Below are 57,607 nucleotides of genomic sequence, written 5' to 3' on the forward strand. Positions count from 1 at the left end.
CTCACCTGGAGCCCGCCCACCCAGCCCAACGGACCAATAGGAGAGTACTTCCTGCTGTGGCTGGATGAGGGGATGGGGAGGAGTAACAAGGAGGAAACCCCTAGCGCCAAGGTCTGTATCTCGATTAGCTTCCTTGCTCTTTAGTATTATATCATGATTATTGATTATTAAAAAAGCAAATTACGGACTCCTCTTTAAATCTGCGTATTCCTTCAAAGCTCAGTTGTCCTGAGTCTGCACAACTCTGCCAGGACCTAGGATCAAGAGAGACGCTCAAGTGTTTTAGTACTATATCCCTTGACACAATGATGAAAATAATCATGGCCTCTAAACCTTCTAGCTGCATACTGGACCCTATTCCAACTAAACTACTGAAAGAGCTGCTTCCTGTGCTTGGCCCTCCTATGTTGAACATAATAAACGGCTCTCTATCCACCGGATGTGTACCAAACTCACTAAAAGTGGCAGTAATAAAGCCTCTCTTGAAAAAGCCAAACCTTGACCCAGAAAATATAAAAAACTATCAGCCTATATCGAATCTTCCATTCCTCTCAAACATTTTAGAAAAGGCTGTTGCGCAGCAACTCACTGCCTTCCTGAAGACAAACAATGTATACGAAATGCTTCGGTCTGGTTTTAGACCCCATCATAGCACTGAGACTGCACTTGTGAAGGTGGTAAATGACCTTTTAATGGCATCGGACCGAGGCTCTGCATCTGTCCTCGTGCTCCTAGACCTTAGTGCTGCTTTTGATACCATCGATCACCACATTCTTTTGGAGAGATTGGAAACCCAAATTGGTCTACCTGGACAAGTTCTGGCCTGGTTTAGATCTGATCTGTCGGAAAGATATCAGTTTGTCTCTGTGAATGGTTTGTCCTCTGACAAATCAACTGTAAATTTCGGTGTTCCTCAAGGTTCCGTTTTAGGACCACTATTGTTTTCACTATATATTTTACCTCTTGGGGATGTCATTCGAAAACATAATGTTAACTTTCACTGCTATGCGGATGACACACAGCTGTACATTTCAATGAAACATGGCGAAGCCCCAAAATTGCCCTCGCTAGAAGCATGTGTTTCAGGAAGTGGATGGCTGCAAACTTTCTACTTTTAAACTCCGACAAAACAGAGGTGTTTGTTCTAGGTCCCAAGAAACAAAGAGAAATTCTGTTGAATCTGACAATTAATCTTAATGGTTGTACAGTCGTCTCAAATAAAACTGTAAAGGACCTCGGCGTTACTCTGGACCCCGATCTCTCTTTTGAAGAACATATCAAGACCATTTCAAGGACAGCTTTTTTCCATCTACGTAACATTGCAAAAATCAGAAACTTTCTGTCCAAAATTAATCCATGCTTTTGTCACTTCTAGGTTAGACTACTGCAATGCTCTACTTTCCGGCTACCCGGATAAAGCACTAAATAAACTTCAGTTAGTGCTAAATACGGCTGCTAGAATCCTGACTAGAACCAAACAATTTGATCATATTACTCCAGTGCTAGCCTCCCTACACTGGCTTCCTGTCAAGGCAAGGGCTGATTTCAAGGTTTTACTGCTAACCTACAAAGCATTACATGGGCTTGCTACTACCTATCTCTCTGATTTGGTCCTGCCGTACATACCTACACGTACGCTACAGTCACAAGACGCAGGCCTCCTAATTGCCCCTAGAATTTCTAAGCAAACAGCTGGAGGCAGGGCTTTCTCCTATAGAGCTCAATTTTTATGGAATGCTCTGCCTACCCATGTAAGAGACGCAAACTCGGTCTCAACCTTTAAGTCTTTACTGAAGACTCATCACTTCAGTGGGTCATATGATTGAGTGTAGTCTGGCCCAGGAGTGGGAAGGTGAACGGAAAGGCTCTGGAGCAACGAACCGCCCTTGCTTTCTCTGCCTGGCCGGTTCCCCTCTTTCCACTGGGATTCTCTGCCTCTAACCCTATTACAGGGGCTGAGTCACTGGCTTACTGGGGCTCTTTCATGCCGTCCCTAGGAGGGGTGCGTCACTTGAGTGGGTTGAGTCACTGATGTGATCTTCCTGTCGTCGTCGTCCCCCCCCCCCCCCCCCGTGGGTTGTGCCGTGGCGGAGATCTTTGTGGGCTATACTCGGCCTTGTCTCAGGATGGTAAGTTGGTGGTTGAAGATATCCCTCTAGTGGTGTGGGGGCTGTGCTTTGGCAAAGTGGGTGGGGTTATATCCTTCCTGTTTGGCCCTGTCCGGGGGTGTCCTCGGATGGGGCCACAGTGTCTCCTGACCCCTCCTGTCTCAGCCGCCAGTATTTATGCTGCAGTAGTTTATGTGTCGGGGGGCTAGGGTCAGTTTGTTATATCTGGAGTACTTCTCCTGTCCTATTCGGTGTCCTGTGTGAATTTAAGTGTGCTCTCTCTAATTCTCTCTTTCTCTCTTTCTTTCTCTCTCTCGGAGGACCTGAGCCCTAGGACCATGCCTCAGGACTACCTGACATGATGACTCCTTGCTGTCCCCAGTCCACCTGGCTGTGCTGCTGCTCCAGTTTCAACTGTTCTGCCTTATTATTATTTGACCGTGCTGGTCATTTATGAACATTTGAACATCTTGGCCATGTTCTGTTATAATCTCCACCCGGCACAGCCAGAAGAGGACTGGCCACCCCACATAGCCTGGTTCCTCTCTAGGTTTCTTCCTAGGTTTTGGCCTTTCTAGGGAGTTTTTCCTAGCCACCGTGCTTCTACACCTGCATTGCTTGTTGTCTGGGGTTTTAGGCTGGGTTTCTGTACAGCACTTTGAGATATCAGCTGATGTACGAAGGGCTATATAAATACATTTGATTTGATTTGATATTATAGAAACCCTTTGTTGGCACATTTAGCTACTGTATACTAAATATTGCAGAACTTTAACTTTTATTTGTTAGTTATGTCTATCCTAAATAGCACTTGATATAACCTGAATATACAAAACATTATGGCATAGATTGACCAGGTAAATCCAGGTGAATCCAGGTGAAAGCTATGATCCCTTGTTGATGTCACTTGTTAAATCCACTTCAATCAGTGTAGATGAAGGGGAGGAGACAGGTTAAACAAGGATTTTTAAGCCATCAGATAATTGAGACATGGATTGTGTGTGCGTGCCATTCAGAGGGTGAACGGGCAAGACAAAAGATTTCAGTGTCCTTGAAAGGGGTGTGGTAGTAGGTGCCAGGCGCAGCGGTTTGTGTCAACAACTGCAACACTGCTGGGTTTTACACGCTCAACAGTTTCCTGTGTGTATCAAGAATGGTCCACCACCCAAAGGACATCCAGCCAACTTGACAACTGTGGGAAGTATTGGAGTCAACATGGGCCAGCATCCCTGTGGAACACTTTCGACACCTTGTCCCACCATTCCCCAAAGAATTTAGGCTGTTCTGAGGGCAAAAGAGGTGCAACTCAATACTAGGAAAGTGATCCTAATATTTGGTTTACTCCGTGTATAATTGTATTGAATGAATTGTCTTTCTCCCCCGGCCTAACATTCCCCTTGGTCGTTCATGTGAAGAGGAACCCCTATGCGTCCCTTGTGTCACGGACCTCCCCAACTGGAGAGTAACGGGGTGCTTCTGACAATGTCAGTTTACTGTACCTATGGGTGGTGTACCCCTAACCCGGCCCAAACTCTTCAGCCATCAGCTCCCTCCGGTGTTGGTCCACCCACACTGCAGCCTCTGGGCCACAACAGGTCAATGGGAGGAGTGGGACTATTTAAAACATGTCAGATATGTAGCTACAGTATCTGGTTACGTAGTTAGAAAACACATGTAAATACTCAATTCATTTTTTCTATAGTGGTTTGATTCTGGGGTTTTCTCCAGCACATTACAGACAGTAGTTCCTGACAGTAGATTCTCCGCGATCCTGCTGCAGTTTTAATTCTGCCACTTCTTCTCACATTGTTATTACTATTGTCAATGGTGCATCAGCTCTGTAATGCTGAGCTTGATGTGAAGGCGAGGGTGGACTGGGAGCCCTCAGCAAGGCCTAACGGGGGGATTGTCAGCGACACGGTGTACCAGAGAGACACGGCCCTGCCCGCAACACACCGCTTCCTGTATGACCCAGAACACAGCGCCTTCTCTGGCCGCTCCACCACACTGCAGGAGCTCACATCCTACCACAGGTCAGTCACACTAACTAACTGACCTCTAACCTCTAACCTCTAGCCACAGGTACACAGAGAGAGAGAGATTTGACATGTTTAGAAACCCTGTATTGGAACATTTAGCTACAGTACATACACAGCTAAATCAAGAGAGAGAGAGGGGGGGCAGAGAGAGAGGGGCACAGAGAGAGAGGGGGGGCAGAGAGAGAGGGGCACAGAGAGAGGGGAACAGAGAGAGAGGGGGGCAGAGAGAGAGGGGCACAGAGAGAGAGGGGCACAGAGAGAGAGGGGCACAGAGAGAGAGGGGCACAGAGAGAGAGAGGGGGCAGAGAGAGAGGGGCACAGAGAGAGGGGAACAGAGAGAGAGGGGGGGCAGAGAGAGGGGGCACAGAGAAAGAGAGAGAGGGGGGCAGAGAGAGAGGGCACAGAGAGAGAGAGAGGGGGGGGGCAGAGAGAGAGGGGGGGCAGAGAGAGAGGGGCACAGAGAGAGAGGGGGGCAGAGAGAGAGGGGCACAGAGAGAGGGGAACAGAGAGAGAGGGGGGCAGAGAGAGAGGGGCACAGAGAGAGAGAGAGGGGGGGCAGAGAGAGAGGGGCACAGAGAGAGGGCACAGAGAGAGGGGGGCAGAGAGAGAGGGGCACAGGGAGAGGGGCACAGAGAGAGAGAGAGAGAGAGGGGGGCAGAGAGAGAGGGCACAGAGAGAGAGAGAGAGGGGGGGGGCAGAGAGAGAGGGCACAGAGAGGGGCACAGAGAGAGAGGGGGGCAGAGAGAGAGGGGCACAGGGAGAGGGGCACAGAGAGAGAGAGAGAGAGAGAGAGAGGGGGCAGAGAGAGAGGGGCACAGAGAGGGGGCACAGAGAGGGGGGGCAGAGAGAGAGGGGCACAGAGAGAGGGGCACAGAGAGAGAGAGAGAGAGAGGGGGGCAGAGAGAGAGGGGCACAGAGAGAGGCACAGAGAGAGGGGGGGCAGAGAGAGAGGGGCAGAGAGAGAGAGAGAGAGGGGGCACAGAGAGAGGGGCACAGAGAGAGAGGGGGGGCACAGAGAGAGGGGCACAGAGAGAGAGAGAGAGAGAGAGAGAGAGAGAGAGAGAGAGAGAGAGGGGGTGATGGAGGGGAACAAAGAGAAAGAAAGGAGTTATGGAGAGGAGGGAAGGAGAGAGAGAAAATTAGGGATAGAGTCAGACAACAGGGGGACCTGAATAAGTAAAAAGGACAGAGGGAGGGAGGGAGGGAGGGAGGGAGGGAGGGAGGGAAGGAAGGAAGGAGGGATTCAACCTTGAGGGAGGGGTCTTGTCTCCATCTCTCTTTCCCTGTCCCAGACAAAGGCAGTCGGTCAGACAGAGGGCTCTGTGTGTGTTGTGAGTGTGAGCATGGGAGCGTGTGTGTGCGCACTCATGTGTGTGTGCGTGTGTGTGTGTAAGGTGAAATACTGATAAGAGCCAGATAATAAAAGCTCATCAGCTTTATCATCTACAGATCATCAGCACGCCTCTCCGCTGACCTTCTCCCTATTCTACTCCTCTCTCTCTCTCTCTCTCTCTCTCTCTCTCTCTCTCTCTCTCTCTCTCTCTCTCTCTCCCCCCCTCTCTCTCTCTTTCTCTCTCTCTCTCTCTCTACCTCTCTCCCTCCTTTCTTTTCCAATTTCCCTCTCTCTAAAAGCACTGCATGACAAATACAGAATGACAACATTTATGAGGAAATATTGAATAATGTTGAATATTGAATAATGTTTCATAATTAAGGGTGTGTGTGAGTGTGTATATCTCTGTGTATCTGTTTGTCTATATCAGGTATGAGGTGAGAGTGGAGGCGTGTACGGAGTTGGGCTGTGTCTCTAGTGACTGGGTCTCAGTGCTTCTGGCCAGACCATGTCTTCCTGCTCTCCTGGTCCCCCCCCGGCTCAGCCCAATGGTAGAGTCCTGCACAATGAGGTCTATAGAAGAACGGGTCAGAACACTGAGGTCCGCGGGGTGTGTAGGAATGTAGGAGTGCTGGTGTGTAGGAATGCTTCCACAACGTGTCGTGATGCCAGTCTGCTGCCCTACACTGATTACCAATTAGTACCAGGTACAGATAATACACAGCCTGTCCAGCACAACGGTGGGGAACCACAGTCTGTCCAGCACAACGGTGGGGAACCACAGTCTGTCCAGCACAACGGTGGGGAACCACAGTCTGTCCAGCACAACGGTGGGGAACCACAGTCTGTCCAGCACAACGGTGGGGAACCACAGTCTGTCCAGCACAACGGTGGGGAACCACAGTCTCTCCAGCACAACGGTGGGGAACCACAGTCTGTCCAGCACAACGGTGGGGAACCACAGTCTCTCCAGCACAACGGTGGGGAACCACAGTCTGTCCAGCACAACGGTGGGGAACCACAGTCTCTCCAGCACAACGGTGGGGAACCACAGTCTGTCCAGCACAACGGTGGGGAACCACAGTCTGTCCAGCACAACGGTGGGGAACCACAGTCTGTCCAGCACAACGGTGGGGAACCACAGTCTGTCCAGCACAACGGTGGGGAACCACAGTCTGTCCAGCACAACGGTGGGGAACCACAGTCTGTCCAGCACAACGGTGGGGAACCACAGTCTGTCCAGCACAACGGTGGGGAACCACAGTCTCTCCAGCAAAGGGGTGGGGAACCACAGTCTGTCCAGCACAACGGTGGGGAACCACAGTCTCTCCAGCAAAGGGGTGGGGAACCACAGTCTGTCCAGCACAGGGGTGGGGAACCACAGTCTGTCCAGCACAACGGTGGTGAACCACAGTCTGTCCAGCACAGGGGTGGGGATCCACAGTCTGTCCAGCACAGGGGTGGGGAACCACAGTCTGTCCAGCACAACGGTGGGGAACCACAGTCTGTCCAGCACAGGGGTGAGGAACCACAGTCTGTCCAGCACAGGAGTGGGGAACCACAGTCTGTCCAGCACAGGGGTGGGGAACCACCATCTGCATTGTGTGTACATTTTTAATCCAGCCCACCACTAACAGAATCAGACTGGTAAAAGCTCTGTACATTCTATCGGTACTAAAGTTGTTATTGCTCATCCTCTCACACTCAAACGTACACACACACACACACACACACACACACACACACACACACACACACACACACACACACACACACACACACACACACACACACACACACACACACACACACACACACACACACACACACACACACACACACACACACACACACACACACTGTACTTTACACACACCAACATATACAGTACTTTAGACACACACACACCTCCCTCACACTCAGACCCACTCAGACAGGTGTTGTAGTGCTAGTCAATATTAATGTGGTGGTTTGTGTGTTGTCGGTAATTGACAGGCTACCCTTTAGAGCACAATAACATTAGCATCCTGCCTGTCAGCCACGCTAGGCGAGGGCAAAGCCACGCTCTAATTGATTGAGTTTGCCTGATTGTTCCGTCTTATTTACCAGCCGTTATTTATGACGGGGGGAGGTGGGGCTGAGAGATGACGGGCGGGCGACAAAGCCATTAATCATTGGCAGACAGAGTGCTCCGTCATTACCATCCGGCCAATCGAATTAACCACTTACACCCCGTATACAGACTTGTATCAGAAAGACCTTTTAATGTGTGGGTCCACAAGGGAGTTGGGGGGGAAGTGGTGAGAGAGATTGGGGGTGCTTCTACACTAAAGTTGATGTTGTGTGTTTCACTACTAGCCTTTATGAAGTGTTTATGTTCATGTACAAATACTGTTTGTGCGTAATCCCCATTCATCAAATGAGAGAGGAGACAGAGAGTGTGAGAGGTAATTTCTCCCCAGCAACACAAGGAAGGGCAGAGTCCCACCACAGTACAGAGGGAGATCAAATTAGCTTAATTAGCCAGGGTCTTCACGTTATATTGACAGGTTTATGCCAGCCTTTAATTACCGCCCACTTTCACACAACTTACCCTCCGACCCCCGTCTCAACAACGATGACACATCTCCGACAGCCAATCGGAAGAGCTCGAACCGAGTCCGTCTGGCGCCACGCTTCAGCTGACCAATCAGAGGACTCGGAGCGAGTCCACGCGGCTCGGGTAGATTTTTTGTTGCCATGGCCCCAAAGATGCCATATCTTCTCTGTAATAACCTGGACTAGATATCTCAGTATGCACGCGGTGTGGAGGCCGTAAAATGTCTGTAGCTCACACAAGGACACGCAGATATATCTCTCAAGGCAAGACATGGCTTGTCTGTATCTGGGTGGAAATGGCCTATTGAAGACAGACAGTGGCAGAGAAGGTGCTTTGATCTCTGGTCGCATGTACATCTCAACAGTATTAGTCTTCTTGTCATGTGTTATTAAATGCAAACACACGGCACCGGTGAAAGCTGTTGGGTGTGTGTTACGCTACCTGGAACTACAGAAAGTGGCCACAACACGGCGCGTTAACAAAAGGCACAGCTGATTTCATCCCTCGTGTTAAAGAGGCTGGTCGGCAAATGCCACATCCATTTTTTTTTACGTTTAAATTGCCGATTTACACCGACTGTACGAAACAGGATCACCTTCCTAGTATTGAGTTGGGCCCCTTTTGCCCTGAGAACAGCCTTGATTAGTTGGGGTATGGACTCCACAAGGTGTCGAAAGCGTTCCACAGGGATGCCGGCCCATGTTGACTCCAATGCTTCCCACAGTTGTGTCAAGTTGGCTTGTTGTCTTTCAGGTAGTGGGCCATTCTTGATACACACAGGAAACGGTTGAGCCTGTAAAACCCAGCAGCGTTGCAGTTGTTGACACACCCAAACCGCTGTGCCTGGCACCTAATAAATACCCTGTTCAAGGGCACTTCAATCTGTTGTCTTGCCCATTCATCCTCTGAATAGCACACATACACAATCCATGTCTCAATCTGTCTCGAGGCTTAAACATCCTTCTTTAACCCGTCTCCTCCCCTTCATCTACACTGATTGAAGTGGATCAACAAGGGATCATAGCTTTCACCTGGTCAGTCTACGTCATGGAAAGAGCAGGTGTTCTTAATGTTCCTGATGTTTTGTACACATAACCCATTGATTCTTGAAGACCATAACTTAGAAATGTCTCATGTGGACACACCTTTAAGTTTTGCATGTGAGTTATGACAGAAACCTCATATCCATGTTACACACAGCAATCCCCCCCACCACCCCCTTGACCTTTTCTCCATCTAGGTGACAGGGTGACCTTTGACAGAGCCCCCCCCCCACCCTCCTCTCCTCTCTCCTTCCAGGATGCTGACACTCAGGGAATGGTGTGCGTTGGAATTTGAAACGCGTGTGATCCTCTCTTCTGCTATCCTTTCTCAGTCCGCCTGCATCTCCTCTCAGATCTATCATCCTGATTGATCACGGGGTAATTGGCTATTATTGAGGCTAATTTAACCCTCTCCGCCGCAGCATCCATCTGCCACCTCCACTGCTCCTGACAATCTACAAATGACTTACCCATGCAAATCTCCACCTGCCTGACCCTGAGCTGTGTTCCCCTGTAATTACACTAACACTGCCAGGGAAACAAGATTAGCCTGGTGTGTGAGAGAGAGTGTGTGTTGTGTTGTGTTGTTTTGTTTTGTTTTGTGTGTGTGTTGCTCCTTGATGAAGGTGAAATGTAATTGTCATGTAGATGCGTAGAGAGAGAGGCTGCGTTGGTGAGTACTGAGGTTTGTCTCATTACTGACGACTTTGACTGATGGATGGATCTTGGTTAGAGAGAGGGACGGACAGAGAGGGGGGATAGAGGGTAGTGGAGGGAGAGAGTTCTTTTGAAACTTTTGTGAGTGTAATGTTCACTGTTCATTTCTGATTGTTTGTTTCACTTTTGTTTCTGATCTATTTCACTTGCTTTGGCAATGTTAACATACACTATATATACAAAAGTATGTGAACACCCCTTCAAATCAGTGGGTTTGGCGATTTCAGCCACACCCGTTGCTGATAGGTGTATAAAATTGAACACACCACCATGCAATCTCCATAGACAAACATTGACAGTAGAATGGCCTTACTGAAGAGCTCAGTGACTTTCAATGTGGCACCGTCATAGGATGCCACCTTTCCAACAAGTCAGTTCACCGTCATTGAACTCTGGAGCAGTGGAAACGGCAGGTAGCCTAGTGGTCAGAGCGTTGGACCAATAACTGAAAGGTTGCTAGATCGAATCCCCGAGCTGACAAGGTAAAAATCTGTCGTTCTGCCCCTGAACAAGGCAGTTAACCCACTGTTCCTAGGCCGTCATTGTAAATAAGAATTTGTTCTTAACTGACGTGCCTAGGTAAATAAAACATGTTCTCTGTAGTGATGAATCACGCTTCACCATCTGGCAGTCGGAAGGATGAATCTGGGTTTGGCGGATGCCTGAATGCTACATGCCCTAATGCATAGTGCCAGCTGTAAAGTTTGGTGGAGGAGGAGTCTAGACATTTCTGTGCTTCCAACTGTGTGGCAACATGAACATGCCCCTGTACACAAAGCGAGGTCCATACAGAAATGGTTTGTTGAGATCGGTGTGGAAGAACTTGACTGGCCTGCACAGATCTCGGACTTCAACCCCACCGCGATGAATTGGAATGCTGCCTGTAAAAGCCAGGCCTAATCGCCCGACCTCACTAATGCTCTTGTGGCTGAATGGAAGCAAGTCCCTGCAGCAATGTTCCAACATCTAGTGGAAATCGTTCCCAGAATAGTGGAGGCTGTTCTAGCAGCAAAGGGGGGACCAACTTCATATCAATGCCCAAGATTTTGGAAAGCGATGTTGGACGAGCAGGAGGTGTAGTGTATGTTTCCCAAGCCAATTTCTCTTTTCTCTACACCAGCATTCACAGCTACCTTTATATACCATGCACCTCAGTGAAGAGTAAACCCCCCCCATTTGTTTGGTGAGAGCGCATGGCTAAAATGGAGTTGGAATGGTGAAATAGAAGGCATGAAGAAATGCTTGCCTGCCTGCTGGACTGTGTTGCTTCCTGCGACCCTTTTTGTTTGGCCAGTTGTATTTTAAATGGGTTGTAAAACTTAAGTGTTAAATGATACGATGACTTGCAGAACTGAAATACGAATGTGAACCAAGAATGTGCTTGAACTTTGATTTCAACTTGTAGAGAGAGCCATGTCTTCAGGGAAATAAATGTGAACTGTCCTCTTGTCCTCTTCACTCCTGCCTGTTCAAACCAGACCTAGGACCTGTCACTTTACACCCTGTGACACACTTAACACCTGTAACTCCACGTCAGGTGTAAGTCGCCACACACACCTCTAGTCCTTCTACCCCTAAGTGGGGTTTGGGTTTCAGATATCTACTCCAAGCTACACACCTCCACACACTCCTTTCTTGTACTGTAATTTTGTTCTGTTGCACTTTAGCCTCGTGCCCAGTGGAGGATGGCGAAGGCCCATTTATGTACTGGCGCCCTCTGACTTTGAAAAGCTTTTATGGGAAACTGCTACCCGAGTCACTGTTTCTGTACATGTGATATCTGGTTGACTCAATGTTTCCTGGTCAGTTCAACCGAAAAGATCTTGAGATAAATCAACGTAAGGACATTTGGCATTTTTTTTCCACCCAACTATTTACCTACACTACTGGTCAAACGTTTGAGGAGACCGACTCATTCAAGGGTTATTTTTTTTACCATCTGTTGTAGAATAATGACATCAACTATGAAATAACACATGGCATTGTATAAACTCAGCAAAAAAAGAAACGGCGCTTTTTCAGGACCCTGTCTTTCAAAGATAATTTGTAAAAATTAAATCTTCACAGATCTTCATTGTAAAAGGTTTAAACACTGTCCCATGCTTGTTCAATAAACCATAAACAATTAATGAACATGCACCTGTGGAATGGTCAATAAGAAAATAACAGCTTACAGACGGTAGGCAATTAAGGTCACAGTTATGAAAACTTAGGACACTAAAGAGGCCCTTCTACTGACTCCTCTCAAAAACACCAAAAGAAAGATGCCCAGAGTCCCTGCTCATCTGTGTGAACGTGCCTTAGGCATGCTGCAAGGACGCATGAGGACTGCAGATGTGGCCAGGGCAATAAATTGCAATGTCCGTACTGTGAGACACCTAAGACAGCGCTACAGGGAGACAGGACAGACAGCCGTCTCCCTGTAGCGCTCTCATAGGCAGTGGCAGACCATGTGTAACAACACCTGCACAGGATCGGTACATCTGAACATCACACCTGCAGGACAGGTACAGGATGGCAACAACAACTGCCCGAGTTACACCAGGAACGCACAATCCCTCCATCAGTACTCAGACTGTCCGCAATTGGCTGAGAGAGGTTGGATTGAGGGCTTGTAGGCCTGTTGTAAGGCAGATCCTCAATAGACATCACCGGCAACATTGCCTATGGGCACAAACCCACCGTCACTGGACCAGACAGGATTGGCAAAAAGTGCTCTTCACTGACGAGTCACGGTTTTGTCACACTAGGGGTGATGGTCGGATTCGCATTTATCGTCGAAGGAATGAGCGTTACACTGAGGCCTCTGGAGCGGGATTGATTTGGAGGTGGAGAGTCCATCATGGTCTGGGGTAGTGTGTCACAGCATCATCGGACTGAGCTTGTTGTCATTGCAGGCAATCTTAACGCTGTGCGTTACAGGGAAGACATTCTCCTCCCTCATGTGATACCCTTCCTGCGTGCTCATCCTGACATGACCCTCCAGCATGGCAATGCCACCAGACATACTACTCGTTCTGTGCGTGATTTCCTGCAAGACAGGAATGTCAGTGTTCTGCCATGGCCAGCGAAGTGCCCGGATCTCAATCCACTTTGAGCACGTCTGCGACCTGTTGGATCAGAGGGTGGAGGCTAGGGCCATTCCCCCCAGAAATGGGGTAACATCTCACAGCAAGAACTGGCAAATCAGGTGCAGTCCATGAGGAGGAGATACACTGCAGTATTTAATGCAGCTGGTGGCCACACCAGATACTGACTGTTACTTTTGATTTTGACCCCCCCTTTGTTCACGGATACATTATTCCATTTATCTTAGTCACGTGTCTGTGGAACTTGTTCAGTTTATGTCTCAGTTGTGGAATCAACTGTGGAATCTACAAATATTTACACATGTTAAGTTTGCTGAAAAGAAATGCAGTTGACAGTGAGAGGACGTTTCTTTTTTTGACGAGTTTAGTAACCAAAAGTGTTAAACAAATCAAAATATCTTTGAGATTCTTCAAAATAGCCACCCTTTGCCTTGACAGCTTTGCACACTCTTGGCATTCTCTCAACCAGCTTCATGAGGAATGCTTTTTCAACAGTCTTGAAGGAGTTCACTGCTTTTCCTTCACTCTGCGGTGCGACTCATCCCAAACCATCTCAATTTGGTTGAGGTCGGGGGATTGTGGAGGCCTGGTCATCTGATGCAGCACTCCATCACTCTCCTTCTAGGTAAAATAGCCCTTACACAGCGTCTCACAAAGACACGGCGGTTAGATCCAAATATCTCCCATTTGGACTCATCAGACCAAAGGACGGATATCCATAATGTCCATTGTTTGTGTTTCTTGGCCCAAGCAAGTCTCTTCTTATTATTCATGTCCTTTAGTAGTGGTTTCTTTGCAGCAATTTGACAATGAAGGCCTGATTCACACAATCTCATCTGAACAGTTGATGTTGAGATGTGTCTGTTACTTGAACTCTGAAGCATTTATTTGGGCTGCAATTTCTGAGGCTGGTAACTAATGAACTTATCCTCTGCAGCAGAGGTAACTCTGGGTCTTCCATTTCTGTGGCAGTTCTCAGGAGAGCCAGTTTCATCATAGCGCTTGATGGTCTTCACATTTTCCGGTTTGTGTGACATTCATACTTATTCATACTTATATTCCACTGGTGTGTGGTTGATGATTGTCTTTATGAAGGTCAGTGTATATATTTCACCCACCTCTACTTCCTGTTACCCATCACCCCCTGATGGACAGTAAGATTGTGGGCAGCGGCTTGCGGTTCAGCCCGATGTCGGTCATCCGTGTGCCCAGAACTTCCTGTGTCAGTCAGCTGATCGAACAGGACAGGATGTCTCTGATGGGGAGGGAGGACAAGACTCTGGAGTGGTGAGGAGGGAGGAGGAGGGAGAGGACCCTGGTCTGGTGAGAGGGACATAGATGGGGAGGAGGGAGAGGACCCTGGACTGGTGAGAGGGAGGTAGATGGGGAGGAGGATGGACACGACCCTGGAATGGTGAGAGGGAGGTAGGTGGGGAGGAGGGAGAGAAGGATGGACACGACCCTGGACTGGTGAGAGGGAGGTAGGTGGGGAGGAGGATGGACACGACCCTGGACTGGTGAGAGGGAGGTAGGTGGGGAGGAGGATGGACACGACCCTGGAATGGTGAGAGGGAGGTAGGTGGGGAGGAGGGAGAGAAGGACGGACACGACCCTGGACTGGTGAGAGGGAGAGAAGGATGGACACGACCCTGGACTGGTGAGAGGGAGGAGGGAGAGAAGGATGGACACGACCCTGGACTGGTGAGAGGGAGGTAGGTGGAGAGGAGGGAGAGAAGGACAGACACGACCCTGGACTGGTGAGAGGGAGAGAAGGATGGACACGACCCTGGACTGGTGAGAGGGAGAGAAGGATGGACACGACCCTGGACTGGTGAGAGGGAGGAGGGAGAGAAGGACGGACACGACCCTGGACTGGTGAGAGGGAGGTAGGTGGAGAGGAGGGAGAGAAGGACGGACACGACCCTGGACTGGTGAGAGGGAGAGAAGGATGGACACGACCCTGGATCTCTGACCATGAGGAGGTTACTGTTGCAGTATGTGGAGGATGATGAGTTTGTTGAGCCCTTCAGCTCCGCGAGGAAGAAAGATACCATGTTCACCGACACACACCTCTACCTGGGGACCCCACCTTGGCACACACCTCTACCTGGGGACCCCACCTTGGCACACACCTCTACCTGGGGACCCCACCTTGGCACACACCTCTACCTGGGGACCCCACCTTGGCACACACCTCTACCTGGGGACCCCACCTTGGCACACATCCCAGGGATCTCAAACTAAAACCAGGAACTCTGAATTCAAATTGGGAATCCTGGACTCAGTACATCCCAGGCACTCCCAATCCATGAATCTCCAAACCCAGTCGGAATAAGAAAATACTTCTTATTATTACTTATACTTACACCAACAATAGGAAACCATTTCAGCAAGTGTAGAACTCAAAGCAACGCCTCTCACCTCTTCCATTTGAACCTAAGAGTCCAACTACTGTACTTGTGTGGTAGCTGTGCCTAGCAGACGGAGCAGCAATAACCGTTTTAGATGGTATTTGTGACAAGACCATTTTAATAAAGATGATGCAAAGCTGATTCATGATTTCAACTGGCTGAGAATCGCTGCCTGCTTGCCTCATGTCCCAACTGGTGCAGCTGGAGATTGTTTCAATATTCAAATTCAATGTGACAAATGTCAGAGAGACAGACAGCCAAGGTTTATATAAATCTCCACTGTTGAAAACCTCATGTCAATCTAAAAGAAATGTGAATTCATGTCTAGATGCTTGTTATAGTGGAGATCAAGTTTATAAATGACTTGGCTGGGCTGATGACACAGTGGATTGCGCAGTCATAGGATTTAGCTGGTGGGAACTTGTGGAATAGACGCCGGCTGGAATGCCGTTTTAACCAGCGTTCATCATTAGGCCCACCCGTTGTATAATCATGAATGTAAAGAGTATTCTATATAGCTTAGAATTTTGTTTGTTTGTGATCTGGCCTATGTTAATACGTCTAATGTTTCATTACTGTGTTATGTATCTCCATCTCCTTCATCTTCAACTCAGCTGTTTAGCCAAGGCAACAATCCTTAGTCCAGAGTACAATAGTTGATTTTAGAAGACATTCCCTAGAGATATAAAGAGACTATAAATAGCAAATAGTTGGATGATCAGTGTAAACGTAGCTGAAGAGAGACAGTCCACTCGAAGTGTATCCTCGTTTGGACTCCTCTCACTCTCCCCTTATTCTGCCCCTCGGCTGCTCCTGGCCCGGTTAGAGCAGAAGACAGGGTCCGTTTGAATAAAACTAGTTGACTCTTCTTGTGCAGCTTTGTGTAGAGAGCTGGACATCGATGGTTTATCAAAATTCTAGGTACTGGAATGCTTTTTTCCCTTTTTCATGATAAGACACGTCACATTGTATTGAAATTGTCTAGTTAAGCAATAAGGCATGAGGGAGTGTGGTATATGGCCAGGATACCACGGCTAAGGGATGTTCTTATGCACGACGCAACGCAGAGTGCCTGGATACAGCTCTTAGCCATGGTACATTGGCTATATACCACAAACCCCCGAGGTGCCTTATTGCTATTATAAACTGGTTACCAACCTAATTAGAGCAGTAAAAATTGTGTTTTTTTCATACCCGTGGTATACTGTCTGAAATACCACGACCTTCAGCCAAGTCAGCATTTCAGGGCTCGAACCACCCAGTTTACAAATTGTGTTTTTGTATGTCTCCAAATATGAATGTACTTGGGAAATAAAGGGATATTTGACTTATTGTGATATGCTGCGGTTGTTGGCTGGAACAAAGACCAGAGGGCGGCACATCCACACACTTCATAATATACACATACAACCAAAAAGACTGGAGTGAGGCATGAAACAAGTGTGATGGCGTGTCCCAGTTGTGCTTGGTGTTTGAGGACAAAGACAAAGAGACGAGCTGACACACTGGGTTATTGTGTTTTACTCCCATCAGTACAGACATGAGGAGACGTCAGAGAGAGGACAGACAGCAGCTAGAGTGACAGAACACACACACACACACACACACACATAAGTACCTGTTTCATCTCAACGCTGTTTAACACAATTCCTATGAAGGGTCGATGTGATCTATTACACTGAAAAAGTCATCATTAGCAACAGATAAACAGCATGCTTGTCATAAACAGGGTTCTGTGGCACTCCTAACCAATGTTAAAGCCACACTAAACTGTATGAAGACCCCATATGTGTAGTCAGTATATATTCATTGATTTATTCAGCGTCAACCAGCGTTAACCTGTAACTTGATTTTACACACATCCACAGTGCCCTCTAGTGGATTCACATTGTAGTACCTTACCAAGGACACCCAGACCCACCTACCAAGTGGTAGGGATGGAGCTGCGTAACTATGGCCTGCCATTCAACTAGTATTAGGTCCTCCGTGTCCACCAAATCACATCACGGGCACAACCAAAAGTATGTGGACACCTGCTCGTCAAACACATGGGCATTAATATGGAGTAGGTCCCCCCTTTGCTGCTATAACTGGAAATGCTTTCACACACACACACACACACACACACACCTATGGGAACGGTATTGTAGCCGTCAGTTTTGTTTTTGTCTTTTAAAAAGGGACACACCAAACTGGCAGTTACGACTGTGTCCCAACTCAAGGACACCATTTTGACAAGGGCATAGTAGCTGCACGTTCACAGCTATTGTCAAAGTAAAAAAATAAAAAAAGTTTTCTAAAGTAAAAACAGAGTGATTGTAGCAGACAGTGTGGCCCTTGGCAGCTCACACATTCAGAAGCAGCAACACCACTTTATTACGCTCATAAATCACACAGCTATCAAACACCATTTTCAGCTCACAAAGTTGCTAACTTTTCTAAAGGGAAGGTTACACTGCTGAGAGCCCAGCGCTGCTTCGGACGGACACACACACACACACACACACACTTTGACAAGAGTATCCACACTAATCTGGTGCTCCCTCCTTGCACTGTCACCCACTGAGAGAGAGAGACATAAGACACGTTGATCCCATGATAAGAGACTACAGCCGAAGACTTTTGAGTAGTGCTTGGATGGAGCAAAAGCCTGCATGCCCTGCAATCCTATTACACCCAACGTTACAATGCACGGCTACCAGGTTTGTGTGACTACTGCTTGTCAGATAAACCCAAGCTGAACTAAAGAGTTAGAAAAACAGGTCCTGTGTCAGTCTACAGTGCTCTATTCAATCCGTATCGCGGGAGTTCAGTTTTACAGCGCCATTGAAAATCTAAAAGGCAATGTTCCCGCGACAGCGGAGACTGCGCTCACGGTAAACGCTGCACATGTCGGCTCAATCGGAAAGGACCTTTTACATTTCTATCGCGCAATCTGCAGCACTTCAGCGATACAGATTGAATAGAGCCCCAAGACGTCATCCTACATCCTATACGTCTAGCCAGCTCAACGACAATGGCAATTCAGTGCCAACACGTGCGTAATAGGCTAGTATCATACCAAGTAGACGAGCAAGCACTAATACATAGCAACATAACATAATGCGTTGGGAGATACATGTTATCCAAAATGTTATAACGAGCGGCATCAATAGATCTATTCCTTTTTAGTATCCGTCTGAGGTGAAAGTGTAAGACACAGCCAGAGAAGAGATATAGCTTGGGCCTAGATTTAATCCGATCGGCCATTTTCGGCCCGGCTATGCACCTTTTTAAAGGCAATGTTGCCGCGTTCGCATTCACGGTAAATGCTGCTTACCGTGTCGGCTCAATCAGGCGGATCTGACACGGATCAGGATGAATCCAGGCCTTAGACAGGCAGAGATATAGAGGGATAGGCATTATTCCTCAACGGGCTGAATGTTATCTCAACCAAAATAAAGTGTTACTTCATCACTTAGTCGTCGTAGTGCGAGTGCAAATGCAATTTAGGTACGATACAATACTATTAATATGAATAGCTTATATGAGAAGACAGATGTCACAAACAACAGCAAATATGTAGACACACATTCTACACACATTTAAATGCATCAGCAGGGTTACATATTATATTGATTTGATTATGTAGATATATTCTCCATATATAATCAGATTGCATATTATTGAGATTTACATCTTTGTACATGTTGAACCCTCAGCTTGGTCTCATTCCATCTTTTACTAAACAGCTGGGTATAAGACAGACCTGGGTCAAATACTGTACTTTCAGAGACAATGGGTGCGCTTGATTTAGTTTGGTGGGACTATTCCACTGGCTCCATTGTACTGGACAAGCTAAATTAAGTGCACCTCAAGTTGTACGTATTTGACCCAGGTCTCGTCTAGTGATGGGGCGGAGGGAGGATGGGCCCCACTGACAACTCTCTCTCTCTCCTCGCCCTCCATCTGAAAGCTACTGTTGGGTGACAGGAGTGACGATAATAGCAGCTGTCCAACTTGTGACGTCACTGGGCAGTGAGAACAACACACTGCATAGACTATAGACAGATATCCTCCATTCAACCTTTGGTCTACTTCCTCTCTGCATCACTGAAAGGACAGGTGGATGTTTAAACTATAGCTAGTGTTAAAAAAAAAGGCACTAAGCATGATTCCTTACATTTAAAATAACATAGAATGCCACGCAAAGTCACTTGGACCTTCAGCATGAGAAAAAAAAAGAAGAGAAATAAGAAGATTTACTGTGTAGCGTAGAATTCAGGCAGGTCTAAAACACGACACGCACGCCTACTGGCTGGTTGAACAGCACGACCGTGTGTTGTGTGGAGGTTCACAACCTGTGCACCCAAAACTACAAGTGTGTGTGAAAGTGACGACAACCTCCAGGGGGAAATAAACACATCTAGCACTTTGTGTTAATAGTCGATAAACTACAGTATATGCCTCTAACACAAAGTCCTACTGATATCATGAGTGGACTATTGGAACAAACATTGATGGAGAACCACTTGTGCAGCTACCAGATTTACTGCCATGATGGAGAGATCCGAAGGGTTAAAGTCATACTCGGAACTAGAAGATCACCCTTAGGCTAGTTAGCGACTTCCAGCAGGCGTCAAGTTTCTTCTCTTGACTGAGAATGACGGGCTTTCTTTTGAGATGTCATACTGTGGTAGTCTAGAATATTGCCTGTGAGATGAAGTTGCTCCCAAACATTGATCTAAGGTCAGTTTAGTGTGTTTTACTCCTAATGGTTAAGGTTAGAATTTGGGGAGGGTAGGCTGGTCCTAGATCAGTGGATAGGGGAGTAACTTCTCCCTAGAGCTGTTGACTGACTGACACCAGGGGCGTGTCGGCGTCAGAGCTGTCCGTAACTCACAGGCTGCTGTCCTGATTGGCCGGCTCACTGCACTTCCTGTGCCGGGGGGAAATGGAAGCCAGCTGGGTGGGGGAGGGGGAGGCAGTGGAGGAGGAGTCACTGCCTCCCCCCTCAGACCCCACCGAGGGGAGCGAGGTAAGCTGGGGGACTGGAGGTGCTCTCTTTCTGCCCAGAAATACTACCCCCTCAAACCCTCCCTTCCTTCTCACCTCAGACCTAGCCTCCGCCACTGATCCTAACCCCGCCCCCTCCTCTTCCAATTGGACCCTTCGCCAAGCGTCTCCTCCAGGACTGTCGGGGGTTGCCGTGGCGATATGAAAACGCCCTCTTCGGCAGTGGCGCCACCTGTGACCACGGAAGCATTAGCAACGACATCAGCATTAGCGGCGTTAGCGCTTCGGCTAGCCCAGAGCTCCATGGCCGAGCCCCTCCGCTCGCCCTCCTCTCCCCCAGCCTCGCACAGTGACCGGGTTCGGGCCTCTGTACCTAGGCCTGCCCCCTGTCCTGGAGCCTGTCCGGGGCTCTCCAGCAGACCTGTCCCCAGGGAGAAGTTCTGGAAGTCTCTGTAGCTGTGGAAGGACTCTGTGCGGCGGGCGTGGGCCAGCAGGGGGCTCTCTCTGTAGGGTCGCAGGGCTCCATAGGTGGCCGTCTCTGGGATGGGCTCCTGGGCCTGCAGCTGGAGGCTGGGACACACAGAAAGAGAATGGGGATCAGATAAATAGATATATATGCCATGAAAAAGACAAGTATATAGACAAACATTGACAACATGAAGAGTCAGAAACAGACTACGGTGTGTAACTGACCTGGAGCAGGACTCTCGGAGGCGGCTGTGCTGCAGCACCGAAGGGGCGGGGCTGATGTTGGGCGTGGCACAGCGGGAGGTGCTGAGGTCACACTGGTCCAATAGCTGCAGCAGCTCCTCCTCTGTTGGTCCGCCCACCTCTGTCAATCAAATACATTATAATTTATCAGTGTCAAACTAAATGTGAAGACAAAGTGGCAAAATGACACTATACTACAAGCCATGGATATGTGCAATGCCCTCGGAAGCATCTGTTCCTATACAAACAATGTATTATCACTCCTCACCGTCAGTCTTCTTCTCCTCTCCCTTGTTGGCGGTGTCCATAGCGGTGGTGAGGTCCCACATCTGAATGCTGCCGTTGCCATGCCCAGTAAAGAGGTACCTCCTTGGTCTAGAACCCATCCTGCTAGAACCCTCGCACTCCCTCACCGTGAAACACGAGATGGTGGTCCCATCCACTGCCGCCACCTCACAGATCCTAGCAGGGACAACCAGGACAGACCACATCAGACCGGAACGGACTGCATTCAGACTAGAACAGAGCAACCACAGTTCTGGTAGTTCAGTGTGTTTGAGCATAGTGCTAGCAGCACTTCGGTTAAAAGGTTGTATGCCCATATTTGATGAATTTAAGTGTGGTTACTGTGAGCTGGATGAAAGTGCTATAAGGACCATGTTTATCAGACAAGGCTATAACATAATGATGTGATCACACTCTCCGTAGCCCATGTAAGTAAGACCTTTCAACAGGTCAACATTCACAGGTCACAGGGCCAGACGGATTACCAGGACACGTACTCAGAGCATGAGCTGACCAGCTGGCAAGTGTCTTCACTGACATTTTCAACCTATTCCTGACCCCGTCTGTATACCTACATGTTTTAAGCAGACCAACATAGTTCCTGTGCCCAAGAACGCCAAGGTAACCTGTCTAAATGACTACCGACCCGTAGCACTCACACTTGTTGCCATGAAGTGCTTTGAAAGGCTGGCTCACATCAACACCATCATCCCAGAAACCCATGATCCCCTCCAATTTGCATACCACCCCAACAGATCCACAGATGACGCAATCTGTATTGCACTCCACACTGCCCTTTCCCACCTGGACAAAAGGAACACCTATGTGAGAATTCTGTTCATTCACTACAACTCAGTGTTTAACACCATAGTGCCCTCCAAGCTCATCACTAAGTTAAGGACCCTGGTACTGAACACCTCCCTCTGCAACTGGATCCTGGACTTCCTGACAGGCCGCCCCCAGATGGTGCACGGGGGTCTCTCATGAGTCTTAGTCCCCTCCTGTACTCCCTGTTCACCCATGACTCCAACACCATCATAACGTTTGCCGATGACACAACGCTGGTAGCCCTGATCACAGACGACGATGAGACCGTCTACAGGGAGGAGGTCAGAGACCTGGCAGTGTGTTACCAGGACAACAACCTCTCCCTCAACATGAGCAAGACAAAGGAGCTGATTGTAGACTACAGGAAAAGAAGGACCGAGCACACACCCATTCACATCGAAGGGGCTGTAGTGGAGCAGGGCGAGAGCTTCAGGTTCCTCGCTGTCCACATCACTAAGAACCTATCATGGTCCAAACACACCAAGACAGTCGTGAAGAGGGCACGAGAACGCCTATTCCCCCTCAGGAGGCTGAAAATAGTGCAGCTGTAGAGTGCGCCCCCGAGTGGCGCAGCGGTCTAAGGGACTGGATCTCAATGCTAGAGGCGTCACTACAGACCCTGGTTAGATTCCAGGCTGTTATCACAACCGGCCGTGATTGGGAGTCCCATAGGGCGGCGCACAATTGGCCCAGCATCATCTAGGTTAGGGGTGCGTTTGGCCGGGGTAGGCCGTCATTGTAAATAAGAATTTGTTCTTAACTGACTTGCCTAGTTAAATGAAAAAGAGCATCACCACTTGTAAACTGCTCGGGATCCGACCGCAAGGCGCTACAGAGGGTAGTGCGTACAGCCCAGTACATCACTGGGGCAGAGCTTCCTGCCATCCTGGACCTCTATACCAGGCAGTATCAGAGGAAGGCCCTAAAAATTGTCAACGACTACAGCCACCCAAGTCAGGTCATAGACTGTTCTCTCGGCTACCGCACGGCAAGCGGTACCGGAGCGCCAAGACGGAGACCAAAAGACTCCGTAACAGCTTCCACCCCCACGCCATAAGACTGCTAAACAGTTAGGAAACGGTCTCCCTGGACTATTTACATTGACCCCCTTGTTTTATTATTATTTATGTTTGCACAGGTTCGATGTACACTCACCGGACTCTAACCACACACACACACTACACTCCAACACACAAACACACTCATATTCCTTCACATGATCTGCTGCTACTCTCTGTTTATTATCGATGCATAGTCACTTCACCCCTAAACACATTTACATATTGCCTCGACTAACCAGTACCCCTTCACATTGATTCGGTACCGGTACCCATTGTATATAGCCTAATTATTATTACTTGTGTTACTATTTTTATTTTTGTTTATTTTGCAAATGTTTCTTACATTTTTTAAACTCTGCATTGTTGGTTAAGGGCTCGTAAGTAAGCGTTGTATTTGGCGCATGTGACAAATACAATTTGATTTGTGGTAGATGTTGTGTGAGAATAACTGATGCGTAGCACCTTTTCCCAGTGGAGGAGAGGCGAACAAACAGCTTGTTGGTGACGGGGATGACCTTCTGAATGAACACCTGCTGGTCATCTCTCTCCCCAAACGGACCTGAGGGGAAGCCAGACCACACTGGTTAGAGTGGGCTCTAGAACAACTGCTAGGACCATTTCACACCATCATGCCCACCCAAGCCAAACTGTGTTGGCTCAGATATTTTCTTTTCACATTGTCCTTTTCAGCACGGTTTCAGCAACTATGGGGGATGCATAAGCAGGCCGGCTCAGTACAGCTTGGTTTGGCTCACATCGGTTCAGCTCAGAAATGTGAAAAAGCCCTTCATTGAAGGAGATGACGCCAGTCTTACTGGGATTTTAGACCCACACGAACACTAGGCTTCAGACTAGGGGTGTCAAACTAATTTTGTCCCAGGGGGCCGCACTGAAAATTGGTTGTATTTCCTTGCCGTCAAAATTTGAAGGAAATTGTCCTCAATCTACCGTTTTGGGAATTTTCATTGCTCCCTGACTGTCCAGCTTTCATTTGGGTGACTATTAGCGAGCTGGAAACAGTCAAGAAACTGTATGAAGGTAGATCCATTACCATTTCTACATAGTTTGGATTTAGTTTTAGTGATTTTAAAGTATATCGTGTTTGTTTTTTCCCCCCAACAACATTTTTGGGGTATTCTTTATTTTTACTTAATTCACCCGTGGGTTTTATGTTTGACACCCCTGCTCTACACCCTTTCTAGATAAAAACAAATGTTATCCATCCCTTCCATTTACTCTATACAGTGGGGCAAAAAAGTATTTAGTCAGCCACCAATTGTGCAGGTTCTCCCACTTAAAAAGATGAGAGAGACCTGTAATTTTCATCATAGGTACACTTCAACTATGACAGACAAAATAAGAAGACAAAAATCCAGGAATCACATTGTAGGATTTTTAATGAATTTATTTGCAAATTATGGTGGAAAATATGTATTTGGTCACCTACAAACAAGCTTTAACTTCCTGACTGTTGCTTCAATATATCCACATCCTTTTCCTACCTCATGATGCCATCTATTTTGTGAAGTGCACCAGTCCCTCCTGCAGCAAAGCACCCCCACAACATGGTGCTGCCACCCCCGTGCTTCACGGTTGGGATGGTGTTCTTCGGCTTGCAAGCATCCCCCCTTTTCCTCCAAACAAAACGATGGTCATTACAGCCAAACAGTTCTGTTTTTGTTTCATCAGACCAGAGGACATTTCTCCAAAAAAGTACAATCTTTGTCCCCATGTGCAGTTGCAAACTGTAGTCTGGCTTTTTTTATGGCGGTTTTGGAGCAGTGGCTTCTTCCTTGCTGAGCGGCCTTTCAGGTTATGTCGATATAGGACTCATTTTACTGTGGATATAGATACTTTTGTACCTGTTTCCTCCAACATCTTCACAAGGTCCTTTGCTGTTGTTCTGGGATTGATTTGCACTTTTCGCACCAAAGTACGTTCATCTCTAAGAGACAGAACACGTCTCCTTCCTGAGCGATATGACGGTTGCGTGGTCCCATGGTGTTTATTCTTACGTACTATTGTTTGTACAGATGAACGTGGTACCTTCAGGCGTTTGGAAATTGCTCCCAAGGATCAATCAGACTTGTGGGGGTCTACCATTTTTTTCTGAGGTCTTGGCTGATTTCTTTTGATTTTCCCATGTGAAGCAAAGAGGCACTGAGTTTGAAGGTAGGCCTTGAAATACATCCACAGGTACACCTCCAATTGACTCAAATGATGTCAATTAGCCAATTAGTTTGGAATTTTCCAAACTGTTTAAAGGCACAGTCAACTTAGTGCATGTACATTTCTGACCAACTGGAATTGTGATACAGTGACTTATAAGTGAAATAATCTGTCTGTAAACAATTGTTGGAAAAATTACTTGTGTCATGCACAAAGTAGATGTCCTAACCGACTTGCCAAAACTATAGTTTGTTAACAAGATATTTGTGGAGTGGTTGAAAAACAAGTTAATGACTTCAACCTTCCGACTTCATCTGTTTATCCCTTTCTCCTTTCCTTGCTCTCCCCATCCCTCCACCTCTCTCTCACCGATGTCGTTGCCTGATGAGTAGCTGCCGTGGCTCTCCGTCTCCTCCAATGAGAGGATCTTAAAGGAGGCCAGGGGGGTGGAGCCAGGCTGCGTGGAAATCATGCCTCGGAACCGCGTCACTGTCCACGTCCGCACGTGGTTGTTGTCCGCACACACTAAAGGACATGCACACGGACAGACAGACAGACGGAGACACACAATGTACAGTACCAGTCAAAAGTTTGGACACACCTACAGTACTCATTCCAGGGTTTTTATTTATGTATACTATTTTCTACGTTGTACAATAATAGTGAAGATATCAAAACTATGAAATAACATATGGAATCATGTAGTAACCAACAAAATACAAGTGTTAAGCAAATCAAAATATATGATATATTTGAGATTCTTCAAAGTAGCCACCCTTTGCCTTGATGACAGCTTTGCACAGTCTTGGCATTCTCTCAACCAGCTGGAATGCATTTCCATTAACAGGTGTGCCTTGTTAAAAGTTAATTTGTGGAATTTCTTTCCTTCTTAATGCGTTTGAGCCAATCAGTTGTGTTCTGACAAGGTAGGGGTGGTATACAGAAGATAGCCCTATTTGGTAAAAGACTAAGTCCATATTATGGCAAGAACAGCTCGATTAAGCAAAGAGAAACAACAGTGCATAATTACTTTAAGACATGAAGGTCAGTCAAGTGCAGTCGCAAAAACCATCAAGCGCTATGATGAAACTGGCTCTCATGAGGACCGCCACAGGACAGGAAGACCCAGAGTTACCTCTGCTGCAGAGGAGTTAGAGTTCCCAGCCGCAGAAATTGCATCCTAAATAAATGCTTCACAGACATCAAGTCACAGATATCTCAACATCAACTGTTCAGAGGGGACTGCGTGAATCAGGCCTTCATGGTCAAATCGCTGCAAAGAAACCACTACTAAAGGACACCAATAATAAGAAGAGACTTGAGTGGGCCAAGAAACACGAGCAATGGACATTACACCGGTGGAAATCTGTCATTTGGCCGAATGAGTCCAAATTTGAGAATTTTGGTTCCAACCGCCGTGTCTTTGTGAGACACAGAGTAGGTGAACAGATGATCTTCACATGTGTGGTTCCCACAGTGATGCATGGAGGTCAATTTAGAATTCAAGGCACACTTAACCAGCATGGCTACCATTCTGCAGCAATACACCCTGCCATCTGGTTTGCGCTTAGTGGGAACTATCATTTGTTTTTCAACAGAACAATGACCTAACACACCTCCAGGCTCTGTAAGGACTATTTGACCAAGAATGAGAGTGATGGAGTGCTGCTTCAGATGATCTGGCCTCCACAATCACCTGACCTCAACCCAATGAGATGGTTTGGGAAGAGTTGGACCGCAGAGTGAAGGAAAAGCAGCCAAAAAGTGCCCAGCAGATGTGGGAACTCCCTCAAGACTGTTGGAAAAGCATTCCTCGTGAAGCTGGTTGAGAGAATGCCAAGCGTGTGCACAGCTGGCATCAAGGCAAAGGGTAGCTACTTTGAAGAATCTCACATATAAAATATATTTTGTTTTGTGTGGACGGACCACTAGAGGGCAGGCTGGGCTCATGGATAGTTGCCCAACAGAGCCTGGGAGACAAGGTAACCAGAGTCAATTAAGCACAGCTGACGGTACTAATGAGATATTCTCCTTCCCCTATAAAAGAGAGAATGGAACCAGAAGAGAGGGGGGAAACTATCTCTGGAAGATGGCCACCGAGAGAGAGAAGCTGTGCTGAAAGAACCACTAAGACGGTGACAAAACCGTGATTTATGTTTGTTGTAGTTTAAAGATTATCCTATTGTGTTCTTGTTTCATCTGGAGAAGAAGATGTGTGTTTTTCCTTGGAAGATTTTTCATTGATCATGTTTTAATGTTTTTGTTGACAAAATACTCTCAATAGAGAACCGTGTTCAATCAGAAAAACCTTTTTCCTGACTCGTTTATTCCACCTTCCCGCTTTAGAGTGACGCCTAATGACTTGGTACGCTCACATTTGTTTAACACTTTTGTTGGTTACTACATGATTCCATATGTGTTATTTCATAGTTTTGATGTCTTCACAATTATTCTACAATTTAGAAAATAGTAAAAATAAAGAAAAGCCCTTGAATGAATAGATGTGTCCAAACTTTTGACTGGTGCTGTACATGAAGCACAGCCATTGAAATACAGATATTTAGACATAGAAATCAGTACCTGTTCTATTTCTTATCCTGATTACACAACGCTCAAACCTGTCCCAAAACCCCCTCCTCCCCTTCTTACCTGAGACCAGGTGTTTCTCCGAGAGCATGATCTTAGTGACAGGGGAGCGGTGGACAGTAAAAGTTTGGAAGAGCTGAGGTCCAGAGCCTACTGTCTCAGGGTGTTGAACTATGACCCGGACTGCTCCAGAACTGGTTCCATACGCTATCTCTATCCAGTTACCACTCACACCTCGAGAGAAAAAGAGAGAGATAAGATTCCACAAAAGATAATTGTTCAGAAAGGCTGAAACCCAATGAAGATGGAAATACATGATTTGCGTGTGTGTGCGCGCATGCATGTACACGCAGGTATGTGTTCGAGAGCGTGTGTACATGAGCGAGCGCGCGTGTGTGTGTGTGTGTCCTCACTGGTCTTGGGTGTGAGGTAGACACTGAGGGCAGTGATGGCGTCATTAGACGGGTCGTGGTACAGCTCTGTCACCAACAGATCATTATCCTTCATCCTCAGAGGAAACTTCTGCATGTCTGAGAGAGAGAACCAAGAAGGCTTCGGGTCAATTCCATTTCAGTCAACGAAGGAAGTAAACAAAAAAAACAAAAAACTTGAATTCCACTTCCTGAATTAAGCGTGTGTGTACCTATGTAGTAGATGGATCCGTTGTTGCAGCCCAGCAGCAGAAAGGAGCCAGCCGTGTCACAGCTGGTGATGGGAACTACATCCTGTACCTGATGGAGAGGAGAAAAAAGAAAGGGTTCAAATGAAACCTCTCCCTCTCTGTGTGTGTACCGGGCGGCCAACGTCACGCAGGGCTCACACAACACTACGATTATTTTCTCTGATGTTCATGGCTACTGCTGTGCATCAAACAGTGGTGGGGAAAGTACTCAGTTGTCATACTTGAGTAAAAGTAAAAGATACCTTAATAGAGAATGACTCAAGTGAAAGTCACCCAGTAAAAATACTGCTTGAGTAAAAGTCTAAAAGTGTTTTGTTTTAAATATACTTAAGTATCAAAAGTAATTGTATTTTGATTGACAGATAGCCAGGGGGCACACTCCAACACTCAGACATCATTTACAAACGAAGCATTTGTGTTTAATGAGTCTTCCAGATCAGAGGCAGTAGTGTGAATGGGACCATTTTCCTGTGAAAATGTAACGAGTACGTTTGGGTGTCAGGGAAAATGTACGGAGCAAAAAGTACATTATTTCCTTTAGGAATGCAGTGAAGTAAAAGTTGGCAAAAATATAAATAGTAAAGCACAGATACCCCCCAAAAACTGCTTAAGTAGTACTTTACAACTAAAAAAAGGCACAAAATTATGTTCACGGCACACATGTATGAACCTTAAAACGTTCTTCTTCTCTAAGCCCTGTTCCCATCTCTCTCCCTCCCCCTCTATCTATCCCTCCAGACACATACCCTATGTAATCCTACCTGCCAGTGCTGTGTGACAGCGTTCCAGACTCCCACCTTCCCAGTGTGACTGGTGGCCACCAGCTGGTTCCCGATGAAGAACAGATGATCTACGGGTACACCCAGACTAAACACACCTAGAGAGAGCGAGAGGAGAGAGAAACAATCAAACGCCTCACGCTTTCCCAAAACACACACACACACACACCTACCGATCTCGTTGCCACTCCCTCCGTCTTGGATGCTCCAGAGGATGATGTTGCTATTTGAGGCAGCTGCCACCATCTTGTCCTTATCACCATGGGGACCACCCACCACCTGTACAACAATAAACTTGATTGATAAAGCACCTTTCGGACAATACATTGTGATTCAGTGATGCGCAGTCCTGGCAGTGTAACCTTGGCGTTAAGGGCGACTCTCTCGATGGACCAGTCCAGATAGGGGCTAGAAAACACCTGCTGCCACCCCGACGACTCTTTTATCCTGAAGAAAACATACACGTTAATACACACACACACACACACTCAAGATGTATGTACAATCTGCACAATCTATAAATAATATCAACTCGGAGTCGATGAATCCGACTACAAATGCCAGTGTTACCTGTAGCAGATGACAAAGTGTGCATAAGCCACTACGATCCAGTTATGATGTCCAGCTACAATCAGCACCTTCCTAGGGTCCACCACAGCACCTGGACACATAACAAGGCACTTTACCTAATAACCTGGAAACATAACATTTTACCTTACAACCGGGAAACACACACAGTGCTGTACACAATGGTTGATAGTTGTATTATTTCCGCCTACCCATATAGTTAGCTACTTTTTACTGTATACTGAGCATGCTCTGTACATTATCATGATGCTTACAAATGCAACGTTATTACAAAATGTCTGTACACGACCATGCACAACGTATTTGGGTGAGGGTGTCAACAAAATGACATTTGATCGTCAATATTACTAATAGGATCATTCGGCTGTGTTCTAAGTATGTGCGTAGTACAGTGAACCCCAGCTCAAACCAGCTCTGATTCTAACACACAAAGCCCAGAACGAATTGAAGTGTGAACTTTTAACTTTGCTGCTTTTTACCCGACGTCAGGTCATGTTAGCTCCAGCTGTAACGCAGCCACACAAACGACATCTCCTGACCAGCGGTAGGACTGAGGATTACTCAGATTGGTCGTTAAAACAGGCACACGGTGTTCTGAGGAGACTGGGGAGTAGACCACCACAGCCCCTGCTCCACGCCTCATTACACAAACATCCTCGCCCCAACCCGTGTTATTTTTTTTTACCCTGCCCTCCTGCTCACCCAGTCTGTGTGGTCCCTCGGCTCCAGGGGGTCCGGGGAGTGAGGGGTGTGGGGGACAGGAATGGGGGAACCCCCCCTCTGCTCCGATAGGACCAGGCCGATCCTCAGGGGCAGGGCCCGAGGCTGCAGGGGTGGAGCTGAACTTACGGGCTGGGAGAGCTGTGGGAGAAACACATTCGTCAAGCGATCAACCAACAAACTAAGAAAATAACAACTATAATTCTACACGACGGACACGTTTTATGAACGTCAAAAAGACCAAAAGTTCAAAGACCAAAACGAACACTAGAAAGAGCGTCACTAAAGCAGACAGAGAGATAGAGGGATAAGAGAGATGGAGGGAGAATACAATGATGTCCTGTAGTTTTACCTGTGCCAGAGGACAGACTTCCAGGTAGGAGGAGTTGTGGGAACACAGTACCTGGAGGGGGAAGGTATCCATGGAACAGAACACTGCCACAGGACGAACGCTCTATATACAGTACCTGGAGGGGGAAGGTATCCATGGAACAGAACACTGCCACAGGACGAACGTTCTATATACAGTACCTGGGGGGAAGGTATCATGGAACAGAACACTGCCACAGGACGTTCTAGGGGGAAGGTAACAGAACACTGCCACAGGACAGTACCTGGAGGGGGAAGGTATCCATGGAACAGAACACTGCCACAGGACGAACGCTCTATATACAGTACCTGGAGGGGGAAGGTATCCATGGAACAGAACACTGCCACAGGACGAACGCTCTATATACAGTACCTGGAGGGGAACACTGAAGGTACCTGGAGGGGGAAGGTATCCATGGAACAGAACACTGCCACAGGACGAACGCTCTATATACAGTACCTGGAGGGGGAAGGTATCCATGGAACAGAACACTGCCACAGGACGAACGCTCTATATACAGTACCTGGAGGGGGAAGGTATCCATGGAACAGAACACTGGAGGGGGAAGGTATCCTGCCACAGGATACAGTAACCATGGAACAGAACACTGCCACAGGACTCTATATACAGTACCTGGAGGGGGGAAGGTATCCAGTACAGAACACTGGAGGTACCTGGAGGGGGAAGGTATCCATGGAACAGAACACTGCCACAGGACCAACGCTCTATATACAGTACCTGAAGGTATCCATGGAACAGAACACTGCCACAGGACGAACGCTCTATATACAGTACCTGGAGGGGAAGGTATCCATGGAACAGAACACTGCCACAGGACGAACGCTCTATATACAGTACCTGGAGGGGGAAGGTATCCATGGAACAGAACACTGCCACAGGACGAACGCTCTATATACAGTACCTGGAGGGGGAAGGTATCCATGGAACAGAACACTGCCACAGGACGAACGCTCTATATACAGTACCTGGAGGGGGAAGGTATCCATGGAACAGAACACTGCCACAGAACACTGCCAACGCTCTATATACAGTACCTGGAGGGGAAGGTATCCATGGAACAGAACACTGCCACAGGACGAACGCTCTATATACAGTACCTGGAGGGGGAAGGTATCCATGGAACAGAACACTGCCACAGGACGAACGCTCTATATACAGTACCTGGAGGGGAAGGTATCCATGGAACAGAACACTGCCACAGGACCAGTGGAAAGGTATCAGGAACAGAACACTGCCACAGGACGAACGCTCTATATACAGTACCTGGAGGGGGAAGGTATCCATGGAACAGAACACTGCCACAGGACGAACGTTCTATATACAGTACCTGGAGGGGAAGGGAGGGGGAAGGTATCCATGGAACAGAACACTGCCACAGGTCGAACGCTCTATATACAGTACCTGGAGGGGGAAGGTATCCATGGAACAGAACACTGCCACAGGACCTGGGGAAGGTATCGTGCCACAGGACGAACTCTATATACAGTACCTGGAGGGGGAAGGTATCCATGGAACAGAACACTGCCACAGGACGAACGCTCTATATACAGTACCTGGAGGGGGAAGGTATCCATGGAACAGAACACTGCCACAGGACGAACGCTCTATATACAGTACCTGGAGGGGGAAGGTATCCATGGAACAGAACACTGCCACAGGACGAGCGTTCTATCTCCTCACACAGCAGCAACCTCCTCACTGAAGACAGCCACCGCAACACAAGAGGAAAAAGTCCCAAACACTGTAGAAACTTGATATATAAGCCACTAAATCAGCATTTGACAGCATGCAATGTGATTTACACAGTTGCTTGGTATTATGCAGTAGATCGTGTACTGAAAACTACTTGGGAAGTTGACACGGTCAAACTATTAAGTGATGGTTAAATAACAATGTAATACCATGTTAGAAGCACAGTAACTACTCAGGCTAGTGCAAAGAGGTCATACCTAACGGCGTTATCCCATAAAACTCAGCCTCATGGCGGAGAATGTTAATGTTTACCCCCCTATGAAGAGAAGAGAACATCCATTCTAAGACATCATAACCTGGACCAATATGCTTCTGCTAATATTTAAAGGATACTGATCCTGTGTGTGGAGAGGGTCAGGTGTTCTTACCGCAAGTCTAACTCTTTGGTTCGAAGAAAATTCAAAATGGACGCAAAGGCTGTCGGATCCCTGTCAATAAATATCTGGAGGACAAGAGGCACATTTCGAAACGTAACACATACATATCATTATGTTACAGTTTAACATCACTGTGCGAGAGTACACGAGAGAGTATTTGTGAAACGTGTGGCCAACGCTCTCACCAGATGCCAACCCCCCCCCCCCCCCCCCCAAATAATATGTTTGCCTGTCGCATAGAAGAATGTACTCACGGCTCCAGTTTCATCACGTAGAGTTGATATTCTCCCACTCAGCAAACTGAAACACACATAACCTCATGTTCTAGTTAGCCCATAACAGGCTCCTCTCAGCTTTCATTCTGGCTTTATGTCAAATGTGGGCCAGACTAGTCCTAACACTGTTTTTTGATACATTATCAAGATTGAATCCTTGGGAGATCAACCTTGAAGTGAACTAGGTGACCTTTCCAGAGCAGACGCCAGATCACATCTTAGCAGACATGTGAAGAGAACAAGTACAGAGGGATGTAGACCCCACCTTGAGAAGAAAGAGTCTGGGATCCACATGAGAGTCTGTCTAGAGGTGCTGAACCTGAGAGGGAGGAGAGGATATACCTTAGATCAGACCATGGATATAAGACATACTGTATCATGATGCAATGGATTGTACTGTACAATAATACATACAAATGGTCATGAATTCTCATGGGTTTTCATGTATTCCTCCGAAGACCTATACACACTTAATACATTATGGAAAGTATTTACTGTGAGATACATGTATCATTTTTACATTACATTTAAGTCATTTAGCAGACATGATTAGGTAATGCTACTGCAGTCTGGTCTCAAGGTTGTGTTCGATTTCTCCTCATGGACACAATGCAACTGCAACATATCATACCAATTGTAAAACATAACATACGACATGGATGATGGACATCCACAAATTAATACATACCATAGGACACGTAACATATCATACTAATTGGAGTGTGCCGGATTTAAGTTTACTATGTTACGTCTACCCTCGAGTCTGTGGCTACTTGGAACACAGTCCATAATACAGGCAATCTACTACACATTCTCCAGACATAGCCATAGTTAACTATATGAGCCTATATCCTATGTGACAGAACATGGCCATTCGCTGCGGAACACCCAAGTGATGTTTATACGATGTAAACACGCCTTGACAATACGAGCGCTTGTGTTGCGTGCTTTTCGTGCATTTTATCGCAGCTCCAATTCCATGTTCTCGTCTGCGACAGCATTGCCGTTGCCGACCTAAAAAGAAACGACCATTGCAACATGTCGAGTCTGTCGATACCGTCCTCCATGAGCGCACATTGACAGTTCGATAGACTGGGGCTATTTAAACGCTGTAATACCTTGTCCCACCGACGTTCAGTTGAATAATTTCTCCCATCCCAGATGTTAAATTGACATTCGCGGCCATGTTTCCACCCCGTCCCGTGCGTGTGGGTCACTCGTAGCCAGCAGAATGTGTCCAATGTTCCCAGTTTGGTGTGTCGATCTTCAGTTTACCCCCTTCTGTTCCTCGCTCCCCTACGTCTCCAAGCCTCCATAAAATGTTAGACTTCCACGCAGCGATGATAGTTCCCGAATTCATAGGCTATGGTTGTGTGTAGCCTTTAGGCAATGGCCAAGGCGAGTCTAATATACCAAAGTTAGCCGATATACACGTTCATATGCATCCATGTGAGTTTGTAATATCGAGTATTTTAGGGTCTTCGAGCTGCTTTCTGTGTCGTGACGATGTGGTCTGGTCGGAGGAACCGCTGCCTCTCCCACTACGGTCACTACGTCATCCCATATCTGGAGGCCGTAGCCAGTCTATCCATATTGAACCACTTGGGTCACTTCTCTGAATCGAATGAATATATTTTATTTTACTATTATAATACTTATTTATGCATATACTTGAAAACAAAATGTCTAAATCATTCGCATGTCAATTGAGGAATGAAGAATGTTGACATTCGTCTAATGGGCATGTGAAATATTGCGATGTCAAGTATTGATGTGTTTTATTTGATTTATTTGAAACCTTAAGGTCTACATTTCCAAATGTATCCGTAGAAAATGAAGACAAGTCATCATGCGGGTAAGAGAAATCAGTGTGCGTTTTGATATAAAGTTGCTACGTTTACACTTGTAACCCCATATACGCAAAAGCAATCGCTTTTCACCTGGTTCTAGCCGGGGCGACCCGGGCCAGATAATCGAATCCCCTCATTCTATTGAAGTACTTCTGAAATGTTGAATGGCGTCCTTGTCATTTCTAGCTAGCGACTACTAGTAGCTAATTTACGCTGCGAGGGGATTTACAAGCAACACATGTTACTTTTTTCCAAGTAAGTAGCTTAACTTTACCGTGTTTGTTAGCAATATAGCGCATAACTGGGTAACAAAGGGGGGCTATTGCTGACTAGTTTATTAGTTAAGAGTTACGCTAGCTAACGTTACTGTAGCTAGATAATTTCTGAATCAAACAGTTGATTAAGTTATCTTACTAGGCTAGCTGATAACGTTAGCTAGCTAACTACTGTTTTCAGCTAGCTAACTGGTTCTTATCGGAGTTCGCGCTAGACATATTTTCTGAATGTGTAACTTCACAGTATGTTACCTGGAAAATGCTGTTAGCTAGCTGTGACCACATGACTTTGTTTAACGTTGTCGAAGTGAAAGTTGGTCAATTAGCTAGCCAGTTCTAGGTAGTTATCTAACTTTGATGCCCTACGTTTGGGATAGAGAGGTGCACATTTGGTTAGCTAAATATCGTTAGATAGCTAGCTAGTTAGCTTATAAAGTTAGTTACCTAACGTTACAAGTGAAACATAACTAACAATGTCAGTCCACCGCATAAGTGCGTAGTAAGTAGGCCTAAGCTACTTTTCTACAGTTATGCTAATTTATGGCAGATACTTTGTCTTTGCAATCCTCACTGGCAACCATAGACATGAAGTGACGTAGCCAGTCCCGACCTAGCAAAATAGATTTTTTTCATAAAAACTGTCTCATTTCATAGTACAGAAAGTATTGATAACTATGAGTTGTCAGTGTGCTCCAACTCGGAGAGAAATAATAATGGTGTCTCTTTTGCCAATAGTGCATCATAGTCCTTGGGGTGTGTGAGTGGAAGGGGGTGCGGCTGCCACAGTTCCAGAAGTGGGAGAGAGAAAGGCCTTTGAACCCCAGAGAGGCACAATCTGCCGCATAGACAGATTGTGATGTCAGAGGAAGACTGTAAACCCGGCCAGGCTCTGGAGGCCAAGGCAGAGCCAGTGGCACCCAGTGGCCAGGGACCTGCGTCCGTGTCCACAACTGTGTCGGGGCCCCCTACCCCCACCGAGGATGAGGATGAGAGCGAAGACGAGTCTGAGATCCTGGAGGAGAGCCCTTGCGGCCGCTGGCAGAAACGCAGAGAGGAGGTGAGACGGAGACACATTGGACTGTCCATGAACTTATTGCAACAGTGTGAACCATGTTTCCGCCTCTGTTTTCTCCCCCCAGGTGAACCAGCGGAACGTCCCAGGGATAGACGCTGCCTACCTGGCCATGGACACTGAGGAGGGGGTGGAAGTGGTCTGGAACGAGGTCATGTTCTCTGAGAGGAAAAACTTCAAGCTGCAGGAGGTAAAGTATGTCTGGCTGCTTCACCAACATCGCCCCCTTGTCTATCTGTCCTTGTCTAGTGGAGTTATAACAGTTGATCCTATCTCCATGGAGACTGTTTAGTTAAATGCTGTCCCTATTCCTCTTTGAACAGGAGAAGGTGAAGTCTGTGTTTGACAACTTGATTCAGCTGGAGCATCTCAACATTGTCAAGTTTCACAAGTACTGGGCTGACATCAATGACATCAACCGTGCCAGGGTGAGTTCTGACTCATCTATGAGAGGGAAGACTTTCCTTGTTTCTATCACAGGGTCTGGTTGCTATAGTCAGGACTAAATGTGAGGAGTCACTGAAATGGTGAACAATGTAACACATTTCAATGATTCTTCTTCCTAACTGATAAGTTGCGGTCTTCACCTCAGGTGATTTTCATCACAGAGTACATGTCCTCAGGAAGTCTGAAGCAGTTTCTGAAGAAGACTAAGAAGAACCACAAGACCATGAATGAAAAGGTGCAAATATCATAATACAATTTGCCCTGCCCGCCATGTCACCGATAACACAGTAGCACATCAAAGGATGTTTAGCTTTGCAGATAAGACTTTCATTACTCTACATGTAACAGAATATATAATTTGTTTGTTTAGGCCTGGAAGAGATGGTGCACCCAGATCCTCTCAGCGCTCAGGTCAGTTTCTCTCACTCTTACAGACCAACTCTGTGATAGCTGCAACACTAATAACAGGGCCCCATATTTAATAAAAACAGGTCATCGGGGTCATGTGTGGTAGGCACGAAACAGGAGAAAATGTTTTGTAATTGTGTGAAACATGGATGTACTACCTCAACTGAACTAATAAGAACAAGCATTTTGTTGAGGTGCCTTACGGAACACAAACCTGGTTTACTATGACGGACAAAAACGACTGTGGGGTTGACTAACTCCTATGGTCTCCGATGAGCCTCTGTTAGTTACCTCCACTCCTGTGAGCCGGCCATCATCCATGGGAACCTGACCTGTGACACAATCTTCATCCAGCACAATGGACTCATCAAGATAGGATCAGGTAGTGCTCCAGTTTTTAATTTTTAATTTTACCTTTATTTAACCAGGCAAGTCAGTTAAGAACACATTCTTATTTTCAATGACGGCCTGGGAACAGTGGGTTAGCTGCCTGTTCAGGGGCAGAACGACAGATTTGTACCTTGTCAGCTCGGGGATTTGAACTCGCAACCTTCCGGTTACTAATCCAACGCTCTAACCACTAGGCTACCCTGCCGCCCCAGTCCTGAACAGCACCACACCAGCCCAGTATGGGTTTAGCTCCAGGTTATAAGATTATAAGGCTGTGTTTACAGGCAGCCCAATTCTGATCTTTTTTTCACTCATTGGTCTTTTGACCAATCAGATCAGCTCTGGAGGAAAAAAAAAATCATAATGTGGAAAGATCGGATGAGATTGGTCAAAAGATCAGTTTTGGGCTGCCTGTCTAACCACAGCCAAACAGACTGACTGTCTAATCCAGTGTCTGTTGTCCCCCAGTGGCTCCAGACACCATCAACAACCATGTGAAGACCTGCAGAGAGGAACAGAAGAACCTGCACTTCTTTGCTCCTGAATATGGAGGTAAAGGCTCTGAATGACATGGATAGGTCAAATATAGGATCTTCTCAGGAAATGTCTTTCACTAAAACCATTGCCTCACATCTCTTCTCTCGATCTTCTCCCTGACCCCTGTAGCTGTTGCAGATGTCACTACTGCAGTGGATATCTATTCCTTTGGGATGTGTGCCCTGGAGGTGAGCTGGCACTCTAAAGTCGAAATGTATTTAAAATTGACGTCATCTCCGTGTGTCAGAACTTGTGACGTCATCTCCGTATCGGGTTTATCTGATCTCTGCTGTGCTGAGGCTTGTGTTGGGTGGATGGTGGTGATATCATTGTCTGTTGTATAGATGGCAGTGTTGGAGATCCAGGGGAATGGAGAATCTTCCTACGTCTCTCAGGAGGCCATCAACAATGCCATACAGTCACTGGAAGACCCACTACAGAGGGTAAGAGTGTGTGTAATATTATGGTTGTGTGTGTGTGTACTATAATGGGGGGGGGGGGGTAATATTGTTGGTGTGTGTGAGATACCCTTGTGTGTGTGCGCCCTGCAGGAGTTTATTCAGAAGTGTCTGGAGGCTGACATGTTTAAGAGGCCTACAGCCAGAGAGCTGCTGTTCCACCAGGCTCTGTTTGAGGTGCCCCTGTTGAAGCTGCTAGCTGCACACTGCATCGTCAGCCACCAGCGTGAGTGTCTCTCGCACACAAACACTTCGCCACCAGATTGAGTTTTCACGCGCAAACAAACACACGCTCACTCATTGTCACACGCAAACATTTGAACCCCAGAGGGGTCATTGTCAGCCACCAGCTTGAGTATCTTCTCCATACCTCTATCAGATATGATCCCTGAGAATGCCTTAGAGGAGATCACGAAGAACATGGACCCCAACCTCATCATCGCTGAGATAAAGGAGGGCGTGCAGCTCAAGTAAGTTAAACTGTTGGTGCCTCTATCTTCAGCTGAGTACGCTTTAGAACAGGATATATTCTTCAGAGTCCTGTGCTGATCCTGTTTTTCTCTCATCAGGCTGTCTCAGTTTCCTGCCCTGGAGCTGGATAAGTTCCTGGAGGATGTGAGGTAAGGAACTCCCCATCAGCTACTGAACAGGACCAGGAAGCTGTCCAGCCTATGACATATTTCCACCACTAGAGGGTGTAGCTGAATCAGATGGCTCAGACAACTTTCTAGTTACTACTTTATTAGAGAAGCATCTTGTAAAACAATATCTGGGGTGGCAGTATTTAGCATTTGACTATTATTGTGCTTTGCTAACATCTGAAATATAAGGTGTTTCTCCAGCCCTTCCCCTGTTCATACTTTTTGTTGAAGTAAAATGCTCAAATCTGTGTGGAACAATGTATGAGAATACCTGCAAACTCTCAAGATTTGCTCCCAGAGTTTTGACGTAAGCTTTTGACCATTGTGGGTCTACACTTTAGCCTTAATAACATGCGTATAATTTACCTCTGCCATCATGAAATGAATGTAACTCCTCTTCCCTCCCTCCCTAACAGGAACGGTATCTACCCCCTGACAGCGTTCGGTCTGCCCTCTCGCCAGCAGCCCCAGCAATCCCCTGTCAAATCCCCCATTGTCACCCCCTCTGTAAAATCCCCTACCCCAGAACCTTCGGAACTGGAGACACGCAAGGTGGGGAGAGTCGAAAACGGGAAGAGTATCTATTCCATCAATTACTTCACAATAGCAATATTTTATTTGTTGGACACCTTTCTGAACACCTAAATTTCTCACCTTCTGCAGGTTGTTCAGATGCAGTGTAATATTGAGCCATTGGAGGAGGGTGCAAAACATCATGTAAGTAGCTTTAATCTCATTGTTTTCAGTTCAGTGACTAAAAGTTAGATGACGTCGACGAGCATGTTCTCGAGGCCAGCCTCTGAATATGTAACCATCTCCTCCTCCCTCCACAGCTGACACTACTGTTGAAGCTGGAGGACAAACTGAACAGACACTTAAGCTGTGACTTGTTACCCAGTAAGAACAACAGAAACAAAAAGACATGTCATTGAGCTGGGCAGGCAGGAGATCAAAGCGTATGTTCAGTTAAAGGGATACTGATTGCATACTGGGATCTATGCTATTTGCTAACCCAGTGTGATTTTATTAGACAGCACTTGGACCATTAGGATTTTTATAAAAATAACACTACAGTCCGCAGCCACTATACTGCTCCCAAGGGGGCCAATAGGATCTAGTCTTACTGGACTGTCCTCTCCTAATGACGAATGGAACACAGGTGCACAGGCCAGACGAACCACAAGTCTCAATCAAACTATGCAGCCAGTCTCAAACTGTTATAGACAGGTGTTTGGGTAAGATAACATAGCCACACAGCATTCATTTTAACAATGTCAGGTTTCACAAGGGAAGGGATTTGAGTTGTAACCCTATCAGCTCTTGTCTGACCCAGCTTGTTGTGTATGTTGTCTGGGAATGGCAGGACTTTGGCCACGAAGCCAGTCTGGGTGTGTTTTGTCTTTAACTCCAGACACTGGCCCTGCCCTAGTGTACGGTAACCCCAGCCTCATCCACGTTGTTGGGGCTGCTCCCATTGCACTCATCGCTGGCATGATCAGACAGTTTGTGTGTGTGTGTGCACCTTGTATGTGAGATACCAGTGGATCTAGAGTGCAGATGAGGTGGAATTGGGTGGAGGGGGACAATGCACGAAAGGCCATATGAGGGATCCTTAGATGGTACAAACAGTATTATATTGTACCCCATAGGGAATACAGGTCTAAGTTGGGCATCTACGTTGAACATGAGTTTTCCCATAGCCAGGAGGGTGTGTTCGTATGACCCTGCCCCTCCCACACACACATGACAGGCGTGTCTAGTGTTGCGTGTTGAGAATGTCAGGCGTGTGTGGCTGTTGCTGGCAGCTGCTCCATCTCTGGGGAGGGCTTGGGCACTGACACACCCTGCAGGGCATAGAAATGAATACAGATATACACTCAGAGATATGCCTGCGCGTACAGAAACACATACTCCCATACATAGTCCTTAACTACCTGTCTTCCCACATCATACCTCCCATCAATACTTAAGCTGTTCCTATCATATAGATGGGGAGGTTAAATCAGACATAAGTCCATTAAGTCTGTTGGGTTTCTACCACATTTAATATTGCACTTAAGATTGCGTAGGAACAAACGTGTATGTATGCTAACACTGACCCTACGGTTTCTGTTCCAGATGAGAATGTAAAGGAACTGGCTGTTGAGCTGGTCCAACTGGGCTTTATCAGCGAGGTAAGTTTGTGTAGGTGCTCTGTGGCAGAGCAGTGTAAGTGTTGTATATGGCAGAGGAGAGGAGGTGAGAGTGGATTAGTGTCCATGATGAGCATCCCGCTCTAGCTCTGCTTGACCCCTATAAACACATACAATCACAGGCAGTGTGTGCACATGTCAGATTGCAGCTCCTGCCCTCTACTCTACAGATAGGGCTGTTTTTTATTTTTTTGATAGATTCTATCACTATGTACCTATAGCTCTGGAGAACGGCGTACATAATATATTCTACCCCCCCCCCCCCAGCTCTTGACTCTTCTGTGTGGGCTCCCTCTATACGTAATGTGATTGATTGTCCTTACAGGTGGACCAAAGCAGGATGGCCACTGTACTAGAAGAGGCCTTCACCAAGTTCTTCAGCAGGAACGATTCCCTCAACCCCGTTACTGTGTCCTCATAACAGGATCACCACGGACCCCAACTCCAGTACCTCTATATATGCCTACAGGTACCTCCGTAGGTGGTTTGAAATCGGATACAAATCTAATTTCTAGCCGTGCGACTTGTCTGAACAGTCAAATCTGATTTATTTTCCCTCATAGTTTTTACTGTTATTTGGCTTATGTTGTTGCTTGATAGCTTCTCTGTTGACAGTTTGACAAGAACATGTGGTAGCTACCTAGCTTTTGTTAATTGTTTACAAACGTTTGGGTGTGCTAGAGAGCTAAACTGCTAGCTAGTTGATTGATTGCTGTGGCTAGCCAAAATAGCACTCGTTTTGAAAGTTTGGTCATCTCATCCTTTTGAGGCTTTAAAACTGTTTCTTAATTAACTCTGATTTTGAACATTTAAAGCAACTGGGAAATGTTACCTTAGCTAACTACATAAGTGATAGGGAGCACCGCCACCAATCAGCTTACACCACACCCCCGTCGTTAATGACAACTAGTGTAGCCCAATGACTGCTGTCTGAACACCCATTCATCTGATTTGGTCAGACGGGAGAAATACTCCAGATATAGCAGACCCTAGGCCCCCGGACACAAACTATTGCAGCATAAATACTGGAGGCTGAGACAGGAAGGGCCGGGAAACACTGGCCCCATCCAACGATACCCCCGGACGGGGCCAAACAGGCAGGATATAACCCCACCCACTTTGCCAAAGCACAACCCCCAACTTACTATCCCGAGACAAGGCCGAGTAAAGCCCATGAAGATCTCCCCCTCGGCACGAACCCAGACATCGAAGGGCACCAGTGACTCAGCCCCTGTAATAGGGTTAGAGGCAGAGAATCCCAGTGGAAAGAGGGGAACTGGCCAGGCAGAGACCGCATGGGCGGTTTGTTGCGCCAGTGCCTTTCCGTTCACCTTCACACTCCTGGGCCAGACTACACTCAATCATAGGACCTACTGAAGAGATGAGTCTTCAATTAAGACTTAAAGGTTGAGACCGAGTCTCTCACATGGGTAGGCAGACCATTCCATACAAATGGAGCTCTATAGGAGAAAGCCCTGCCTCCAGCTGTTTGCTTAGAAATTCTAGGGACAGTAAGGAGGCTTGTGACCGTAGTGTACGTGTAGGTATGTACGGCAGGACCAAATCGGAAAGATGGGAAGGAGCAAGCCCATGTAATGCTTAGTAGGTTAGTAGTAAAACCTTAATCATCCCTAGCCTTAACAGGAAGCCAGTGTAGACAGGCTAGCACTGGAGTAATATGATCACATTTTTTGGTCAAGATTCTAGCAGTCGTGTTTAGCACTAACTGAAGTTTATTTAGTGCTTTAGCCGGAAAGTAGAGCATTGCAGTCGTCTAACCTAGAAGTGACAAAAGCATTGATCAATGAGAATGAATGTGAATTTGGTTGGGTCGCCCAAAAAGTAACATTGCAGCTTTAAGGTCTGAAGTGTGAATAAGGCTTAAATCTATGGGGGACCATATAGCCTTGCAGGGCTGCCCGAGTCAGTCCCCCTCTGTTTACTCTTCTCTTTATAGTAGCAACTTGTTTTGGGAAGAAAGCCAACAGTTATCACATGTCAGTATTACTTGTTTGTGCTTTAGAAGTGCATTTAATGTCTTTGCCATTAGCCTTTTTTTGTGGCTGTATACAAGCACACCTGCTCTCTGCCTCTGTGTGGTCACTACGGCTATGCATGAATGTCTGCGGTGAACTTTGCTCTCTTTCTGAATGCTATAAGTGAGCCTTGTATACATGTATGAGTGGGGTAGGGGGAGTCTAGAGTATTAATGTTACAAATGTGTCATATCTTCACTTTTTTAACAAACTGAAATGTTTACTGTGGTCTTAACTGATGGAGCCACACCCCCATGGAGTCTGAGCCAATAGTCTGGGAGGGATGGGATTTACTGCCTGTCAATCAAAGCAGATTTACAGGAGATGTCCAATGGCTGAAGTTAAGGTGGCTGATCGGTGAACACCGTATTCATGCCTCTGCTTGGCTAACTCCACTTTATATAGTCTGTTAAAAATATATATTTTTTAACTTATACTGTACTTATTCTGGATAATTTAATGGTTTCCTTTGAATATTGTGGCTGTCAAGTTTTTTAAAAAAATTTTGTGAACAGGTAATGATTTACTTTACTCTACAACCCAAAGAGGAGTTGAAGTCCAAATATGAAATGAGTATATGAGTGGACAAACTGTTAATCTAGTGTCCTGGCTCTAACTCATACTGCTTCAACTAAGCTGTTTATGTCTTGGCAACGCTAGTGCTGTTGAGTGCAGAAACGGTTAGGTGATCAGGTTCAGTAGGGCACAACGTTGTGGAATTTTGACATCAGAAAGTATTCAGACCCCTCGACTTTTTCCACATTTTGTTACCTTACAGCCTTATTCTAAAATTCATTAGATGTGTTTTTTCTTTCTTGTCAATCTACACACGATACCCCATAATGACGAAGCAAAAAGGTTTAGACATTATTGCAAATTTATACAAAAAAAGAGTCACATTTACATAAGTATTCAGATCCTTTACTCAGTACTTTGTTGAAGCACCTTTGGCAGTGATTACAGCCTCGAGTATGACGTTACAAGCTTGTCACACCTTTAGTTGGGGAGTTTCTCCCATTCTTCAGAACCTCTCAAGCTCTGTCAGGTTGGATAGGGAGCGTTGCTGCACAGCTATTTTCAGGTCTCTCCAGAGATGTTTGATCGGGTTCAAGTCCGGGCTCTGCCTGGGCCACGCAAGGACATTCAGAGACTTGTCCCGAAGCCACTCCTGTGTTGTCTTGGCTGTGTGCTTAGGGTCGTTGTTCTGTTGGAAGGTGAACCGTTGCCCCAGTTGGAGTTCCTGAGCGCTCTGGAGCAGGTTTTCACCAAGAATCTGTTCTTTGCTCCGTCTTTTGCCTCGATCCTGACTAGTCTCCTAGTCCCTTCCTCTGAAAAACATCCCCACAGCATGGTGCCAGGTTTCTTCCAGACGTGATGCTTTGCATTCAGGCCAAAGAGTTCAATCTTGGTTTCATCAGACCAGAGAATCTTGTTTCTCATGGTCTGAGTCCTTTAGGTGCCTTTATTTGCAAACTCCAAGTGGCCTGTCATGTGCCTTTTACTGAGGAGTGGCTTCTGTCTGGCCACTACCACAAAGGCCTGATTGGTTGTCCTTCTGGAAGGTTCTCCCATCTCTGCAGCACTCCACCATCTCCACAGAGGAGCTCTGTCAGTGTCCATTGGTTCTTGGTCACCTCCCTGACCAATGCACTGATTGCTCAGTTTGTCTGGGCAGCCAACTCTAGGAAGAGTCTTGGTGGTTCTAAACTTCCATTTAAGAATGATGCAGGTCCCTGTTTTCTTGGACCTTCAATGCTGCAGAAATGTTTTGGTACCCTTCCCCAGATCTGTGCCTCGACACAATCCTGTCTCGGAGCTCTACGGACAATTCCTTCGACCTCTGCTCTGACATGCACTGTCAACTGTGGGACCTTATAGGCAGGTGTGTGTGTCTTTCCAAATCATGTCCAATCAATTGAATTTATCACAGGTGGACTCCAATCGAGGTGTAGAAACATCACAAGGATGATCAATGAAAACAGGATGCACCTGAGTTCAATTTCGAGTCTTTTTATTTATTTTATTTTCACCTTTATTTAACCAGGTAGGCAAGTTGAGAACAAGTTCTCATTTACAATTGCGACCTGGCCAAGATAAAGCAAAGCAGTTCGACACAGAGTTACACATGGAATAAAACAAACATACAGTATAAACAAGTCTATATACGATGTGAGCAAATGAGGTGAGATAAGGGAGGTAAAGGCAAAAAAAGGCCATGGTGGCAAAGTAAATACAATATAGCAAGTAAAACACTGGAATGGTAGATTTGCAGTGGAAGAATGTGCAAAGTAGAAATAAAAATAATGTGGTGCTAAATAAATACAGTAGGGGGAGAGGTAGTTGTTTGGGCTAAATTATAGGTGGGCTATGTACAAGTGCAGTAATCTGTGAGCTGCTCTGACAGTTGGTGCTTAAAGCTAGTGAGGGAGATAAGTGTTTCCAATTTCAGAGATTTTTGTAGTTCATTCCAGTCATTGGCAGCAGAGAACTGGAAGGAGAGGCGGCCAAAGAAAGAATTGGTTTTGGGGGTGACTAGAGAGAGATACCTGCTGGAGCGTGTGCTACAGGTGGGAGATGCTATGGTGACCAGCGAGCTGAGATAAGGGGGGACTTTACCTAGCAGGGTCTTGTAGATGACATGGAGCCAGTGGGTTTGGCGACGAGTATGAAGCGAGGGCCAGCCAACGAGAGCGTACAGGTCGCAATGGTGGGTAGTATATGGGGCTTTGGTGACAAAACGGATTGCACTGTGATAGACTGCATCCGATTTGTTGAGTAGGGTATTGGAGGCTATTTTGAGTCTATTTGAGGCTATTTGGAGTCTCATGATAAAGGTTCTGAATACTTATGTTAAGGTTTTTTAATAAATGTTCAAAAGAATCACATGTTTTCCCTTTGTCATTGTGTGTGGATTGCTGAGGAAACCTTTGTATTTAATCCATTGTAGAAGGCTATAACATAACAATGTGGAAAAAATCAAGGGGTCTGAGTACTTTCTGAAGGCACTGTGTAGAACTGTCACACCTCTTATGAATCCTGTTAGCCGTCTTCATTGCTTTTCTATCTGCAGTGTTCAGTACGTTGCACCCTCCTAAACGCAACCCAAGTTACAGAATGATGCACTTACCGTAAGTGTACTCAACAGCCTCTTTCCCCAAAGCTGGATTATTTGCTGGAAGAATGACAACCGCTGTAGTTTGACTGGTTAGCTGGATCACATGTCTGGTACGCAGAAATGTTTCTGTCCACTGTAAACAATCTGTCTGGAAAAACTGCAACAGCAAAGCCCTCAACTAGATCCAACCTCAATCATAACATTTGTTTTACAGTTACTGTATTCACAATCTGCATTTTTCTTTATACTGTATTTTTTACTTTGGAGCGCTTGGGCAGCGCGTTTAGTGATTGAGAAATAAGTGGGTTGCTGAGAGGTTTGTGGTGGTAGTAGTGTGTGTGCATATGTGTGCCTTCTGAGAGCCTTTGCAATGTATGATTTGTTAATGTCCCTTATATTAAATTGTTTGGTATTCTGTATGATTAAATATGTAGCCATCACATCTCCCTAAATGTCTCAGTCATTAGTTCCTGAATCTACTTTCAACTGGGATGTTTTAACAGACACTAACAGTAGCTCGGTGAATATCTCCACCTCGTCAGCTGTTGTCCTGGTGTGAAAGTCTCACCAAAAATGCAGCCCCATGCCTAACTCCTGTGTACACACAGAGCGTATTCTGTGGAATAGTAATAGTGTCGTAGTCATTTACAATTTTATGAATGTATTTTTGAAATGTAAAAGGCAAATTGTAGTACAGTAACAAAAATGTATCCCTCTACCAATACACAACTAAGCTCGGGGCACTGGGTCTGAACGCCACCCTGTGCAACTGGGTCCTGGACTTCCTGATGGGCAGACCCCAGGTGGTGAAGATAGGAAACAACACCTCTGCTACGCTGATCCTCAACACGGGTCCCACAAGGGTGTGTGCTCAGCACCCTCCTGTACTCCCTGTTCACCCATGACTGCCATGCACGTATCCAACTCAATTCAAGTTTGCAGAAGACAACTGTGGTAGGCCTGATTTACTTACGATGAGACACTTCCCTGTAGACAGGAAAATATCTTTAATGTTGACCAAACGAAAGAGCTGATCGTGGATTTCAGGAGATACTGTAGCAGAGGGAGCACAACCTCATTGACAGGGCCGCAGTGGAGACGGTGGAAAAGCTTCAAAGTTCCTCAGCGTGCACAAAACATGAAATGGTCCATCCCAACAGACACTGGCGAAGAAGGCGCAACAGTGCCTCTTCAATCTCAGGAGGCTGAAGAAATGTGGCTTGGCCCCGCAGAGACCGTACAGGTGCATCAAAGCTGGGATCGAGAGTTAGAAGCTGTTTTTTTTTTCAATTTGCTCTAGCAGTTGTCTGTGCAGTTTGTCCTTCTGCTGTTTGAAAATTTTGCCAAAATATCCACAGAGTAGTGTTAAGAACCTTTTTGTTGTGTATTTCAGTTTTTTATTTTCAATACTGACGCAAAATCGAACTTAACACTTGCACAGTATGGCCGAGCCTAATTGAACCACAGCCCAAATGGCTTTAACGTCCAGCTGATTTGCGAGGAAATGAGCTTTGGTCAACTACTTTGGTTATGTTTGGCTATTGTGTACATATTGTGCAATAAGTCAAGAGATTGAAAATACAAGTGACAGAACCTACCGGCCCTCAAAAAGTAGGGGGAACAACACTTTCCTGAGGATACCCTATTTCCACCTACCACCAAAAGGACCAACAGCATGTACAACCGCTACCTCAAATATCATTTTATTCAACATTCTGTCTTACAGACTATTGTATCTTTTTTTACAGTGACTTCTTTCAGACTGATATCATGGAGTAACCATGGTAACAGCCTGATGTTTAGGGAACTGCCCTATGTACATAGTCATTTAATACTGGTCATTTTAATCATGTTTACATAGTGTTTTACCCACTTATGTAAATCCCGTATTCTAGTCAAGGCTCATCTTAGATACACCTTCTCTATACTGTCCATAATGTCTACACACAATTTATATAGGCTACAGATATTTATATTCCGGACTCTGACATTAATATTAATATATTTATTCATATTTTTGAGATTTGTGTGTATTGTTCGGTATTACTGCACTGTTGGAGCTAGGAACACAAGCGTTTCCGATTAACATCTGCAAAATATGTGTAACCGGCCAATAGTATTTTATTTGATACACACAGACATCTAGCTGACTCTTTTACCCCCAACCACTTCACACACACACTGAGTTTGAGAGAAAACGTAACCCGCTCACCCACCCTAATCTAATTTGCATACAAAAACTAACCTTTGTCCTCCCGTGAATGCCCAGCTTCCGCTTGACAGGTAAATCCCCTGACGTCTCCAACTCCAGAGGACCTTTTTCATGAAAATACAAAATAAAGACGTAGGCCTGTCTGTTATCCTCCAATAAATAGCCTATATCTGGACAAATATACTGCAACAGTATGTGTGGTTTCGGTAAGTAAACTTTAAATAACTTTTCTTGTACCGGAGAAAGCTACCTTTTTGATTTGCACAGGTAAATTCTTGATTTCACTTTGGCAAGGCAACCATTCTGTCACCCGATTTTGTTAGCCCTTTGTCTTGAGTCTCAGCTCCATTACATTGCACATATAGTGCCTTCAGAAAGTTTTCACACCCTTTTGACTTTTTCCACATTTTGTCCCACAAATGGGATTAAAATGATTATTTTTTATGATCAAGGATCTACACAAAATACTCAGCAATGTAAAGGGGAAGTAAAATTCTAACATCTGTAAAAAAATATATATATATATATATATGAAAAATACAACACTATCTTGATCAGATAAGTATTCAGCCCTGTGAGTCAATACATGTTAGAATCACCTTTGGCAGCAATAACAGCTGTGAGTATTTCTGAGTAAGTCTTAAAAGCATTTCACACCTGGATTGTGCAACATTTGGCCATTATTGTTTTCTAAATTCTTCAAACTCTGTCAAATTCGTTGTTGATCATTGCTAGATATCATTTTCAGATCTTTGCTTAGATTTATAGATTTGGCCTAGTGTTGTAGGTTATTGTCCTGCTGAAAGGTGAATTCCTCTCCCTGTGTCTGGTGGAAAGCAGACTGAACAAAGTTTTCCTCTGATTTTGCCTGTGCTGAACAACTGCAAAAACTTTGCAGTCTATAATGATTACAAGCATACCCCTTTTTTTGTTTATATTATCATTTTTTATTTCTTTTAAACTTTATTTAACTAGGCAAGTCGGTTAAGAACAAATTCTTATTTACAACAATCTACACCGGCCATACCGGATGATGCTGGGCCAATTGTGCACCGCCCTATGGGACTCCCAATCACGGCCGGTTGTGACATACAGCCTGGAATTGAACCAGGGTGTCTGTAGTGACACTTCAAGCACCGAGATGCAGTGCCTTAGACCAATGTGCACCTCGGGAGCCTCCTAACATGATGCAGCCACCACTATGCTTGAGAATATGGAGAGTGGTACTCAGTAATGTTTTCTATTGAATTTGCCCCAAACATAACACCTTGTATTCAAGAAAAAAAAGTGAATTGCTTTGCCACTTTTTTTCAGTATTAATTGAGTGCCTTGTTGCAACAGGATGCGTGTTTTGGAATATTTATATTCTGTACAAGCTTCATTCTTTTCACTCTGTCATTTAGGTTAGTATTGTGGAGTAACTATAATGTTGTTGATTCATCTATCACAGCCATTAAACTCTAACTGTTTGAAAGTCACCATTGGCCTCATGGTGAAATCCTTGAGCAGTTTCCTTCCTCTCCGGCAACTGAGTTAGGAAGGACGCCTGTGTCTTTGTAGTAACTTGGTGTATTGATACACCCTCCAAAGTATAATAACTTCACCATGCTCAAAGGGATATTTAATGTCTGTTTTTTTTCTTTTACACATCTACCAATGGGTTCCCTTCTTTGAGGCATTGGAAAACCTGGCTGGTCTTTGTGGTTGAATCTGTGTTTGAAATGCACTGCTCGACTGAAGGACCTTACAATTATCTGTATGTGTGGGGTAGAGAGGAGAGGTAGTCATTCAAAAATCATGTTAAACTATTATTGCACACAGAGTGAGTCCCTGCGACGTATTATTTGACTTGTTAAGCACATTTTTACTCCTGTACTTATTCAGGCTTGCCATAAACACAATTCCACTTTGACATTATGGGGTATTGTGTGTAGGCCAGTGACACAAAATCTCTATTTAAATTCAGGCTGTAACACAACAAAATGTGGAAAGGAAATGGGTGTGAATATGTTCAGAAGGCTCTGTAGAGTCATTAGATAAAGGCGTCTTCTGTACAGCGGGATTTTTGTTAAGGGCCCCGAGCTCTGTCTGAGCATTAACATCCATTACGCTTTTGGAAGCATGGGGACCTTGTCTTTCGTATCAGCAAAAAATAATTGATACACACCTTTTTATAGGGTTAGATTTCCCACACGGCCGTATCTCCATGTTACAGCGTGTGCTTGCGGAAGACGGACATAAGACAGAGGGACCACCTGTACTAATTAGCTATCTAGCATGCTCCAAAAACCCGTGGGTAATAGAAGGCCGCCAGAAACGGGTTGTCACTGAACAATTCTGTCGGCTGCAACTGTGATAAAGCCAGTTAAAATAGTGTACAGTAAATGTTTATTTTGCATTTGTGAAATTATTTTGATGTGATATGAATGTAAAGGGCGTTTATGTTTCTAGAACCATGTCGCAATTGAGAATCGATTTGTGTTTAGCTGGAGTATTTGGCTGTTTTGGCTGCCAGAACCAGTCTACCTCTGAAAATAACATACACAGCCCTTCGACCACGAGTAATAACGTTACGGTAGGCTCCTTGAGATTTCATCTTGAGACACCATTCTGTCTAGCCTGCCCTGCACAGGTGTTCGTTTGCGTATTTCGAAAGTAAACTGATAATCTACTGCTAATGCTTTGAACACTTGCTCTAACGTTTCAGATGCACAGAGTCTAGAGTGACACATTCAGTAGGCTATAAGGTCTTCAGTATTGTGAACGTTTCTCAACAAATAAGTCGAAGTTGGAGAGGCTTGCCGACTTTTGTATGTTAACTCTGTCATTCTCCATAGTGTTAACTGTGTGTGTTGTGTACAATCACCAACGTGTCTGTGTGTCAGATAAGGAGAAGGGTCCGGGGTGGCTGATGAAGAAGGGGTTTACTCTGATCCTAGTGGGCCACATCAACTTCATCCTGGGAGCCATCGTTCACGGTAGCATCTTGCGTCACATCTCCAAACCCAACGACCAGATCACCACCGAGTTCACCGCAGCCAACATAATCTCTGTCACTTCTGGACTGCTGGTCAGTCAGAACTATATTATGGGTTACTGTAGTAATAACTAATAATGTGATGTTATAGATAAAAAAACGTACGTTTGTCTTTCCATTTTCAGAGCATTGCAACAGGAATCATTGCCATATTGGTGTCAAGAAATCTGCCAGTTTGGAAACTGGTAAGACCATCAATAACAATAACATATTTGTAAGCCATTAAGTCTGCAACCATCACCCCACTGATCTCCCATGACTCCTACTTCTAGTCTTTTTAAGAAATATTTGTGTGTTGAAAATGCCTATCCACATACACTTCAGACAGACATATACCCCCAGGGTTTCTTCACTGTACCCAAAACCAAAAACAGATTTCATGTGTCGCTCAGTTATGTGTAGAGACATGTTACCGTGGAATGCTCTGCTCCAAGAGGTTACCCAGGCAAAAAGCAAGTTTAGCTAAAATATATATATTGTATTACAGGGACTCTCCTCTAAAGAGCTAGTTTAACTGTATATATGAATAGTGTGTAAATAGTATTTTTGTTGTCTCTTGGTGTCTTTGCAATTTAACTATATATATATATATTTTTCTTTTATGTAATAGAAATGTTGTTTAATGTCCTTGTCTATAACTGTTCTGTACTTTGTCATGTATTTGTACTTTTTATGTGGACCTCAGGAAGAGTAGCTGCTGCATGTGCAGTAGCTAATGGGGATGCTAATAAACTAAACTTGACTTCACCCCTCTTTCCCTCCTTTCTTCTCTGCCTATGCCCCCTCTCACTCTCTCTCCTCTCCTTCTCTCCCCCAACTCCAGCACATAGGTCTTCTGATTAGTTCCTTCCTGAATGCCCTACTCTCTGCGGCCTGCGGCGTCGGGCTCCTATTGGCTATTAGCCTCACAATTACCAATGAGGGGCGGGTCCTCATGATGGGCTGCAACTTCACTGACCAGCCAATCAACGCCCGCTCGCCAGTCAACGCGGACTGCCCCTTCGACACCACACGGATATATGTACGTCTCTACCACTCTCTCTCTGCTCCTTTGACACCACACCAATATACTTATGTATTAAGTCTCTCTCTACCTCTCTCTCTACAGGACACTACCCTGTCTCTGTGGTTCCCATGTGTTCTGCTGGCAGGACTGGAAACAGGACTGTCCATCTGGTGCTTCGTAGTGGGACTGGTACTGAGGGGTCTAGGACCCTGCTCACACGCATACCTCAAAGAACAGGTAAAACACACACACATACAGTGCATTTGGAAAGTATTCAGACCCCTTGACTTTTTCCACATTTTCTTATGTTACAGCGTTCTAAAATTGATTAAATTGTTGTTTTTCTCTCATCAATCTACACACAATACCCCATAATGACAAAGATTTTTTTTTTTTGTGCATATTTATAAAATGAAATATCACATTTCCATAAGTTTTCAGACTATTTACTCAGTACTTTCTTGAAGCACATTTGGCAGCAATTACAGCCTTGAGTCTTAGGTATGACGCTACAAGTTTGGCACACCTGTATTTGGGGAGTTTTCTCCCTTTCTTCTCTGCAGATCCTCTCATAGACTTGTCCTGAAGCCACTCCTGTGTTGTCTTGGCTGTGTGCTTAGGATCATTGTCCTTTTAGACTGGGGCGAAGGTTCACCTTCCGAGATCATGGAGCAGGTTTTCATCAAGGATCTCTCTGTACTTTGCTCCATTCATCTTTCCCTCGATCCTGACTACTCTCCCAGTCCCTGCCGCTGAAAAAAATCCCCATAGCATGATGCTGCCATCACCGTAGGGATGGTGCCGGGTTTGCTCCAGACATGACGCTTGGCATTCAGGCCAAAGAGTTCAATCTTGGTTTCATCAGACCAGATAATCTTGTTTCTCATGGTCTGAGCATCCTTTAGGTGCCTTTTGGAAAAATCCAATCGGGCTGTCATGTGCCTGTTACTGAGGAGTGGCTTCCATCTGGCCACTCTACCATAAAGGCCTGATTGGTGGAGTGCTGCAGAAATGGTTGTCCTTCTGGAAGGTTCTCCCATCTCCACAGAGGAACTGGAGCTCTGTCAGAGTGACCATTGGGTTCTTGGTCACCTCCCTGACCAATGCCCTCCTCCCCCGATTGCTCAGTTTGGCCAGGCGGTCAAAAGAGTCTTGGTTGTTCCAAACTTCTTCCATTTAAGAATGATGGAGGCCACTGTGTTCTTGTGAACCTTCAATGCTGCAGAAATGTTTTTGTACCATTCCCCAGATATGTGCCTCGACAAAATCCTGTCTCAGAGCTCTATGGACAATTCCTTCAATCTCATGGCTTGGTTTTTGCTCTGACATGCACTGTCAACTGTGGGACCTTATATAGACAGGTGTGCCTTTCCAAATCATGTCCAATCAATTGAATTGAACACAGGTGAACTCCAAAAAAGTTGTAGAAACATCTCAAGGATAATTATTGGAAACAGGATGTACCTGAACTCAATTTCGAGTCTCATAGCAGAGGGCCTGAATACTTATGTAAATAAGGTATTTCTATTTTTTATTTGTAATACATTGTTGCTTTGTCATTATGGTGTATTGTGTGTAGGTTGAGGGGGAAAAAAATATTTAATCCATTTTAGAACAAGGCTGTAACGTAACAAAATGTGGGGAAGGGGTCTGAATACTTTCCCAATACACACAAACTCTCCATGAATCCCCATCTCACCTGTCTCTTTTCTCTGTGCCAGCTGGAGGAAGAGGCTCTGACCAATGGGGCAGCAGCAGATCCAGAGTACTCACCCCAAGGCCAAAGCCTGATTGGATAGAGGACTGCCACAGTCATGGAGGTGAGCGATCAGTCCACCGGTGTTTGACCCTTCCCTGAGCCACTACCCCCTAGCCCTTTCTCCTTTTCTATTTTATGTTTTTGTTTTAAAATAATCTTTCAAGTTTTTTTTTCACATTTTACAAACATAATACATGAATATAAATGCTAATATTTTCACATCCATACATGGGTTCATAATTAGGCTTCTTAACATGATTTACATATTTCTCCTTTTCCATTCCTCTAGGTGGTGCCATGGTGCCTAGGTGCTACTTGTTTTAGTAAATCCTAAAAAACATGAGTTCATGGGTTATGACTGCGCAATTACTGTTTTACCATGTCATTTTAAAGTAAATACTGGGTAATTTCTGTACTGTAAACTGAAATGCTACACATCTAATAATTTTTTTCTCCAGATCTACGGAAGTAACTAATACCTCCTCTCTCATGCTCTCTTCCCAACATTTGTTTAATGGCGAAAGTGATGACTGAACCTCGTCCTCTTCAGAGAACCTCCCCGATGCCACTCATACCAAAGACTCTCCTCTCCCTCTCAGTGAGCGTCTAGACTGTAAGATGACCATGTCTCTGTATTTGTTCACGTCTGCTGAGAATGTCAACCCTCCCCTTGATCCGCCAACAACATTTCACAAATGCCAAATGACAAACGCCTTTAGTGTAGAGGTTATTCATGGGATCAATATCCTCGTTATAGTATTCCGCTATGATCATGGAAATGATTGTATTTAATCACATTTGGCATTTATCATGCCGTTATGCCTAAAAATCCTAGCTGCATTTTATTCTGATTTATGGGCAATTCACAATATACTTTGTTTTACAATTAAAGGTCAAATGCACTGCATTTCAAACAGTCAGCAAGAATCTAATGTATTTGGGGCTTGTGAAGTTATACCAAGGCTAAATATAAGCCTTCCACAACCACAAGACCCGCTAATATTGTTTAACCTGCTTTTTGCAATAATCACTGATCTGGCTTTGAATATGCCCTTTTTGTTACAGTTAACCCGAACCAGGCATAATGCACATTCACTTATAATGACTAACTTCTTGTAGCAGGCATTATAGAAAATTAACACTTGTCTCATAAACAATCTCTCAAGCACAAGCCCACGTGCTACTGAGTAACCAGCTAATCTTTATATTTCAAGTTTAGCCAACTTGAATCTATTTGCTGACAAAGTAGAACAGTTTGTTCTACCTTGTTATGAACACACCCTTCTGTCCATCTCCTAACTGTTTGAACGGCATGCTAGCCTGTCGGATATTGAAATCAAGTGGTCTACCTTATTTCTCAAAATGAGAATGAATATTACTGCACATTTCTAAAACACAGACTAGACAGCTAATATAACAGTCTTTGGCTAAAATGCTGCTAGAGGTACGTGGTACTGCAATGCAGCGCATGACAAACTGAGCATTCATTTTCCAAAATTGATACTCCTGTTTTAGTAGTCTGCTCTCGTGCAATTTGAGGAGTTGAGACTTAAAAGGGTATCTTTAGAGGTTAACTTATCCTCTATTACAGTAAAAAATACGATCTCAATGTCTTTCGGGGGTCCATATGACTGATTCTGTTGGACCAAACCTCAAATGCAAATAGTGACTAGCAAGTTGAAGCCACTTGTCACAGAGTGAATGAAGTGATCTCTTGTCTTTGTTGTTGTGAGTGACTTGGTGTGTGTGTAAATGTTAAGGTGCACAGTTACAGCAGATGGAGCGAAGAAAACGAGACCAAAAAGGCATGAAAGCAAGAGGACATAAACGCTCATAAAAACTAAAAATAAACATACTTTTTGAGATACAGGCATTTGGAATATCGCGCAAAAACACTAATTTGAATTAATTCAATATAATCGCCCAGCCCTACTTGATATATGTAGGAATATAGCAATAGCCTGTCCGAGAAGGGCTCTGTGGTTCAATATCAACTGTCTTGAATTGCATCTTCTCCTATCCCCCAGTTTTTTTCCTGATGGTGCATATGAAGGAAACGGGGAGAGGAAACCACTTTAGAGTACTGAGACGCGTCCTAAGAGTTTGTTTCAGGCGTAGCTGGGGTGGGCTCGCATTCCCCAACACCAGGCAGAAGCGATCAGCTCAGCGCTGATGCGGTTAATCTGGGGCTGGGTTAAATCGAGCATGGTGTAATCTTTGCATGCAAGGCTAATCCCCCAAATTGAGGGGAAAATCAATATTGACATAAGGAGGTGACTGACACTATAAAGCGGGTTACCTGTGCGTGCCCGGCTGAAGGTTGTCCCTCCAGGGCTGCTGTATGTTGTTGATACTACAGTAGTAATACTACAATGTGGTTTTGGAGTGATAAGTTAATGTAAGGCTACTCATCAATATGAGCTGGATTTCAGAGTTTAAACCCTGGTGGGTTGTCTGGATTGTGCTCTATCAGAATGTGGTTCATTAATGTTTTGTGTATAAGAGTTGGGTCAATATCCTATTTATTCAGTAAATGAAGTTAATTTCAATTCAGTTTTAATAGTTTATTTTTAAGCATGAGTGGAATTTCATTTCACCTCCTGAAAAACTGAATTGATCTACATTTAATGATGT

The 57,607-nt window shown here is 45.6% G+C and overlaps 3 protein-coding genes across 5 annotated transcripts; 2 read left to right on the forward strand and 1 right to left on the reverse strand.

The window, feature by feature from the left end:
• Positions 1–16,842: 16,842 nt before the first annotated feature.
• kctd3 (potassium channel tetramerization domain containing 3) lies at positions 16,843–35,098 on the reverse strand. The gene is given in 20 exon segments (XM_029675125.2): positions 16,843–20,516; positions 20,519–20,904; positions 21,028–21,166; positions 21,314–21,507; positions 23,682–23,778; positions 25,758–25,913; positions 28,038–28,208; positions 28,388–28,504; positions 28,618–28,705; positions 29,418–29,533; positions 29,609–29,714; positions 29,798–29,882; positions 30,006–30,096; positions 30,726–30,884; positions 32,752–32,832; positions 33,084–33,142; positions 33,255–33,328; positions 33,518–33,563; positions 33,804–33,857; positions 34,657–35,098. Coding segments are annotated over 20 exon segments (2,586 nt in total). The 5' UTR covers positions 34,725–35,098; the 3' UTR covers positions 16,843–20,217.
• A 42-nt stretch (positions 35,099–35,140) lies between these two features.
• On the forward strand, positions 35,141–47,399 carry LOC115138352 (nuclear receptor-binding protein-like). Of its 2 annotated transcripts, none has more exons than XM_029675129.2 (18): positions 35,141–35,393; positions 36,399–36,720; positions 36,803–36,925; positions 37,059–37,163; positions 37,328–37,417; positions 37,553–37,593; positions 37,878–37,972; positions 38,449–38,532; positions 38,647–38,705; positions 38,862–38,960; positions 39,069–39,201; positions 39,355–39,445; positions 39,545–39,595; positions 40,033–40,168; positions 40,280–40,333; positions 40,450–40,513; positions 41,735–41,790; positions 42,134–47,399. In XM_029675129.2, the coding sequence occupies exons 2-18, from the start codon at positions 36,520–36,522 to the stop codon at positions 42,227–42,229; spliced, it is 1,578 nt and encodes a 525-aa protein (XP_029530989.1). In that variant the 5' UTR covers positions 35,141–35,393; positions 36,399–36,519; the 3' UTR covers positions 42,230–47,399. The 2 variants fall into 2 exon arrangements, with proteins under 2 accessions (XP_029530989.1, XP_029530988.1); XM_029675128.2 differs by lacking the exon at positions 35,141–35,393 and adding an exon at positions 35,524–35,643.
• Positions 47,400–48,257: 858 nt separating this feature from the next.
• LOC115138353 (keratinocyte-associated protein 3-like) lies at positions 48,258–55,880 on the forward strand. 2 transcript variants are annotated; one of them, XM_065025646.1, is made up of 7 exons: positions 48,258–49,377; positions 52,057–52,241; positions 52,334–52,393; positions 53,032–53,229; positions 53,317–53,451; positions 54,936–55,034; positions 55,498–55,880. In XM_065025646.1, exons 1-6 carry the CDS (start codon positions 49,365–49,367, stop codon positions 55,011–55,013), a joined length of 669 nt encoding a protein of 222 aa, XP_064881718.1. In that variant the 5' UTR covers positions 48,258–49,364; the 3' UTR covers positions 55,014–55,034; positions 55,498–55,880. The 2 variants fall into 2 exon arrangements, with proteins under 2 accessions (XP_064881718.1, XP_029530992.1); XM_029675132.2 differs by having other exon boundaries at positions 54,936–55,880.
• Positions 55,881–57,607: the final 1,727 nt, after the last annotated feature.

The sequence above is a fragment of the Oncorhynchus nerka genome, linkage group LG12 (genome assembly GCF_034236695.1).
Source record: "Oncorhynchus nerka isolate Pitt River linkage group LG12, Oner_Uvic_2.0, whole genome shotgun sequence".
NCBI classification, from domain to species: domain Eukaryota; kingdom Metazoa; phylum Chordata; class Actinopteri; order Salmoniformes; family Salmonidae; genus Oncorhynchus; species Oncorhynchus nerka.

Bases quoted from the DNA above. Each gene is read 5' to 3' on its own strand.
- LOC115138352 (XM_029675129.2), top strand. From the start codon at position 36,520: ATGTCAGAGGAAGACTGTAAACCCGGCCAGGCTCTGGAGGCCAAGGCA. The intron at 39,596-40,032 runs GTAAGGAACTCC...CCTCCCTAACAG, and splicing joins AAGTTCCTGGAGGATGTGAG to GAACGGTATCTACCCCCTGA. The intron at 41,791-42,133 runs GTAAGTTTGTGT...TTGTCCTTACAG, and splicing joins AACTGGGCTTTATCAGCGAG to GTGGACCAAAGCAGGATGGC.
- LOC115138353 (XM_029675132.2), top strand. The intron at 52,242-52,333 runs GTCAGTCAGAAC...TTCCATTTTCAG, and splicing joins CTGTCACTTCTGGACTGCTG to AGCATTGCAACAGGAATCAT. The intron at 52,394-53,031 runs GTAAGACCATCA...CCCCAACTCCAG, and splicing joins ATCTGCCAGTTTGGAAACTG to CACATAGGTCTTCTGATTAG.